General features: G+C 37.9%; 1 protein-coding gene and 1 long non-coding RNA gene across 2 annotated transcripts; both read left to right on the top strand.

Annotated features, from left to right (window-relative positions):
• The first annotated feature begins 25,993 nt into the window (after positions 1 to 25,993).
• Positions 25,994 to 32,065, top strand: LOC117098015. Its single transcript, XR_004443141.1, has 3 exons — positions 25,994 to 27,278; positions 28,187 to 28,258; positions 31,897 to 32,065. It is a non-coding gene; the product is annotated as an uncharacterized LOC117098015 (long non-coding RNA).
• A 22,460-nt stretch (positions 32,066 to 54,525) lies between these two features.
• LOC117097107 (60S ribosomal protein L35a-like) lies at positions 54,526 to 54,956 on the top strand. The gene has a single exon (XM_033234653.1). It carries the CDS (start codon positions 54,589 to 54,591, stop codon positions 54,919 to 54,921), a length of 333 nt encoding a protein of 110 aa, XP_033090544.1. The 5' UTR covers positions 54,526 to 54,588; the 3' UTR covers positions 54,922 to 54,956.
• Positions 54,957 to 72,089: the final 17,133 nt, after the last annotated feature.

The raw sequence follows: 72,089 nt of genomic DNA, 5'->3' as shown, positions 1-72,089 counted from the left end.
CACTGTTCTGCAGCCTACACTGGTGATACCCAGGCATACAGGGTCTGGAGTGGACCTCCAGCAAACTCCAACAGACCTGCAGCTGAGGGTCCTGACTGTTAGAAGGAAAACTAACAGAAAGGACATCCACACCAAAATCCCATCTGTACGTCACCATCATCAAAGACCAAAGGTAGATAAAACCACAAAGATGGGGAGAAAACAGAGCAGAAAAGCTGAAAATTCTAAAAATCAGAGTGCCTCTTCTCCTCCAAAGGAATGCAGCTCCTCACCAACAACCGAACAAAGCTAGATGGAGAATGACTTTGATGAGTTGAGAGAAGAAGGCTTCAGACAATCAAACTTCTCCGAGCTAAATGAGGATGTTCGAACCCATCACAAAAAAGCTAAAAACCTTGAAAAAAGATTAGACAGATGGCTAACTAGAATAACCAGTGTAGAGAAGTCCTTAAATGACCTGATGGAGCTGAAAACCATGGCATGAGAACTATGCAAAGCATGCACAAGCATCAGGAGCAGATTTGATCAACTGGAAGAAAGGGTATCAGTGATTGAAGATCAAATGAATGAATTGAAGCGAGAAGAGAAGTTTAGAGAAAAAAGAGTAAAAAGAAACTAACAAAGCCCCCAAGAAATATGGGACTATGTGAAAAGACCAAACCTATGTCTGATTGATGTACCTGAAAATGACAGTGAGAATGGAACCAAGTTGGAAAATATTCTTCAGGATATTATTCAGGAGAACTTCCCCAACCTAGCAAGGCAGGCCAACATCCAAATTCAGGAAATACAGAGAATGCCACAAGGATACTCCTGGAGAAGAGCAACTCCACTGCGCATAATTGTCAGATTCACCAAGGTTGAAATGAAGGAAAAAATGTTAAGGGCAGCCAGAGAGAAAGGTCAGGTTATCCACAAAGGGAAGTCCATCAAACTAACAGTGGATCTCTCAGCAGAAACTCTGCAAGCCAGAGAAGAGTGGGGGCCAATATTCAACATTTGTGAAGAAAAGAATTTTGAACCCAGAATTTCATATCTAGTCAAACTGAGCTTCGTAAGTGAAGGAGAAATAAAATCCTTTAAGACAAGCAAATGCTGGGAGATTTTGTCACCACCAGGCTTGCCTTACAAGAGCTCCTGAAGGAAGCACTAACCATGGAAAGGAACAACTGGTACCAGCCACTGCAAAAACATGCCAAATTGTAAACACCATTGATGCTAGGAAGAAACTGCATCAACTAATGAGCAAAATAGCCAGCTAATATGACAATGACAGGATCAAATTCACACATAACAATATTAGTCTTAAATGTAAATAGGCTAAATGCTCCAATTAAAAGACACAGACTGGCAAATTGGATAAAGAGGCAAGACCCATCAGTGTGCTGTATTCAGGAGACCCATCTCACATGCAGAGACAAACATATGCTTAAAATAAAGGGATGGAGGAATATCTACCAAGCAAATGGAAAAGAAAACAAAGCAGGGATTGCAATACTAGTCTCTGATAAAACAGACTTTAAACCAACAAAGATCAAAAGAGACAAAGAAGGCCATTACATAATGGTAAAGTGATCAATTTCACAAGAAGAGCTGACTATCCTAAATATATATGCACCCAATACAGGAGCACCCAAATTCATAAAGCAAGTCCTTAGAGACTTACAAAGAGACTTAGACTCCCATACAATAATAATGGGAGACTTTAACACCCCACTGTCAACATTAGACAGATCAATATGACAGAAAGTTAACAAGGATATCCAGTAATTGAAATCAGTTCTGCACCAAGTGGACCTAATAGACATCTACAGAACTCTCCACCCAAAATCAACAGAATATACATTCTTCTCAGCACCACATCGCACTTTTTCCAAAATTGACCACATAGTTGGAAGTAAAGCACTCCTCAGCAAATGTACAAGAACAGAAATTATAACAAACTGTCTCTCAGACCACAGTGCAATGAAACTAGAACTCAGGATTAAGAAACTCACTCAAAACGGCTCAACTACACGGAACTGAACAACCTGCTCCTGAATGACTACTGGGTACATAACAAAATGAAGGCAGGAATAAAGATGTTTTTTGAAACCAATGAGAAAAAAGATACAACATGCCAGAATCTCTGGGACACATTTAAAGTAGTGTGTAGAGGGAAACTTATAGCACTAAATACCCACAAGAGAATGCCAAAAAGATCTTAAATTGACACCTTAACATTACAATTAAAAGTACTAGAGAGGCAAGAGCAAACACATTCAAAAGCTAGCAGAAGGCAAGACATAACTAAGATGAGAGCAGAACTGAAGGAGATAGAGACACCAAAAAACCTTTAAAAAACCAATGAATCCAGGAGTTGATTTTTTCAAAAGATCAACAAAACTGATAGACCAATAGCAAGACTAATAAAGAAGAAAAGAGAGAAGAATCAAATAGATGCAATAAAAAAAATGATAAAGGGGATATCACCACCGACCCCACAGAAATACAAACTACCATCAGAGAATACTAAAAACACCTCCACACAAATAAACTAGAAAATCTAGAAGAAATGGATGAATTCCTGGACACATACACCCTCCCAAGACTAAACCAGGAGGAAGTTGAATCCCTGAATAGACCAATAATAGGCTCTGAAATTGAGGCAATAATTAATAGCCTATCAACCCAAAAAAGTCCAGGACCAGACAGATTCACAGCCAAATACTACTAGAGGTACAAGGAGGAGCTGGTACCGTTCCTTCTGAAACAACTCCAATCAATAGAAAAAGAAGGAATCCTCCCTAACTCATTTTATGAGGCCAACATCATCCTGACATCATCCTCAGCCTGGCAGAGACACAACAAACAAAGAGAATTTTAGACCAATATCCCTGATAAACACTGATGCTAAAATCCTCAAAAAAATACTAGAAAACCAAATCCAGCAGTACACAAAAAGCTTATCCACCATGATCAAGTGGGCTTCATCACTGTGATGCAAGGCTGGTTCAACACACACAAATCAATAAACGTAATCCATCATATAAACAGAACCAAAGACAAAAATCACATGATTATCTCAATAGATGCAGAAAAGGCCTTTGACAAAATTCAACAGCCTTCATGCTAAAAACTCTCAATAAATTAGGTAAAATGGGACATATCTCAAAGTAATAAGAGCTACTTATAAGAAACCCACAGCCAATATCATACTGAATGGGCAAAAATTGGAAGTATTCCCTTTGAAAACTGGCACAAGACAAGGATGCCCTCTCTCACCACTCCTATTCAACATAATGTTGGAAGTTCTGGTCAAGGCAATCAGGCAGGAGAAAGAAATAAAGGGTATTCAATTAGGAAAAGAGGAAGTCAAATTGTCCCTGTTTGCAGATGACATGATTGTATATTTAGAAAACCTCATCGTCTCAGCCCAAAATCTCCTTAAGCTGATAAGCAACTTCAGCAAAGTCTAAGGATACAAAATCAACGTGCAAAAATCACAAACATTCCTATACACCAGTAGCAGACAAACAGCTGCATCATGAGTGAACTCCCATTCACAGTTGCTACAAAGAGAATAAAATACCTAGGAATACAACTTACAAGGGATGTGAAGGACCTGTTCAAGGAGAACTACAAACCACTGCTCAACGAAATAAAAGAGGACACTAACAAATGGAAGATCATTCCATGCTCATGGATAGGAAGAATCAATATAGTGAAAATGGCCATACCGCCCAAGATAATTTATAGACTCAATGCCATCCCCATCAAGCTACCAATGACTTTCTTTGCAGAATTGGAAAAAAACTGCTTTAAAGTTCATATGGAACAAAAAAGAGCCCGCATTACCAAAACAATCCTCAGCAAAAGAACAAAGCTGGAGGCATCACGCTACCTGACTTCGATGTATACTAGAAGGCTACAGTAACCAAAACAGCGTGATAATGGTACCAAAACAGATATATAGACCAATGGAACAGAACAGAGCCCTCAGAAATAATACCACACATCTACAACCATCTCATCTTTGACAAACCTGACAAAAACAAGAAATGGGGAAAAGATTCCCTATTTAATAAATGGTGCTGGGAAAACTGGCTAGCCATATGCAGAAAACTGAAACTGGATTCCTTCCTTACACCTTATACAAAAATTAATTCACGATGGATTAAAGATTTAAATGTTAGACCTAAAACCATAAAAACCTAGAAGAAAACCTAGGCAATACCATTCAGGACATATGCATGGGCAAGGACTTCACGTCTAAAACACCAAAAGCAATGGCAACAAAAGCCAAAATTGACAAATGGGATCTAATTAGACTAAAGAGTTTCTGTACAGCAAAACAAACTACCATCAGAGTAAACAGGCAACCTACAGAATTGGAGAAGCAATCTACCCATCTGACATAGGGCTAATATCCAGAATCTACAAAGAACTTAAACAAATTTACAAGAAAATATCAAACAACCCCATCAACAAGTGCGTGAAGAATATGAAGAGAGACTTCTCAAAAGAAGACATTTATGCAGCCAACAAACACATGAAAAAATGCTCATCATCACTGGCTATCAGAGAAATGCAAATCAAAACCACAATGAGATACCATCTCACACCAGTTAGAATGGCAATCATTAAAATGTCAGGAAACAACAGGTGCTGGAGAGGATGTGGAGAAATAGGAACACTTTTACACTGTTGGTGGCACTGTAAACTAGTTCAACCATTGTGGAAGACAGTGTGACGCTTCCTCAAGGATCTAGAACTAGAAATACCATTTGAACCAGCCATCCCATTACTGGGTATATACCCAAAGGATTATAAGTCATGCTGCTATAGAGACACATGCACACATATGTTTATTGTGGCACTATTCACAATAGCAAAGACTTGGAACCAACCCAAATGTTCATCAATGATAGACTGGATTAAGAAAATGTGGCACATTGCCAGGTGCGGTGGCTCACACCTGTAATCCCAGCACTTTGGGAGGCCGAGGCGGGTGGATCACAAGGTCAGGAGATCAAGACCACAGTGAAACCCCATCTGTACTAAAAATACAAAAAATTAGCTGAGCACGGTGGCAGGTGCCTGTAGTCCCAGCTACTCAGGAGGCTGAGGCAGGAGAATGGCATGAACCCGGGAGGTGGAGCTTGCAGTGAGCCAAGATTGTGCCAGTGCACTCCAGCTTTGGGGACAGAGTGAGACTCCATCTCAAAAAAAAAAAAAAAAAAAAAAAAAGGAAAATGTGGCACATATACACCATGGAATACTATGCAGCCATAAAAAAGGATGAGTTAGTGTCCTTTGTAGGGATATGGATGAAGCTAGAAACCATCATTCTGAGCAAACTATCACAAGCACAGAAAACCAAACACTACATGTTCTCACTCATAGGTGGGAACTGAACAATGAGAACACTTGGACACAGGAAGGGGAGCATCACACACTGGGGTCTGTCATGGGGTAGGGGGAGAGGGGAGGGATAGCATTAGGAGATATACCTAATGTAAATGACGAGCTAATGGGTGCAGCACCCCAACTTGGCACATGTATACATATGCAACAAACCTGCACATTGTGCACATGTGCCCTAGAAGTTGAAGTATAATAAAAAATTAAAAATAAATAAATAAATAAATTCAATTTAAATAAAAAGATACCGAATTAGAGAATTTTAAGAATTCACCAACCAAATATCTGCTACCTTCAAAAGGCTCACCTAACACATAAGGACTCACATACACTTAAGGTAAAGGAGTGAAAAAGACATTTCAGCAAATGGATATCAAAAGTGAGTATGAGTAGCTACTTTTATATCAGGCAAAATAAACTTTAAAGCAACAGCAGTTAAAAAAGACAAAGAGGGACATTATATAGTGAAAAAAGGCCTTGTTTGACAGGAACATATCACATTCATAAATATATATGTGCCTAATACTGGAGCTCCCAAATTTATAAAACAATTACTAATAGACCTAAGAAATGAGATAGAAGCAACACAATAATAATGGGGGACTTCAATACTCCAGTGACAGCAGTTGACATGTCATCAAGACAGAAAGTCAACAAGGAAACAATGAATTTAAACTATACCATGGAATAATGGACTTAACAGATATATACAGAACATCTCATCCAACAACCACAGAATATACATTCTATTCAACGGCATATGAAACTTTCTTCTAGATAGACCATATGATAAGCCACAAAATGAGCCCAATAAATTTAAGAAAATTGAAATCATATCAAGCACTCTCTCAGACCATAGTGGAATAAAACTGGAAATCAACTCCAAACCTTCAAAACCATGTAAATACATAGACATTAAGTAATCTTCTCCTGAATGATCATTGGGTCAAAATGGAATCAGGATAGAAATTTAAACATTCTTCAAACTGACCGACAATAGTGACAAAACCTATCAAAATCTCTTGGATACAGTAAAGGCAGTGCTAAGTGGAAAGTTCATAGCCCTAAATGCCTACATCAAAAAGTCGGAAAGAGCACAAACAAACAATTGAATGTCACACTTCAAGGAACTAAAGAAGCAAGAACGAACTAAACCCAAACCCAGCAGAAGAAAGGAAATAACCGAGATCAGAGCAGAACTAAATGAAACTGAAACAAAAAGAAAATTATGAAAGATGAATGAAACCAAAAGGTGGTTCTTTAAAAAGATAAATAAAATTGATAGACCATTAGCAATATTAATCAAGAAAAGAAGAGAGAAATCCAAATAAGTTCAATAAGAAATGAAATGGAAGATATTACAACTGGCACCACAGAAATGCAAAAGATCATTCAAGGCTACTATGAACACCTTTATACGCATCAACTAGAAAACATAGAATAGATGGATAAATTCTTGGAAAGGTGCAACCCTTCTAGTTTAAATCAGGAAGAATTAGATACCCTGAACAGACCAATAACAAGCAGCAAGTTTGAAATGGCAATTTAAGAATTACCAACAAAAAAGTCCAGGACCAGACATATTCACAGCAGAATTCTACCAGACATTCAAAGAAGAATTGGTACTAATCCTATTGACACTGTTCCACAAGATAGAGAAAGAGGGAATCCTCCCTAAATCATTCTCTGAAGTCAGTATCACCCTAATACCAAAACCGGAAAAAACATAACCAAACAAGAAATCTACAGAACAATATCCTTGATGAACATAGATACTGAAATCCTTAACAAAATACTAGTTAAGTGAATCCAAAAACATATCACAATGATAATCCACTATGATCAAGTAGGTTTCATATCAGGAATGCAGGGATGGTTTAGCACATGCAAGTCAATAAATGTGATACACCGCATAAACAGAATTGAAAACAAAAATCACATGATTATCTCAATAGAAGCAGAAAAACATTTGACAAAATCCAGCATCCCTTTATGATTAAAACTCTCAGCAAAACTGGCATACAAAGGACATACCTTGATATAATGAAAGCCATCTATGACAAACTTATAGCCAGTATAAACTGAGTGGGGAAAAGTTGAAAGGATTCCCTCTGAGAACTGGAACAAGAGAGGGATGCCCACTTTCACCTCTCCTCTTCAGCATAGTACTAGAAGTCCTAGCCAAAGCAATCAGACAAGAGAAAGAAATAAAGGGCATCCAAATTGGCAAAGAGGAAGTCAGACTGTTGCTGTTTGCTGATGATATGATCATTTACATAGAAAACCCTGAAGACTCCTCCAGAAAGCTCCTAGAACTGATAAAATAATTCAGCAAAGTTTCTGGATACAAAATTAATGTATAAAAATCAGCAGTTCTTTTATACACCAATAGTGACTAAGCTAAGTATCAAATTAAGAACACAACCCCTTTTATAATAGCTGTCAAAAAAAAAAAGCAACTTGGGAATATACCTAACAAAGGAGGTGAAAGACCTCTACTAGAAAACTACAAAGCACTTCTGAAAGACATCATAAATGACACAAACAAATGGAAACACATCCCATGCTCATGGATGAGAGAATTAATATTGTGAAAATGATCATATGCCAAAAGCAATCTAGAAATTCAATGCCATTTCCATCAAAATACCATTATCATTCTTCACAGAATTAGAAAAACAATTCTAAAATTCATATGGAACCAAAAAAGAGCCCATATAGCCAAAGCAAGAGTAAACATAAAGAACAAATATGGAAGAATCACATTACCTGATTTCAAACTATACTCTAAGATCATAGTCACCAAAGCAGCATGGTATTGGTATAAAAATGGGCACATAGACCAATGGAACAGAATACAGAACCCAGAAAAAAACCCAAATATTTATAGCCATCTGATCTTTGACAAAGCAAACAAAAACAGAAAGTGGGGAAAGGACACTCTTTTCAACAAATGGTGCTGGGATAATTGACTAGTCACATGTAGGAGAAGGAAAGTGGATCCTCATCTCTCACTTTATACAAAAATCAACTCAAGATGTATTAATTACTTAAATCTAGGATCTGAAACTAAAAAAATTCTAGAAGAAAACATTGGAAAAAACCCTCCTAGACATTGCTATAGGCAAGGATTTCAAGACCAAAAACCCAAGAGCAAATGCAATAAAAACAAAGATAAATAATTAGAACTTAATTAAACTAAACAACTTTTGCATAGCAAAAGGAACAGTCAGTAGAGTAAACAGACAACCCACAGAGTGGGAGAAGTCTTCACAATCTATACATTTGACAAAGAACTAATATCCAGAATCTACAACGAACTCAAACAAATCAACAAGAAAAAAACAAACAACCCCATCAAAAAGTGGGCTAAGGACATGAATAGACAATTCTCGAAAGAAAATATACAAATGGCTAACAAATATATGAGAAAATGTTTAACATCACTAATGATCAGGGAAATGCAAATCAAAACCACAATGTGATACCACCTTGCTCCTGCAAGAATGGCTTTAATAAAAAAAATTTAAAAATGGTAAATATTGGCATGAATGTGGTAAACAGGGAACACTACTACACTGCTGGTGGGAATATAAACTAGTACAACCACTGTGGAAAGCAGTGTAGAGATTCGTTAAAGAGCTAAAAGTAGAACTACCATTTGATCCAGCATTTCCACTACTGTATCTATCCAGAGCAAAATAACTCATTATATGAAAAAGATATTTGTGCACACATGTTTATAGCAGCACAATTCACAATTGCAAAAATGTGAAACCAACCCAAATGCCTATCAATTAGCAAGTGGATAAAGAAACAGTGTATCTATATCTATATCTATATCTATATCTATCTATCTATATATATGATGGAATACTATTCAGCCATAAAAAGGAATGAATTAATGGCATTCGCAGTGACCTGGATGAGGTTGGAGACCATTATTCTAAGTGCAGTAACTCAGGAATGGAAAACCAAACATCATATGTTCTCACTCATAAGTGGGAGCTAAGTTATGAGGAACCAAAGGAATAAGAATGACACAATGAACTTTGGGGACTCAGGGGAAAAGGGTGGGAAGTGGGTGAGGGATAAAAGACTACAAATAGGGTGCAGTGTATACTACTCAGGTGGTGGATGCACCAAAATCTCACAAATCACCACTAGAGAACTTACTCATGTAATCAAACACTGCCTGTTCCCCAGTAACCGATGGAAATAAAAAAAAATTTTCATTAAAACTTAGAAGAAAAAAAGGATGTAACAGAATGATAAGCTGGTGGTAAAATCTGTCTAATCTTGTTTAGTAGAAGGAATAACTTGTGAAAACTGCCTGATATAATATGGTGTTACTGTACAGGCATAACTTGTCTTATTGCACTTTGCTTTATTGTGCTTCATGATACTGCATTTTTTACAAGTTGAAGTTTTGTGCCAACTGTGTTTTGAGTAAGTCTATTGGCACCATTTTTTCAACAGCAGGTGCTCACTTTACGTCTCTATGTCATGTTCTGTTCTCACAATATTTCAAACTTTTTCATTATTGTTATACCTGTTACAGTGATCTGTGATCAGTGATCTTTGATGTTACTATTGACTTCATTTGGGGGCATTACAAACCACAACCATATAGGATGTCAAACTTAATCAATGAATGTTGTATGTGTTCTGACTGCTCCATTGACTGGCCATTCCCCCATCCCTTTCCTTTTTTGGGGGGCCTCTACTTCCTGAGATACAAGAATATTAAAGTTAGACCAGTTAATAACCTTACAATGGCCTCTAAGTGTTCAAGTGAAAGAAAGGGTCACAAATCTGTCACTTTAAACCAAAAACTAGAAGTGATTAAGCTGAGTGAGCAAGGCATGTCAAAAGCTGAGATAGGCTGGAAGCTAGGCCTTTTGTGCCAAACAGTGAGTCAAGTTGTGAATGCAAAGATAGAGTTCTTTAAAGAAATTAAAGGTGCTACTTCAGGGAACACATGAATGATAAGAAAGCAAAAGAGGCTTATTGCTGATACAGAGAAAGTTTTAGTGGCCTGGATTGAAAATCCAATCAGCCTCAACATTCCCTTAAGCCAAAGTTAAATCCAGAGCAAGTCCCAAATTCTATTCAATTCTATAAAGCTTCAGAGAGTTGAGGAAGCTGCAGAAGAGAAGTTTGAAGTTAGCAGAGGTGAGGTTCATGGGGTTTAAGAAGAGAAGCCATCTCCATAACGTAAGAAGTTCCAATACTGGTGTAGAAGCTGCAGTGTTATTCAGGAGAACTAACTAAGCAAATCAATGCAATTGGCTACTAAACAGCAGATTTCCAATGTAGGCAAAACAGCCTTCTATTGGATGAAGATGCCATCTAGGATTTTCATAGCTAGAGAGGAGAAGTCAATGTCTGACTTTAAAGCTTCAAAGGACACACTGACTCTCTTTTTAGGGAGAATGCAGCTTGTGACTTGAAATTGAAGCCAATGCCCATTTAGCATTTCAAAAATCCTAGGGTGTCTCTCAGAATGTTTGAGTGAAAAAAAAGAAAAATAATCCGAGTGATCTTAAAAATTATGTTAAATCTGCTCTGACTGTTCTCTATAAATGAAAAAGCAAAGCCTGTATGACAGTGTATCTTGTTTACAGCATGGCTTACTGAATATCTAAATATTTTATGTCCACTGTTGAGACATACTGCTCAGAAAAATTTCTTTCAAAATATTTCTGCTCATTGACAATGCATATGGTCACCCAAGAGTTCTGATAAAATTGTAGAAGATTAATATTGTTTTTGTGCCTGCTATCACAATATTATTCTGTAACCAATGAATCAAGAAGTAATTTTGATTATTTTAAAGAAATGAAATCTTGTTATGTTTCCCATGCTGGAGTCGAACTCCTGGCCTTAACTGAGTCTTCCACCTCGGCCTTCTGTGTAGCTGGGATTATAGGCATGCACCACCATGCTTGACTTTCAAATCTCATTATTTAACAAAGATCTTTTGTAAGGCTATAGCTGCCATAGTTAGTGATTCCTCTGATGAATTTGGGCAAAGTAAGTTGGAAACCTTCTGAAAAGAATTTATCATTCTAGATGCCATTTGTTATTCCTGGGAGGAGGTCAAAATATTAACATTAACAGAAGTTTGGAAGAAGTTGATTCCAACCTTTACAGATGACTTTGTGGGGTTCAAGATTTCAGCAGACAAAGTAACTGCAGATGTGGAAATAGCAAGAGAACCAAAATTAGAAGAGAAGCCTGAAGGTATGACTGAATTGCTGCAATTTCATGATAAACTTTAATGGATGATGAGTTGCTTTTTATGGATGAGCAAAGAAGTGGTTTCTTGAGATGGAATCTACTCCTGGTGAAGATGCTATAAGCATTGTTGAAGTGATAGCAAACAATTTGGAATATTCCATAAACTTTGTTGATAAAGCAGTGGCAGGGTTTGAGAAGATTTACTCCAATATTAAAATAATTTCTATTGTGGGTCAAATGCTATCAAGCAGTATCACTTGCTACACAGAAATCTTTCATTAAAGGAAAAGTCAATTGATAAAACAAACTTTATTGTTGGCTTATTTTCAGAAATTGCAACAGCCACCACAGCCTTCAGCAACCATCACCATGGTGAGTGAGCAGCCATCAACATCGAGGCAAGACCCTCCACCAGCTAAAAGATTATGACTCGCTGCAGACTCAGGTGATCATTAGCAAATTTTAGCAATAAAGTATTTTTAAATTAAGGTATCTACATTTTATTTTTGTTGGAATGCTGTTGCACATTTAATAGACTACAGTATAAGGTAAATATAAATTTTATATGCTCTGGAAAACCAAAAAATTGGTATGATCTGCTCTTATGTGATATTTTCTTTATTGTGGTGATCTGAAAACAAACCTGCAATATCTTTGAGGTATGCCTGCCTTGTTTATCTTAGAACTTTCATAGATATATCAGGCCTAACTTAGGATCACAACTCGAACTCAGTATTGTCAATGGTTTACATCGTTTCCACATTTAGTCGAGACTTAAGCATTCAACCAGATCTTAAATTTTTTTTCTCTCTTTTTTTGGGGGGTAATTTACAGTTTGGAAGGCATTGAAATATCTAAAGAATAATGAAAAAGTAGAATTGGGTGAGGCCAACACACTCATGGTCATTTATTTCCTGTGTTATTACTTTCTGTAATACCATCCAGCACAAAATAGTATTTATCTATTTTTAATGACATCCAGGGGATAAGATTCCTCTTGGCCACTTGGAGCAATGCTTAGGAGACTCCTCTGAAAAGAAATGTTTCATATGTAGCGTGAATCCTTTGTGCTGTTCATTGAGTTCTTGTGAGTAAATTCAGAATTAGTTGAGCACCTGCTATGTGCAGTACCCATGGTGAGGGCCATGAAAGGCAAAATAATATTTATAAAGTGTCTCTAACCTTATTAAATGTAAATAAGAAGGGAAATATATAAATATTCAAGTAGTTAATTAAAATACTAGGATATGATAAATACTATGATAAATATTAATTGCTTAACAAAGAAAATAAATGCCATATGAGACTCTAGAAACCATAGACAACTGGGAGATTGGACGATAAGGTAAAACTTCAAAGAGCACATAACACTTTCATTGAACCTGGAATTATGGGTAGGGTTTAGGCTGAAGGAGAAAAAATGAGAGTACACTCAAAGTGAAGAAAATTGGGCAACAGTGCTGTGCCATAGCAAATCTCTACATTGTGCTCAAAAACAAAGGGCAGACAACACCAATTCAGCAGAGGATTTGAGTGGGCATACACCAGGGCCTAAGACAGGAAAGGCAGGATGGGCAAGGCTTATGGAAGGCAATAAATGCAGGTTAGGTTGTTTTGAGTATTACTAGGAAATCACTGGGTGTGGTGGAGGGGAAAAGTAACATGGTGTAAGTATTTTATGAAAATCAATCTGGCCATAAAGTACTGCCTGGTTTGGAAAGGAGAAGATTCCTTTTATTTTGCCTTTAGTATAACCAGAGAAGGATTTGAATAAAGCAGAGCTATATGAGAGTAAAAGAATAAGTACATTTACTATAATTTACTTTTATAAAGCGGATAAGGTAATGCTAATATCATTAATTGTATTATTAAGTAATTACATTAATTGTAATATTCAATGAGAATGTTACATGTTGTCAAATATCTGAATTTTTACCTAAAAAATTTATGTGGCCCTAGTTATGATATTTTAGTAATCATATAGTTATATATTCTAATAGCCTAGTAGTCAATCTGGATGAACTGCACTGGGCACCCAGGAGAAAGCACACAGAATTAAAAGCCTGTCATTGACTTGAATTTATTAGCTCTTCTTTGTTCATAAGAAATGGAAATATTCTATAAAAACCTATTTTTTATTAATAAAAGTTAATAATGCCTCTGTAGAGGCATTTTACTCTACATTCCTGGCTTTGGGCTTATTTCAACTTTCTTTACAATAAAATAGAGGCACATCTTTATCTTTTTTTTTTTTTATGAAAGATTTATGTAGCTCAGGTACCAAAATATCTAGAGCACCTGCATGACTAGAAACTTTACAGTGCTAATTGGCAATACAGTACACAGCAGATAAGCACATCAGATGAAACTCTTAAAAACAAATATTGAGGCTGGCAAGATGGCCAAATAGGAACAGCTCTGGTCTGCAGTTCCCAGCAAAATCAACACAGAAGGTGGGTGATATTTGCATTTCCAATTGAGGTACCCGGCTCATCTCATTAGGACTGGTTAGGCAGTGGGTGCAGCCCACGGAGGGCGAGCTGAAGCAAGGTGTGGTGTCACCTCACTTGAGAAGCGCAAAGGGTCAGGGAACTCTCCTCAAGCCAAGGAAAGTCTTAAGAGACTGTGCTGTGAGGAACGATACATTCCAGCCCAGCTACTATAATTTTCCCACAGTCTTCGCAACCTGCAGACCAGGAGATTCCCTGAGGTGCCACCAGAGCCCTGGGTTTCAAGCACAGAACTGGGCGGTCGTTTGGGCAGACACTGAGCGAGCTGCAAAAGTTTTTTCCATACCCCGTGGCACCTGGAATGCCAGTGAGACAGAACCATTCACTCCCCTGAAAAGGGGGCTGAAGCCAGGGAGCCAAGTGGTCTAGCTCAGCGGATCCCACCCCCACGGAGCCCAGCAAGCTAAGATCCACTGGCTTGAAATTCTCGCTGCCAGCACAGCAGTCTGAAGTCAACCTGGAACACTCAAGCTTGGTAGGGGGAGGGGCGTTCACCATTACTGAGGCTTGAGTAGGCGATTTTCCCCTCAAAGTGCTGCTGGGAAGTTCAAACTGGGCAGAGCCTACTGCAGCTTGGCAAAGCCACTGTAGCCAGATAGCCTCTCTAGGTTCCTCCTTTCTGGGCAGGGCATCTCTGAAAGAAAGGCAGCAGCCCCAGTCAGGGGCTTATAGATAAAACTCCCATCTCCCTGGGACAGAGCACCTGGGGGAAGGGGTGGCTGTGGGCATGCTTCAGCCGACTTAAACGTTCCTGCCTGCTAGCTCTGTAGAGAGCAGTGGATCTCCCAGCATAGTGCTCCAGCTCAGTTAAGGGACAGGCTGTCTCCTCAAGTAAGTCCCTAACTTCTGTGACTCCTGACTAGGAGATACCTCCCAGCAGGGGTCGACAGATACCTCACACAGGAAAGCTCTGGCTGGTATCTGGTGGGTGCCCCTCTGGGATGAAGCTTCCAGAGAAAGGAACAGGCAGCAATCTTTGCTGTTCTGCAGACTCCACTGGTGATACCCAGGGAAACAGCGTCTGAAGTGGACCTCCAGCAAACTCCAGCAGACCTGTGGCAGAGGGGCCTGGCTGTTAGAAGGAAAACTAACAAACAGAAAGGAATAGTATCAACATCAACAAAAAGAATATACACACCAAAATCCCATCCAAAGGTCACCAACATCAAAGACTAAATTTAGATAAATCCACAAAGGTGAGGAAAAACCAGCGCAAAAAGGCTGAAAATTCTAAAAACCAGAATGCCTCTTCTCCTCAAAAGGATCACAACTCCTCTCCAGCAAGGGAACAAAACTGGACAGAGAATGAGTTTGACAAATTGACAGAAGTAGGCTTCAGAAGGTGAGTAATAACAAACTCCTCCGAGTTAAAGGAGGATGTTCTAGCCCAATGCAAGAAAGCTAAGAACCTTGAAAAAAGGTTAGACAAGTTGCTAGCTAGAATAACCAGTTTAGAGAAGAATATAAATGACGTGATGGAGCTGAAATACAGCACGAGAACTTCGTGAAGCATACACAAGTATCAATAGCTGAATCGATCAAGTGGAAGAAAGGATATTAGAGATTGAAGATCAACTTAATGAAATAAAGCATGAAGAAAAGGTTAGAGAAAAGAGGATGAAAAGGAATAAACAAAGCCTCCAAGAAATATGAGACTATGTGAAAGGACCAAATCTACATTTGATTGGTGTACCTGAAAGTGATGTGGAGAATGGAACCAAGTTGGAAAACACTCTTCAAGATATTATCCAGGAGAACTTCCCCAACCTAGCAAGACAGGCCAACATTCAAATTCAGGAAATACAGAGAACACCACAAAGATACTCCTCAAGAAGAGCAACCCCAAGACACATAATCGTCAGATTCACCAAGATTGAAATGAAGGAAAAAATGTTAAGGGCAGCCAGAGAGAAAGGTCGGGTTACCCACAAAGGGAAGCCCATCAAACTAACAGTGGGTCTTTCTGCAGAAACCCTACAAGCCAGAAGAGAATGGAGGCCAATGTTCAACATTCTTAATGAAAAGAATTTTCAACCCAGAATTTCTTATCTAGCCAAACTAAGCTTCATAAGTGAAGGAGAAATAAAATCCTTTACAGACATGCAAATGCTGAGAGATTTTGTCACCACCAGGCCTGCCTTATAAGAGCTCCGGAAGGAAGCACTAAATATGGAAAGGAATAACTGGTACCAGCCTCTGCAAAAACATACAAAATTGTAAAGACCATTGACACTATGAAGAAACTGTATCAACTGACAGGCAAAATAACTAGTTAGCATCATAATGACAGGATCAAATTCATACATAACTATATTAACCTTAAATGTAAATGGGCTAAATGCCCCAATTAAAAAACACAGACTGACAAATTGAATACAGAGTCAAGACCCGTTGGTGTGCTGTATTTAGGAGACCAATCTCATGTGCAAAGACACACATAAGCTTAAAATAAAGGGACGGAGGAATATTTCCCAAGCAAATGGAAAGCAAAAAGAAGTAGGGGTTGCAATCCTAGTCTCTGATAAAACAGACTTCAGAAAAAAAAAAAAAAAAGAAAGATCAAAAAAGACGAAGAAGGGCATTACATAATGGTAAAGGGATCAACACAAGAAGAAGAGCTAACTATCCTAAATACATATACACTCAATAGAGGAGCACCCAGATTCATAAAGCAAGTTCTTAGAGACCTTCAAAGAAACTTAGACTCCCACACAATAATAGTGGGAGACTTTAACACCCCGCTGTCAATATTAGACAGATCAATGGGACAGAAAATTAACAAGGATATTCAGGACTTAAACTCAGCTCTGGACCAAGCAGACCTAACAGACATCTGCAGAGCTCTCCACCCCAAATCAACAGAATATGCATTCTTCTCAGCACCACATTGCACTTATTCTAAAATTGACCTCATAATTGGAAGTAAAATACTCCTTAGCAAATGCAAAAAAACAGAAATCAAAGCAAAGTCTCTCAGACCACAGTGCAATCAAATTAGCACTCAGGATTAAGAAACTCACTCAAAATCGCACAACTACAGGGAAACTGAACAACCTGCTCCTGAATGACTACTGTGTAAATAACATAATTAAGGCAGAAATAAAGAAGTTCTTTGAAGCCAGTGAGAACAAAGACACAATGTACCAGAATCTCTGCGACACAGCTAACGCAGTGTTTACAGGTAAATTTATAGCACTACATGCTCACAGAAGAAAGCGAGAAAGATCTAAAATCGACACCCTAACATCACAATTAAAAGAACTAGAGAAGCAACAGCAAACAAATTCAAAAGCTAGCAGAAGACAAGAAATAACTAAGATCAGAGCAGAACTGAAGGAGATAGAGACACGAAAAACTCTTCAAAAAATCAATGAATCCAGGAGGTGGCTTTTTGAAAAGGTTAACAAAATAAATAGACCACTAGCCAGACTAATAAAGAAGAAAAGAGAAGAACCAAATAGATGCAAGAAAAAATGATAAAGGGGATATCACCACTGATCCCACAGAAATATAAACTACCGTCAGAGAATACTATAAACACCTCTAAGCAAATAAACTAGAAAATCTAGAAGAAATAGAGAAATTCCTAGACACATACGCCGTCCCAAGACTAAACCAGGAAGAAGTTGAATCCCTGAATAGACCAATAATAAGTTCTGAAATTGAGGCAGCAATTAATAGCCTACCAACCAAAAACAAACAAACAAATGAACAAATGAACAACAACAACAACAAAAACCAGGACCAGACAGATTCACAGCTGAATTCTACCAGAGGTAAAAAGAGGAACTGGTGCCATTGCTCCTGAAAGTATTCCAAACAATACAAATAACTAACTCATTTTATGAGGCCAGCATAATCCTGATACCAAAACCTTGCAGAGACACACCAAAAGAAGAAAATTTCAGACAGTATTCCTGATAAATATTGATGTGAAAATCCCCAATAAAATACTGGCAAACTGAATCCAGCAGTACATCAAAAACTTATCCACCACAATCAAGTCAGCTTCATCCCTGGGATGCAAGCCTCTTTCAACATACACAAATCAATAAACATAGTCCATCACATAAGCAGAACCAATGACAAAAATGACATGATTACTTCAGTAGATGCAGAAAAAGCCTTCGACAAAATTCAACACTGCTTCATGCTAAAAACTCTCAATAAACTAGGTATTGATGGAACGTATCTCAAAATAATAAGAACTATTTATGACAAACCCACAGCCAATATCATACTGAATGGGCAAATCCTGGAAGTATTCCCTTTGAAAACTGTTGCAAGACAAGGATGCCCTCTCTCACCACTTCTATTCAACGTAGTATTGGAACTTCTGCCCAGGACAATCAGTCAAGAGAAAGAAATAAAGGGTATTCAAAATGGAAGAGAAGAAGTCAAATTGTCCCTGTTTGCAGATAACATGATTGTATAATTAGAAAACCCCATTGTCTCAGCCCCAAATCCCCTTAAGCTGATAAGCAACTTCAGCAAAGGCTCAGGATACAAAATCAATGTGCAAAAATCACAAGTATTCCTATATACCAATAACAGACAGAGAACCAAACCATGAATGAGCTCCCATTCACGATTGCTAGAAAGAGAATAAAATACCTAGGAATACAACTTACAAGGGATGTGAAGGACCTGTTCAAGGACAACTACAAACCACTGCTCAAGAAAATAAGAGAGGACACAAACAAATGGAAAAACATTTCATGCTCATGGATAGGAAGTATCAATATCGTGAAAATGGCCATACTGCCCAAAGTAATTTATAGATTCAATGCTATCCCCATCAAGCGACCATTGACTTTCTTTACAGAATTAGAAAAAAATTAATTTAAGTTTCACACGGAACCAAAAAAATTCCCATATAGCCAAGACAATCCTAAGCAAAAAGAACAAAGCTGGAGGCATCATGCTACCTGACTTCAATCTATACTACAAGGCTACAGAAACCAAAACAGCATGATACTGGCACCAAAACAGATACATAGACCAATGGAACAGAACAGAGGCCTCAGAAATAATGCCACACATCTACAACCATCTGATCTTTGACAAGCCTGACAAAAACAAGCAATCGGGAAAGGATTACCTATTTAATAAATAGTGTTGGGAAAACTGGCTAGCCATATGCAAAACTGAAATGAGACCCCATTTTTACATCTTCTACAAAAATTAACTCAAGATGAATTAAAGACTTAAATGTAAGACCTAAAACCATAAAAACCCTAGAAGAAAACCTAGGCAAAACCATTGAAGACACAGGCATGGGCAAAGACTTCATGACTAAAACACCAAAAGCAATGGCAACAAAAGCCAAAATTGACAACTGGGATCTAATTAAACTAAAGAGCTTCTGCACAGTAAAGGAAACTATCCTCAGAGTGAACAGGCAACTTACGGAATGGGAGAAAAGTTTTGCAATCCATCCACCTGACAAAGGGCTAATATCCAGAATCTACAAGGAACTTAAACAAATTTACAAGAAAAAAACAAACAACCCCATCAAAAAATGAACAAGGATATTAATAGACACTTCACAAAAGAAGACATTTATGCAGCCAAAAAACATGTGAAAAAATGCTCATCATCACTGGTCATTAGAGAAGTTCAGACTAAAACCACAATGAGATACCATCTCATGCTAGTTAGAATGACGATCATTAAAAAGTCAGGAAACAACAGATGCTGGAGAGGATGTGGAGAAATAGGACCACTTTTACACTGTTGGTGGGAGTGTAAATTAGTTCAATCATTGTGGAAGACAGTGTGGTGATTCCTCAAGGATCTAGAACTACAAATACCATTTGACTCAGCCATCCCATTACTGGGGATATACCCAAAGGATTATAAATCATGCTGCTATAAAGACACACGCACACGTATGTTTATTGCAGCACTATTCACAATAGCAAAGACTTGGAAGCCACCCAAATGCCCATCATTGATAGACTGGATAAAGAAAATGTGGCACATGTACATCATGGAATACTATGTAGTCATAAAAAAGGATGAGTTCGTGTCCTTTGCAGGGACATGGATGAAGCTGGAAACCATCATTCTCAGCAAACTAACATAGGAACAGAAAACAAAACGCCACATGTTCTCACTCATAAGTGGGAGTTGAACAATGAGAACACATGGACACAGGGAGGGGAACATCATACTAGGGACCTGTCCAGGGGTAGGGAGAGAGGGTATGGATAGCATTAGGAGAAATACCTAATGTAGATGATGAGTTGATGGGTGCAGCAAACCATCATGGCACATGTATACTTATGTAACAAACCTGCACGTTCTGTACATGGATCCCAGAACTTAAAGTATAATAAAACAAACAAACAAAAAACAAATATCAAAAGCACCTTTCTTCTAGATTTCTTGATAACAGCTTTTTTTAAAAAAAATAAAATGTAGGGGATTTGATTGAGGACTGAATTGAAAAGGAATTGAAGGAGACATTTTAATGTGGAAAAAAACTTTAGAGAAAAATTTATTCCTTTAAGCTTTGTTTTTTTTTTTTGATTGTGTATAATCTGCTCCTATGATGTTAGTGGGCATCATAGTCAACAAAATTTCCTGTGAATTCCATTCTGCCTGGCTTATGTCATCTTGGTATATCAAGAAAGCCATATCTATCAAAGGTGTTCCTGGATGAAGTATGAAATTGGACTTTGCAATTTGATGACAAAATGATGCTACATTTTAGATCATTTCAGGGGAAAAATTGGTCATACTTAGACTGAGTACAGTTTATTGTACTATTATGAATGAAAATACTAGGAATCCACTGAATTCTGATTTCTTTCACTTTTAGCCTTTATGTATTGTTTTGTATCACACATGTTCTTACCTATTGTAACTATTATGATTTTGATGAATAAAGAGATTATCTAATATTGCAAACCCAGTACAATTTAGGTATCTTACTGATGGTTAAATTACTGACTGTTAAATGAAAGAGTCATTGAATGCTACAAAGTAATTCTGTATACAGAACAAAATTCAGCAATTTTTAAGGCATAGCTCTTGTATTGTTTTCCTGCTCTTATATAGATCATAACTTTAGAGGAAGCACTAAAACCAATGAGGGAAAATTCCCTTACAAAAAGTCTCCCACTTGTTAGAATCTGAACAAATCCTTGACTAGAGGATTCTTGCCACAGATAAATTCTAGGATCATTACTTTGGACTCACCTTTAAGGAGTGTGGAGTGAAGAGTACAGGTTCTATTTTATCCTCTGTCCTCTTCCTGTTTGGAGGTTTCACATGAAGCAAATTTTAATTTCCGTGAAATGGAATCTTCCGATTTGCACATAGGATGGAGGTATATGCAGTTATTCACAAGCTGACATTTGTCTCTTTCGATGGTTCAGTGATGTTTTACTTTGACATGACTCTATTTCTTCGTGTTTTCACGTGTGCGTGTGTATGTGTATGTGTATGTGTATGTGTGTGTGTGTTGAGGGGAGACTGGGTTTCTGATCTCAGAAATTCTTTGCTGGGCTTTCTTATTTTTCCCTTTATTTCAGTTTCACATGGTTTATGAATCCTTTACTCACATGTTTTCTTTACATTCTACTTTCTTTTTGAAGTAGAATATCAACAAAAAGCATTCAAAAGAATTACTAATAAAAGACATTATAAAATAGTTTTTAAAATTCAATCCAGTATGTGGTTTGCAGACAAAAATGAGAATCTGATTTATATTCTCCTTAAAAGAATGAACTACTTTTGAATTTGACAGTAGCAGAGCAAAACCATGATAAGATAGAGAGAAAAAAATTAAAGGGAATTTTTCATTACTTCCAGTTTTCTTGTCCTTGATCCAGCCTTCCAGAACAAATGTAATGCAATATTATCTTTTTGGTGTGGTCATGTTTCTTCCTAATTGAAATCTACAATTGTATTATGGTTGCATTTAGATAGATTTAATCAAATCCTACTCGGCTTTCAACATTGAGATCCAAGTTTATATCTCAAACCCATTATGTACTGTATGAGAGTCCAGCCACTAAATAGATGGATTATAGTGATCATGACACTTTTCCTTTTTAAACACAGAATATCAGGTCTTCTATTGTTGATGCTTCTTGCAGATAATTGGGAAACCGGGTTGCTATTTGGTCCAGTGGGTAATGAAAGGCAAGGTGACTTATCCTCCACAGACTTGCAGGTTTCCAAGTATTTGTTGGACTGTAGCCACCGGAGGTAGAATTTTTAACATATTTTTTCCTAAATGGAACATTTTCCATCAAATGAGCTAAATTACCTCTAATATCTTCATGACTATTTTATTCCATTCCATTGTAGACTGGACAATTGTAGGTGGCTGTGGAATGACTTTGCCCTTTTGTCAGTAGATGAATGAAAATTAGACCAGACTAAAGAGACATGCTAGTGGGTGTAAACATTCAAAAACAAAAATTGCTTAACAAGAATCAAAGGTAGTAACGATTTTCAAAAGCTGCAATTCAGCAAGAGACATCTGAAGTCTGGAAAGGATGCACTGGTCATATAGTAATGGAAAGTGTAGAAAACTTCAACATATTCATGGTTGGATTTTTCTTCTTTGTGAATAATGGATAGTGTTAGCAAAGTATTCTTTCTTGTGTAATGGAAATAACAATTGTCTTCTTCCAATTTTTATAAAATTTCTAATAGTAGCCAAATAACTAGCTATTTATGCCTCATCCTTCACCATGTAGTTTTAATCCCTGGACACAAAAGTATGGTTTACCCAAAGGTGTATGGACAGGAAGAGATTCATATAGTATAGAGACACCGAAAGTCTGTAGATTAGGCTCTAGGTTTTGCATGCACCATCTTGTCTCTATTCTCTTGAAGATGTGCATGGTTTATCAGGGTTCAGCAGGTGGAACCTCACCACCTGGGTGTGGAGCCAGAAGATAAGATGTTCTCAACACTCATAAATTTCCATTCTGCTCTGAGTGAGGGATGATTCCACATTAAAACGACAGTAGTATATTGCCTGTGATAGACATTTGGTTTAGAAATATTAATTATAATGAGAATTATTTATTTCTGCTCTGAATTATTTTTACTTTTTTGCTTGATAGTATTTGTTTTATACAAAATAGGTACATACTCTGTTTATATTACATGATTTTAAAGTGACATTTAGAATGCATATCCAAGTTCTATTTTAGCAGGCTTTCATGATCACTGTTGTGGTTATAGTTATGAAATTGTAGCCTCTAGGTGGCAGCATTTCAAGTCTTTAAAATACATATTTTCAAGTATACCAAAAATGAGGTGTTTCTGAATGTGGCTAGTGATATTGTAGGGGAAGTGTGGTAAGAAGGCCTAATTTGCTGAGAAAAATCAAGGACTGGTTGAATTTTCAGGACACATTTGTCATCAATAAAAATGAAATTGGCAGGAAACCAACGGACTGCCCACAAATAAAAGAAGTTTGTGTTTTTGTTCACAGCTGGGCTTTCCAAGGATTGACAGTGTGAATCTCCATACACCATTCTCTCTAGAGTGCTGGTGGAAAGAAAACCTCCTCCAGTCATTTTTCTCAGAGTGTGTGAGTTCAAAGAGAATTCTCTGCTGCAGTCGTCTGTGTGGCTTCCTAAACAGGGACATGGCCCTGGGCTGCATGCCCAGAGCAATATCAGATTGGCTGTCTGTCATTATAAGAAACATTTATTAACTGCTTATTATATGCCAGCTACAGTCTACTTACTTTACATAAACTTATGGATTCATTCTTCATGATAATCTTAACAACTAGCCACTGCTATTCTCCATTTTGCAGATGAAATACTGAGGCTCAGAGACTTTGCCCAAGGTAACACAACTGGCAAGTGGCAGCACTGGATTTGAACTCAGCCAGACTTACTCCACAGATTTTTTCTTATCTACCATGCTAGACTGTAGAGTCCAGGCTAGGGAAAAGGCCTAGAGAGAGCAAAGTACAGCAGCAGGTATAGTGTGGCTTTCTTGGGCTTAGGGGAGAAATGTCTTTATGTTCAAGGTTTTACAAAGAATTCTTCTGAAGACTTTGAGTCTACTTTCCGACCTGGCGTTTCAATTCAACTTAGCACACATTAATCGAGTGCCTCTTATGATCTAGAAATCATGCAAGGCATGAAGCACAGAAAGACAGGTAAGGTAAAGATAAAAATTTACCCTAAATCTTAGAAAGATGCTCTTTATTTTACAAATGTCCTTAGATGACAATTCTTTGTCAACATTCTTGAAGCAGCAGAATGACACAGTGAAAATGCAAAGCTCCAAATGCATGCTTGTTCTGTACTGGAGGTTAGACTTCCTTTTTGATCCCCTCTCAAGTCATTCGGTGAATTACAACAGAAGCCAATATCAGGTGAATCTGATTCATAGTGTCTTCTCTGGCTGTCTGCAGCAGGCTAGGTTTGCTGGCAACTGCTTATTACCCTGCTGGCTTAGTGATGAGCTTCTCAGACCACAAATATGCAATAACTTTAACGAAAGAAAAATGTAAACTTTCTTCTTCCACTCCTCTATTTTAGATTATTTTTGGCTCCTGACCTGTTGTCTAAAATAGCAAACACCATATAGAAAAAGCTATCAGCTGATAAATAGTTATGCAAAAAAAGACATAGCAAAACTGTATCCCTAGCAATGAAGGCATCATCTGAAATGATATTTACTATCAAATTTCCTAAATTACATGTAACAAATAAATGAAAACCTCATACCTTAACTGTTTAGCGGGAATTGCAACTTGATTCTGTGACCATTTTCTACTAGCAACTAGGAGCAATTGATTAGGGAGCTCAGAAATTAGAAATGTGAAAAGAATATACTTGCGCTTAAACAATTTGTTCATAAAATGGACTTTAAAAAACTTATTATTTCCATGTCTCTAAAACCCATAGCTAAATAGTAACCTTTCTGGAAGAGATTGCTTGGGGCCATGCCATTGGGGGAAACCCAAGCACTTCATAATAATAATAACCATTGAACTAATATTCAATCAAGCTGTATACTAAGCTCATGCACCATCTCATTCAATCCTGCTAAACATTTATTTTACAAAGAAGGAACTCAGGCTCAGAAACGTTACCTTTCCAAGGTCACATAGCTGGTTGTGATAGAATAGAGTTACCAACCTGGGAGGCTTGTCTAACAAACCTATGCTCACGCCTACCTTCCCATCTCTCTGACAAAATCATTTTACATTTACTCATTGACTGTACTTAGTGCCCATTCATTCAGTATATTGGAACGATAAGCCTTTACTGACTTCCTGGAATTTTTGTGGATTTATTGTGGGAAATAAGTTTATTTCCCAATTATATACTTTCACTGCTCCAGATACTTTTTTCTTTCATGACTTGTCACGTTGTCATTTTTGCAATCATTTGTGTGGTGATTTCATTAGTGTCAGTATTAGCTATTTATTGGTATAGCAAATTACTCCAAAACTTTGTGGCTTAAAGCAATAATAACGACTTATTTTCTCTTGTGGCTTCTATGGGTCAGGAATTCAGACAGGGCATGCAGGGATGCCTTGCTTCTACTCCATGATGACTGAATCCTCAGCTGGGACTGGAATCATCTAGAGACTTGCTCACACAAGCGTCTGACAGTTGATGCTGCCTGTCAGCTAGGTGTCTAGCAGAGGCTTTGGTTGGAACATCTATACATAGCCTCAGCATCTGTCCTGGGCTTTCTTACATAATGGCTGTCTCCAAGGGCAGGTACCCAAGACAGAGGTAGAGGACTAATGAGGAAACTGCATTACCTTGTTTGGGAAAGGGAGGAATGGGATAATTTTATTGAGGTATAATTTACATACCATATAATTCACTTACTTTAAGTATAACATACAATTCAATGTTCCCACTTGTGCCAGGTATGATTTTATTTATGCAATTTTGGTAAGCTGGTGCACACGTTTCTTGCAGTTATTTTCTTTCCTGTTGGAAGGGCTGTTGACTCATCTGTAGATTTTCTATTGCATGGTTTTCACATTTTTTAATCTTTCATTTGTGGTTTCTCAGTCTTAACTCTGTCTTGTCTTAACACAGAGATTCTGCATTTTGCTTGCTTTTGGGTGCTTACTTTTATCCATGGCCGTTTCTTGGCCTCTGGCTTTTGGGTATTTTTCTGGTTTTAATACCTGCCCCACATTGAAACTACCATTCTTATTTGGTCTCTGGCTTCTGATCATTTTTGGGTGTAGCACATTCCCTTCGTTGTTTGGCACTCTAGACTCTAGCCTTTTTTCCTTTCACTCTTTGCTTTCATTCCTGCCTCCATTATAGCTCAAGGTCTTAGAGTTTGTTCTTAAGTGGTATAAACATGGTAGAGTATACAGGAAGATAAAAGCATAGATATTTTTCAAGGTTTATACCATTGGCATTCATGTAAATGGACACATAATTAAATAAATATCTACTCATGTTGGGATTAATGATAAAATGAAGATAATTGGGTATTCTTGAGGTACTCCATAAGTCACTTTGACATCTCTGACGATGGGATAGCTTATTTGAAATGGGATCCTTGATTGGAGAAAAAGTATTTTGGGTTCCTGGGCACCATTCTCCTACACACACATATTCTGTATGTTTGTCAAGAACTTTCTTTACACATGTGAGTAACCCAAAAGTAGTCATGCAAAATAACTGATAAATCTGGCTTCTGTTGTTGCAGGGCAAGGAATTTCAGCTGTAGACACTATTGACTCATTGCTCTAAACAATTCCTCCCACTTCATTGCAAACAAAAGGCTGAATTCTGATTTTGTTCAGGTATATGACTGAAATGTGAGCAGGAAAGGTGGAGTTAATCTCACACTCCCTAGCTCTAGGGAATAAACAATGAAGTGAAAGCCTACACTCCTCCTTTACCCCTTGGGAAGTGTGGTATGGTGGCATGAGCTTGGAGGTGCTGCAGCTATTTTGTGACCATGAGGGGAGAATGAATGAAGTAGCAGGGATGCCAACCTAGAGCTCTGACTTTTTTTTTTCTTTTGAGAAGAGACTTTGCTTTTTTTCTCCGCCTGATCTCAAACTCTTGGGCTCAAGCAATCCTCCTGCCTCAGCCTCCTGAGCAGCTAAAGTAATCAACTCTGAAACTTCTCCAAGGAGTCTTGGTAAGTGAGACACTAAAGTGTTATTAGTATTTAAGCCACTTTCACATGTTTTGTTACTTGAAGTAGAAGTGCTTCTAAATGACACAATTCCTAACTGTGAAAAGAACAAATCATATTTATCCCTGTTGGCAACAGAATAAACGTATACAACTACTTGCTCTCATTAACAATCTTGCTATATGCTGTGCATTATTCCTAAGAGTATTATAATTTATAATTTTTCCTTTGGAAATTCAGAGCTCATAATAGCGTTTGACACTTCTAGACACTTGAGGCCATGATGACTGTGTGTTAAAGAAATATTAAATTAAGATTATACATAAAAATGGTTTACCCAAGTTTTAGAATGTATGCTTTCATATATTAAAGGAGATAGGGAGAAAACTCTGAAGATATGAGGAGAGGATTTAGGAAACAGAAATGTTTGGAATTGGAAACTTTAACATATCTCTATGGGAGGAGCACAGACTGCTAGGCTAGGGATCATTTTGTACTGCCCAATTGTGTGCAGGACTCACACTGGAATCAATCAGAATCATACCCAAAAATCGATGGCAGATCTTGCCCTGAAACTGTAAATAAGGAAAGCTGAAAAATCCGAGCTATTTCTTGATATATGTCTGGGAATGCAGCACGCTTTGGGGAGGTCAGATGCCTGATGGAAATGAATGTGCTTGAAACTCTAATATTGCTGGATAAATTAACAAGAAAGCAAGAATCCTATTCATTGTCTTTCTTTAAACTTGGAATGATTTGTTATTTTTTTAAAAAGGCCTCCAGCACTACAATTATTATTTTTTCCAGATGGTTGAGTATTTTAATGAATAATACTCAGTCTTTGAAGAAATAGTATGAAATTAGACTTTTTTCTTTCCAATAGTCTCAGAAAAAAATTTCTTTTCTTTCAGGCCTAAACTAAACCTGTGCACCAGAGGCTAAATTCTGTGCATGCTCATTTCTGGAACAGAAATGTTACGTGAGTAAGTGCTGTACCAGCCACTTTATGGGGAGTCTCCTTGACTACTAGAAATAATATAAAGAAGGCAAGGCAGAACATCTGGCAATGTTAAGTGTCAAAAATCCATTTTCAAAGCCTTTGTCATGGGGGTTCAAGGGAATAAATAAAAACGTCCTTCTAAGTCCTGGTATGATTCTATACGTTAAGCAGAAGTTGTGATTTATGAAAGAGAAGAAGACTTTAATCAACTAGATAAACTAAACAGAATCTTGCTCAAAGTCAGTGTTTATTAGAAGTTTGTCTTATCGGTTGTAACTGGAGAGGGAATTTTTAAAAATTTTGCTTTTAATCTTTAGTCTGAACCAGGCCAACTCTGTAATTTATAATTGCATCATTTGGGGCATAAGTGGTTACTGTATTTTTGTTGTCTCTTATTTGTGGGATACTTTTCATCATTTTTATTAGCATTTTATCACTCCATAGCATGTATTAAGTTAGTATGAGAAATTTACATCATACATTATTTTAGGGTCTACAATATGAGATCTAAGGCAATTCTGAGAAAAAGTAAAAGTATTAAAAATGATCTAAAGTTTTTTTGATCACATGAAAGTTATAAGAGATGCTTAGTGGATAAGAGCAAAGGTGTAGACAGTCTAATATTTGTGGATGTAGCCCTCAAGAAATTTGCAGAATGTGTGACTTCTACAGTACTGTGTGGAATCTGGGACTTTAGAGATCATGTATTCAGCTCTTTCTCTTACATATGAAGAACTGGAGGAGCTCAGAAAAAGTCCATTATCTTGTCCAGCACCATACTTTGGGTTAGTGAAACAGGAAGAGAGCCCACATCTTCTGACCCCTGTTCAGAACAGAAATCTTTAGACTGTCATAATATTAATCTCAAATGTCTCTAAATTTATCCAATAATCCACTGGAGGACTATCACCTTATAATTATCTGTAGCCTTGTTTTTCAAGAACATTGGAAGGGTTTTGGGTTCAATTAAATTAACACATCAGTACACAAAATTTGCATCTGTTATTTTTGTCCTAAAACAGCCTCATTAAAATTTCCAGCTTACTTCTGGTTTCAGTGTTTTGGGATTTAGTAAATTATTGTGCAATATATTTATACTCTTTATAATATTGCTTCTCTCAGTTTCAATGTGTTTATCAGAAAATGTTGCTATAATTGATCTCTAAGGTCCAACCCTAGAATTCTATTAATCTATATACAATTTCTATTTACTCTGTGGTTAAACTCTCCCTGGTATTAGTATGTTATTGTATTTCTTTCTTTCACTGGGGGACAAAAGCTTTCTTTGTGTTTACTAACATAATTTTAGACATGAATGGCTAGAAATATTTTTGGCAAGCTTCTGCTTCATCCCTGAGTTAAACTGGGGTTTAAGACTGACCAAGAGAGTAACACAACTATAGTCTTTTAGAATACCAAGAAGTCTGGATTAAAAGTAAGTTCCCTGAGCTAGCCGCTGTCTTTCATGTTCCTTAGTGCAGGTCTCTTTCTGATCTCCCTGTCCTTGGATTCTCAAGTGCTAGAGATGCAGAACCATTGCTCATTCTACCTTCTCCCGCACCCAATCCCCCACCTACCTGCCTGTACTTACTGAACTGCCCTAGGGCATGTAAGCTATGGCCTCATTCTCCAAAGTTCCTAGGGCCTTAAAGTCCTCTGTTGTCCAGAGCTCCTAGACGTGTCATTCTAGTGGTACAGGTACCAGATAGATGCTCAAAGACTTCTCAGGTTGTGGTCTTGGGCCTGCACTGATGGGCGATGAACATAAATTATATCAACTGTAGGGCGTGCAGTGGGAGTCAGTGCTGCAGGAACTGTGGGCCCTGGTTTTTCTAATGTGTCAGTGTCAGTGTGAGGGTGACTATACTGATGATGAGGGTGAAGAGAACCAAATAGTAAACACTACTGGGGAAAACTTGAAATCTGTGCTGATGAATATAAAACAAGGAGGGGAAAATCAAGGTTTAATTTGGCTATGCAAAAAGTACCAATTACTTTTGTGACCTAATTTTAACTTAGGTTTATTTGTTGAGCAGCAAACTAATAATTGTGTATATAGCTAAATATGTCACATAAATTCTACTGTAAGTTTTACTGATTCCATTAATCAATTTTACTCTTGTATGCTCATTCCCTAACTCGTGCAATGGGATTGTTTCAGATCTTAACAAAAAGTTAAATTACATCCTAAGTTAATGGTGAACTTAAAGGATTTGTGTGAATGTTAATGAATGCCCACCTAGGAACTGTCAGGTACATACAGGTAGATCTTGTGAAGCATTTTGGAATGGGGGACTTAAATCAAACATTATTCTTTGAAGAATTTTTTTAATAATAACATTTCTTGTTTGTTCCTACATGTTCATTGATAAAGTAGTGAAGAAAAGAGTAGTTCTTTATGCATAATTGTAAGATAGAAAGATAAGCAACAGTAACATTCTGGTGTAAAATTATGATTCTTTACACACACACACACACACACACACACACACACACATTTTTGGGGGGAGCAAAATTGCTCTCAACATTCTACTTCCTTTGTTTTTACTTTAAGTATTAGCTTTTCTGGGTTAATGAGGGTATTGCCATAACTAATTTCATTCATCCCCAGTTCTATGAATCCTTATTTCATTTTCACTTATTTTTGTGCACCAATATAAAAATTATTTTTAATTCACTATTTCATACCTAACAATGTTTTCTGAAAATTTTCATGTTATTAAATATTACTCAATATTATTTAATGGCTTTGTATTATTCTAGTCTATGTTGATATATATATCATAATATTTTTCCAATCCTTTTTTAAACATTAAAGGCTACTTTAAAATTTTTCCATTGCTATATTTTATGCTGTTATTGTCCTTGTACATAAACTCTTTCACACATGTCTGATGATTCGTGTAGAATAAATTCCTAAGTGTGTAATTTATAGGTCAAACAGCTTCCCAAATTTAAGTTTTTATAAATACAATGAAAATGACCTCCAGAAATGATGTACCAGTTTATATACCTCTGAATTTTAGTTTAGCATATTATTAAATATTTATTAATCAAGTTTAATATGATAGCACATTGTTTTAATTTGCATTCCTTCCTTTAATGATGTTTTCATATACTTATTAATCACTTGTACTCTTTTGTACATTTTTGTGATTATTAATCTTCTTTATTCATTCCTTTACATATTAACTTTTACTGTAAGTATTACAAATTTATTTTCTTTTGTTCCTTAATACACTAGCTATGTAATCTTGGGACAGTTATTTACCTTGTCTGTATCTCAGTGTCTTTAAAGTAGGACTGAATAATCTAGAGCATTTCTTAGGTTAATGTGTTCTGAATCTAAAAAGTGGCTCAGATTTGGGAACTGAGCGGGAGTGTAACTTTTTGTTGGGCTGACCACCCTCAGTTTCCAGCTCTTCCATTGCTACCTTTTTATCTGATTGTAGACATTAAGCAGCACCATTGTTAGTCGCATGTCTGTCTTTCTCCTCAAGGTACAAAGCTCTCTTAACTCCCTGAAAGTCAAAGCTTCTAGATTACCCTCTGACCTTGCCTGTAGTTAAAGTGTTTCTGGTGGCTTAGTATCACTACCTGAACTGTTATCTTTTGTTACAGGGTCCTCTCTTCCCCTACAGACATGAACGAACCCAGATCTATGACTACCTCTCCCATAACCAGCCCTGGCCTGCAAAGGCAGCCACTACAGAGCTTCTTAGTGATGTATCAGCGCATTCCTGATGGACAATGTGTTACTTGGTCTTCCATTCTCCCAGTGAAACATAATTCTGTGGTCAGTATTCTGATCTTCCACGTCTTGTCTAGCATACCCACTTCTCTCAGCCTCTTTCTTCTTTCCTCTACCACCTGTCAGGTGACTCTGACATTTCTACCTCACTCAGCATGGGCTGTCACTTTCCTCAGATTTCCAAGAGCCACTCTGGCAACAAATGTACCCACTCCATGAGGTTCCTGCCAGGTGGTTAAATCTTATGCCTGGAGGAAGTGATCCAAGTCAATACATCTTTGTTTATGCAGTTGTATATACCAGCCTTCTTGACCAAGTCCCCTGTAAATGCAATACCAGAGGCACTCTCCTGTCTCTCACTGGTAAGAGCTAGATATTTCTTGTAGCTTCTTTGGTTTATAGCGTACTTCCTCCCTTATCAGGCTTAACATATACCCATGCAGGTTATGTTCAGATTTATTCTAGTTTTAAAGCTGCTGTCCAGGAGAGAAAGTAAGCACATATCCCAAGAGGAATACCTTTTTTTTTGCAGGGGTGGAGCCTCTACAGCATCTCCAGCGAAAGGGTTCAGGTTTGTGTTTCATGGTTTTCTACCCAGGGCCCTGATCCTAGGGCAACACATCTTCCTCAACTGAGTATTGAATCATCTGTAGGTCTCTGATTTAACTTTCCAGACCTGCAATCCACTGCTCACTAATGTCTTGTCTTCCATTTTGTAAGCTATTAAACAGGCTAATGGCTTTCACACTTAGCCTTTAACTTCACGACAGCCCTCAGTTTCTTGTTATTCTTTTGTAGTTTATTCCTTTGCAGCAGGAACCTCCAACCTCTGTCGTCTTTACAGACATTGCTGCCCTTTATCTTCTCAAGGTCTTCCCAAGGTACCGTTGGTGACCTTTAGCAATTCAGCGTCCTGATGCCAAGGGCTACCCTGACTCATATACCGCACAGGATGGCACCCTTTTAATGAGGCTGTGGCAGGATGGCACCCTTTTAATGAGGCAGTGAGTAAGCTAGTTCCCACACCCCGTCAAACTGCTTTTCTTGGACCACAAGTGGCAGGCACCATTTGTGTTTGTTTAGATGCTCAAGAGGCAGGCACCAAGAAAGAACTAGACATGTATTAGTTTCATTTGGCTGCTCTAACAAATGACCATAAATTTAGTAGTTTTAAACAGCACATTTATTTTAGTTCTGGAGGACAGAACTAAAATCAGTTTCTGTCTGAAATTAGCTTCACTAGTCAAGATAAAGGTGTCAGAAAAGAAGCACTCCCTCCAAAAGCTTTAGGGGAGAATCTTTTCCTTGTCTTTTCCAGCTTCTGCCAGTTGCTGGTGTGCCTTTGTATCACCAGAGTCTTGAAATCTCTCTCTCTCTCTCTGTCTCTGCTAGTCCTCACTGTAAACCAAAAATAGAATTCTAAGACCCACAACCATCTGAATGGATCCCTCCTCTCGGACAAGGGCATTCCAAAGCTAACCTGAAAAACTAGCTTAAGCCATGATGGAAAAGGGCAGTGGAACAGCCCTCATTATACCCTCCTCCCTTTTGGAATTCAGAGCCAACTAGCCAGCATTAACATTAAAATAGAGACCTCAAGACTGATAGAACAGATTCTTTAAATCTGATAAGAAACATTTACAATCTATTCTCTCTGAAGCTTGTTATCTGGAGACTTTATCTCTATGATAACAATCTTGGTCTTCACAAACCCTCACGGTAACCCATACATTTCTTTCTTTTGATTCCAGGTCTTTAGATAATAGCTCAACAATGGCCAATCAGAAAATATTTGAATCTACCCATGACCTGGAAACCACCCACTCCCTCTTCCAGTTGTCCCACCTTTCTAAACCAAACCAATGTACATCTTACATGTATAGATTGACATCTTATGTCTCTCTAAAATGTATAAAACCAAGTTGTTGCTTGAACATGTTAGGCACATGTTCCCAAGATTTCCTGAGGGGTGTGTCACAGGGCATTTGTTACTCATATTTGGCCTAGAATATCTCTTCAAATATTTTACAGAGTTTGAGTCATTTTGTGGGCATCACATTGCCATCTCCTTTGTTTATATTTATGTCAAACTTCCCTCTGCCTCTCTCTTATAAGGGTAGTTGTGCTAACTGCCCTTTAGGGCCTGGCCAGATAATTCAGGATAATCTCCTCATCTCAGGATCCTCAACTAATCACATATGCAGAGATCCTTTTCCCAAATAAAATACATTAACAAGTTCTAGGAATTATGACCTGATATCTTTGGGGCCCTACCACAACATGCAAGGGATTTATTGGGGAAAATAGCCCTGAAAACAAGGGAGAGAACCAGAGAAGATGGAAAAAGCCTTCAATGCAGTTCTGACATCTCTGAAATGGAGTGACAAGGAAGGGGTAATGTATATAAGTAGCTTCAGACTGCAACAGAATTTCTGAAAAGTTTTGTCCAGTCTGATGAAAAGTCCTTGAGCCACAGTGTTTCGTTTAAAAAGTCCCATGTCTTCAGGAATGAGCCTGCATCAGTGAACCCACTGTGTAAAGTCATTGACTAAATGTAGCCCATTGGAAGTGTGGCCTGGGCAGGCTGTGGTGGTGGAGCCAGAAGGGCAAGAGCTTGAGCTGTCAGTCATTTACACTTCCCACAGCAGTACAGCTGAGCAATAAATTTTCACGGCCATGACATCCATCCATGTACCTCTCCATCAGATCTTGTTGTCACCAAACTTCACATTTCTAAAGGTCACTAACCAGCTATCCAACCCATTAGCCATTAACCAATAATTAGTTTAGATTTATACCTTTCTATTTTCCCTTTTATGCTCCATAGATTAGGCCTGAAGTTCTGCTCAGTGGATTTCCTTCCACTACTCTCTTTCCTCAAAACCCTTAAGCAGGAAGGACTATGATAAAACAGTGTTAAATTCTTGGCTGGTGACAACATCTTGTAGAGTTATCCTTAAGCAAGACCTGTGCTTTTCCCTCCTCTATCAACCTGCTTTAAGCAACTACTTATGAGTCCATAGATGTTGATGAGGAAAGGTGTCAAGGCAATCAGGGTATGTCCCATGGAGTCTGATTCACTGGCTCATGTGATTTACTTAGACTATCTAGACCATCTTCAACCTGGTCCTGAGTGTACCATTTCAGTTAAAATGTGCAGTGCTGCTGCACATCTCCAACTTTATAATTTGGCACATTAAATAAGGTCCAGCTCATGATGGAAGTCCTGGTTCTGTAATTCATGGTGTAAGGGCTAGACACCTTGTGACTATGGAACCATGGATTCCCATCATGATGTCTTGTGCCTCTGTCAGACCCAGTTCCAAGTGGAGATTTGGTTTCAAATGAAGGATAGTTGTTGGAAGAAAACAGCATGTCCTTTTCCCCAAATCCTAAGAGTCTGTGTTGTGATGTTTCTATTAATCCTCCTCTCTACCAAATACACCTCAAGTATCATCCAGTCTGCTTGCTCATAAAGCCTAAATGACAAGGCCACTCACCCCACAGCTTTGTGCTCAATGTTGAGCCTTTTCTTGCCTGGGAACCCATTTAAAGCTGGGTGCTTTACATATTACCTTTCACATGGATTGGGGCAGTGCATCCAAATATTGTATATATTCTCTACAAAATTTAAAAAGGTCTACCAAGCACTGTGCCTCTTTCTTCATAGTGGGATTGCCAAGTGCAGCCAAACTTTCTCTCATTTTAGAGAGGTGATCTTGATCTGCCACAGACCATCACTTCTTTAAAAACTTCTTCTATGTGCAAGTCTCTGACTTTTATGGAATTTATCTCACCTCCCTCTGGCATGCATATATCTTTCAAAAGCATCCATTTTTTGCTACTTCCTGATCACCAGGTCCAATTAGCATATTACCATCAACGTAAAGAACCAGTATGATGCTTGTAGAATATCAAGGCAATCAAAGTCCCTCTAGGATATATTAAGACTGAGACCTGGAGAGCTGACATAGCTCTGGGTTAAAAGAGTGAGGGCGAATCGTTTCTAATTTTCTTGATTTTTGTTATAGAAAAAAACATTTTTGCTGGGTCAATGACTGCATAAAAGGTGCCACGGGCAGTGATGATTTGCTCCAATGGTGACACCACATTTGAAATAGCAGCTGCAATGGGTGTGACAACCTGATTCAGTTTATGATAATATATAGACATCCCGGAACATACATCTGTCTTTTGCACATCTAAATAGGGGAGCAAAAAGAGGGTATAATAGAAATCTTCACCTCTTCACCTTTCATGTCTTTGATAGTGGTGTTATTCTCTGCAACATCCGGGGATGGATGTAGTATTGCTTTAAATGAGGTGAGGCTGGGGGATGGGGAAACCAGTAAAGAGCAATGAATCTGGCTTCTTTTTTTTTTTTTTTTTTTTTTTTTTTTGAGACGGAGTCTCGCTCTGTCGCCCAGGCTGGAGTGCAGTGGCCGGATCTCAGCTCACTACAAGCTCCGCCTCCCGGGTTCACGCCATTCTCCTGCCTCAGCCTCCCGAGTAGCTGGGACTACAGGCGCCCGCCACCTCGCCCGCTAGTTTTTTGTATTTTTAGTAGAGACGGGTTTCACCGTGTTAGCCAGGATGGTCTCGATCTCCTGACCTCGTGATCCGCCCGTCTCGGCCTCCCAAAGTGCTGGGATTACAGGCTTGAGCCACCGCGCCCGGCCGAATCTGGCTTCTTACAGTAACAGCTCTGACACCACTGATTACAGAACCAATGTGCAGAAGAAAATAACCACAGAATGGGTGTACAGTCACAGTGGATCTACTGTGGATAGACTAAAACCAAGACTCCATCTATCACCTGACCTCCACAAGACTCTACTGTTTGACAAGGGTAGACTTTCTGGTCTTTGTGGGTCAACATCAGTTCAGAGTAGTATCTTTCAACATCTGAATATTTACTTGCCTTTTCTCAGTGTACAGTTATCCTGGTACACAGCCATGTGTTCCTTTGGAAAAGGCTTGGAAGAAGAGTTTTAGTAAACATCTGTGGCCATGTGCAGGGTCTTCTTCAAGTTCTCCAATTAAGGGATTGGGGGATCTGAGAGCTAGAAATGGCTAAATGGTCTCGTAATCCCATTCCAGTGACTCATATCAAGTTTTTGCCACTATACTTAGAATTTTTTCACAGATACATGTCAAACAGTATTTTGATAGCTGCCCATTTATTTTATTCCTAGGGATCTTCATACTCAATTAGCTACCACCAGAGATCCCGTTAGGTTAAAATACTTTGATTACTGCTCCGCCCCATTGGCTTATTATGGTAATTGCACACAGCTTGTCTCTGATGATTAAAGACTGCCACCTGGTTTCTATCCATCTGGAAATGAAACCAGAGAGCCTAATTATATGAAGGCATCTGCAACCATCATCTCTAGCCTAAAAAGAACGGCACCATCAAGCTTTTTAAGAATGTTGCAGGCTGGGTGCAGTGGCTCATGCCTGTAATCTCAGGACTTTGGGTGGCTGAGGCAGGTGGATCACTTGAGGTTAGGAGTTGGAGACCAGCCTGGACAACGTGGTGAAACCCTGTCTCTAATAAAAATACCAAAATTAGCCGGGTGTTGTGGCATGTGGCTGTAATCCCAGCTTCTTGGGAGGCTGTCACTTGAACCCAGGAAGCAGAGTTTGCAGTTAGCTGAGATCACCCCACTGTACTCCAGCCTGGGCGACAGAGTGACTGCATCTCAAAAAAAAAAAAAAAAAATTAGAATGTTGGTCTTCTCTACCCTGGTGCATTTCCTAATATCTTGGTCAAGGAGATGTCCTCCTGGTTACCAAGAGGAATGGCTAGAGTTGGCTAAGCAGATCACCCATAGTAGTTTCATTTCAACATTATGTCCCTAAACCTCCACACTCACTCTGTCCTCTGTAGAATGCCAATTTCTGGCATCTATCTTTATCCTCTCTTTGTGTCAGCCACTATTAAGTCCATAATTTAAATTTTATCCATCATTTCCAGGTATTTTGTATTTGGAAACTTTTATGATTACATATATTTATAAATCGATTTAATATATTTAAACTTTTATGATTATATGTTTATATATTAACTTAATAATATATAAATATATAATATTTTATGTATAATTAAACATGTTCATATTTATATTTTAAGATGGGGGTTCTCACTATTTTTCCCAGTCTGGTCTTGAACTGCTGGCCTCAAGGGATCCTCCCACCTCAGCCTCCCAAGTAGCTGGGATTACAGGCATAAACCACTGTACCCAGATCTTTTCTGGTTATATATTCTGCCATGGTACAAGAAATGCATTATTTCTATGATTTAAGGTTAATATTTATATTATTCTGAATGCCATCTACAGCTCATTATTTTGTATTCCCCCTGACTATAATAAAGGTCTTATTATGCTTTATCTGTTAAATATTCATTGCCATATTTTTAATATTGCTTAAAGTTTTTGAGTATAACCTCCTATTATCAACTCACAAATAAATTTTTATCTTAGTTTCTTTCATGTTTTTATAAGCCTCTTTGATTCTGCTCTGCATTCTAGTGAGTTTCTCAGTGTTGTCAGCCTACTTATTATTTCAACTATGTAAACTACTTTATTCCTCATTGCATATTTCACTCCAATTACTGTATTTTATATTTACAGTATCTTGAAATTTACATGTTCTTATTTTGTTTTTGTTTACTACTACTCAGTTTTCTGTTTTCTTCTGCTTTTAATTGAAGTGATGCCTTCATTGATCCTGTTGAATATTTGCAATGTATTTTAAAGTCTTTGTTAAACTATTTTATGGGATGAATTTCACCTGAAGTGAATTCCTATACCAGTTATTAATATTGTTGGTTGCCTCTCCCAGTGCTGGTATTTCTATTTTTTTAATGCTGTTTAAAAAGTCACCACAAATGAAGTGGCTTAAAATGACACATATTTATTATCCTACACTTTTCATGTTTTAGAAATCCAGGAACATCTAGATCGGAATCTAACCAGCTGCAATTAAGGTGTCCAGCAGGGCTGAAGCCTCCTCTGAGACTTGGAGTTCTCTTCCAAGCTCAAGTCACTGTTAGCAGAATTTATGTCCTTGCAGCTGTAAAACTAATGTTGGCTTGTTTCTTCAAGGCCAACAGGACATAGAAGCTTTGACTTCTTTTAAAGAACTCACCTGATTAAGTCAGGCCCATCAAGGATTATCTTTCTTTTCATGATCTCAAGTCAATTGATTTAACTTAATTATATCTGCAAAGTGTTTGCCCCTTTGCTATATAATGTAACTTAATCACCAAAGTGCCATTAATCATATTCGCAGGTTCTGCCTACACTCAAAAAGAGAGAATTACATAGGATACATCAACTAGGAAGTAGAAATCTTGAGTCATCTTAGAATTCTGCCTACCACAGATGTATCATGGATTATTTTTTGGGGGAATATGACATTAATTTTCAGTGGGAGATTTTTCTTTGCTTTGCTTTCTTTACCCATCTCTGAGAAATGGTATTGCTGCTGCCCCCACTCTGCCTCTTGATTCCTAATCCAAAACCAGGTCTTGCAATTTTTTAATGCTGATTTTCCACGGTAATGTTTGGAATGCTGTAGACAGAGAAAAGTTGTGGGAGAGAGAAAGGTCATTAGCTTTATGTCCTGATCAAGTGCTCTTCTAAGTCTTCTGCCTCCCTAAATAGAACTATAATCCCAGGTAGCACTCTATAAGATTTTTTTCCTTATTTTAATGATAATATTATTTATTTATTTTCAAGCTTTCTTTCAGGATTTGCAGCCAAACCCAGACTTTGGCTTCCAAAAAACATGAGCCTGGCACTGGTTTTACATGGAGGATGGCAGTCTTCTAGTTTTCTTTGTTCCCACTGTCAACTTCTGCTGCAGAGCCCACCCATTCTGTACATTTGGTCTCTATTGATCATTGTGCTTTTCTGTCCATTTCTAGACCATCAAAATGTTTAACTGCTAAGTTGTTTAGTTTTCTTCTTTTAATATTATTTTCCTGTGATTTGTACATCTCTGAAACAGAGGCAGTTTTCAAAGTGTAAACTCATTATGCCATTTGCAGCCAAAAGTCCTTCTGTGTTTTTTTTTTTTTTCTTATGAAATGTATTTAGTTGGTTTTTATTTTTGGACTCAAATTAAGCATCTTTGTGCTTTAAAGAGGTCTCAACATAAAATCATGAGGCCTATAAATTTAGAAAAGGTTAGATTTATTTCTTAAAAAGGGTTATAACCTGTAGGTTGGGAAGTGGGACTCTGGCAGGGACTGAAAACAAGCACTTCAAGGGAGGAAAGGTGAGACAGGAATTTATGCTGAAGGTGCTGGCTAAGTATATATATTAAACAGGCTATAGGAATAGCTATTAATATTCATGATCAGGGGAATGTACACAGGAAAGTAAGGAAATATATATGCTACGTATGTCTCATGTTCACTTTGGGGTGGAGACTTAACATTTAAATGTATTACAATTAGGCCTTACACATCAAAAGGTGAAGCAGGGACATGAAGGCACTCAGTGTGCATCTTCTGTAAACTTGCCAGAACCAGTCTGTGGTTGGTAGCCTCTTATCAGAAGAAAGTTACTGAAATCAGTCTTGTCCAATCAAAGCTGTAGTTATGGCTTGTGGAACAGGGAAGGAGGTCAGTCAGTGTCTGGTGGTGAATAAGTTGTGATTGGTAATATATTGCTTATCTTGAAGCCAGTGTTCGTTTAGCTGCTAGAGAAAAAGAGAAACCTCGTGGCGGTTAGCACACAGTTTATTAAGTGTGGGGGATGGGAGTGTGACTTAACCCTTGCCTAGCAAGAGTTTAGGTCTTGTTTATAATTTGGTATCTTATTGCCACAAGGAGTCTGTTCCATCATCAGTCTTATGATTTCTATTTTAATGTTAATGTTGGTTAGTTGTGTCTAAGCCACAAAGGGAAAGGGATATAATGAGGCATGTCTGACTCCCTGTTAAGTCATGGCTGGGAACTCAGTTTTTAAGGTTTCTTTGGGGACCCATTGGCCAAGAGGGAGTCTGTATGGTTGGTTGAGGGCCTTAGGATTTTGTTTTTAGTTCTCAGAGGAAATATAACCCATTTACACATATTGCATAACAAGTAGATTTGGTTTTTTTGTTATATTAGCTATGCCTGAGAGTTTTGTTAGTAGGCATGAAATGGCAGTGAGAAATCTTATTCATCAGCAGTCTGATGACTAGGTACCATCCCTCTGGATTATTGTATTTATTTTGCTCCTAAAGAATTTTTGAAATTAAAATACTTCTCCATTACTAGAAGAAAGTTGACTTTAAAAAAAATTAAAACAGAGAATACAAGAAAATGTCTACTTGAGATTTAAATGCAGGTTAAATTTGATCTATGAAGAGTCTGCCTGAAGAGAGGTTAGCTGCTGTCTCTTCTCTAAAGACTTTTGTTGTGTGCAAAACAATGTGACTTGTTTTAGCTGTTTTCTCCAATTGCTACAAAGGGCTTCAAATTGTCTATTTCTTGGACCTGATGTGTTAAGGGATTATTAAAAAATAAACTTTTAATGTAGAATAATTTTAGATTTAAGGAAAAATTAAATACAAACACAATACAGAGAGATCCTGTTTCCTCTGAAGTTAACAGCTCATATTGCCATGGTACATTTGTCAAGAAACTAATGATACTTCACTTTAACTGAATTCTAAACTTCATCCAGATTTCACCATTTTTTCTCCTTTACTGTCTCAGGATCCAATTCAGAATGCCAGATTGCATTTAGTCATAATAAAGAGATTTAAAAAATGAAATCACATAGATTCAAATACATTTTATTTGACAAGTCTAAATCAAACTACAGCTGTGTCTAGGATCTATCAGTTCAAAACAGCATCAGTAGGGGCTACTGATGTTAGATTAGTATACTGGGTGAAACGAAGCGGGACATAGGGGCTACTGATGCTGTTTTCCACGGAGAAGCTTACTATTAGGGCCATGACAACGTCACATTTAAGGAAATAATTTCCACTGGTTGCCCTGATACTGCGGAGGGCATTGAAAGAGTGGAGAAAAATAAAAACATCAAGACGTTGGTGTTATGTTTAGCTTTGCCTTCCAGTGGGTAAGGATTTGTCACTAATACAGCAAAGAAGTATCAGAAATTGAGGACGGGTCAAGCTCACCCAAAGGAGAGTCTCAAGATGGATAGCAGAGCCTTTAATGCCCCAGAGGGCTGGGCTCTCTAAACTGGTTTCCCTGACTACTGGAAGACTCTTATTCAGTGGAGCTGAATGGCCAATTGTTGAACATTTGGATAAGTGATTGAGGAATGTACTATGTCTTTATTTTTATTTTTTTATTTTTATTTTTATTTTTTTTTTTTTTGAGACAGAGTCTGGCTCTGTCGCCCAGGCTGGAGTGCAGTGGCCGGATCTCAGCTCACTGCAAGCTCCGCCTCTCGGGTTCACGCCATTCTCCTGCCTCAGCCTCCCGAATGGAATGTACTATGTCTTAATACAAGGGTATGCAGTCACTAAGGAGGCACACTCTCTTCAAAGGCCCATAAGTAAATTAAAGATTTTCATCACAAAGGTACAGCCTTATTTATCTGTGAAATCTTACCTGTGTCTAATTTTGAGATTCTTATTACTGATAGCTAGGAGGGGTGGAACTTTTCAATACTAAATGCCCTTACGCTTAACTGAACAAGTACAAGATTCAGTGGACTGCATATAGCAGAACTTCAGCCTGGAGTCGACATTCCCTCACATACAGAGTCCAGTGGGGTTGAGGATTTAGGAGTGGCTTCTCTTCCTACTCCTCTCGCTCCTCCAGCTCTTCTGGCTCAGCTCCAAAGCTGCCTTGTGAAGCTTCCCCTCTCCTAGTCACTAGGAAATTCAAAGCTCCTTCTTCTTTTGACTTTCTCTGCTTTTTCTTTCTCACCTTCGGTGACCATTGATTACAGTTTTCTCCTCAGCCTCAGAGGAATTATTATTTACTTCCAGCTGTTTCTATTTTAGATAGGGCTAGGATTGTGTGGGGGTGGTTGTATTTTGGATTCTGTGGGAGAGGAAGCTGTAAAGCAATCAGACATACCACACAGATACAGCACAGTGCATGTGTTCTGTGCATTATTATGCTAGGAGCACCTTTGTCTTTTTCTTTAGGTTTAGCTGCAGTACCAAATGCCTACTTTTATTCTCCTTGCTTAGATATGCAATGGAAATCAGGAAGGAGTTTGACATTTTCTAGGAATCAGAAATGGAAGGTAGAGGTAGTGGCACGAGGATGAGGAAAAGACTTTCTTCTGTTTTACTTGTTGTATGCTTTCTATTCTTCAGACTTCCCAGTTTCTCTTTTTTCTTTCCTGTTTTGCCCATTTGGACTCTCTGTGTGTTGGCTTGTTTTTCTCTTCTGGTGAATTGGGAGGTCTACATTCTATTTTTATTGTACAAGTGGCTATTTTTGACACTTTATACCGTATTTAAAGCCCTTTCTCTCTATTAATCAGTGTCGAATATGAGAGAATGTTTATTGCAGAGCTGAAATTCAAGCCTAAGCACTTTCATTCTAGCATTGTTGCTCTTAATTATTCAGCTCTTAGATGCACATAATGCTGTTTCAACCATTTTTAAATTTAAGCTTTATTTTTAACATTTTTTCCTGTCCTTTTAATTCTTTTTAAAATTTACTTTTTGAGACGGGTTTTCACTATGTTGCCCAGGTGGGAGTGCAGTGGATATTCACAGACACAATAATAAGTCACTACTGTCTCAAACTCCTGGATTCGAGAGCTCCTTATGCTTTAGTGCCCTAGTAGCTGGGATTACAGACAGGCACCACAACACCCAGCTATCTCCTAACCCTTTAAACAAAAATTATGTAGAACAAGATTTCTTGAACAGGGGTTACATGCTCTTGAGTTGTAACTTGCCTATGTTTATTTTAGACAGTAAAGAATAGTTCGTTTTACTGGAATGTCTTTTATCTAGAGACTTGGAAAAGTATTGTTGAATCTTTGTTGAGATTAAATATGTAGATGTATATGCATTTATGCATCTATATATAATACACATGTGCATATATATGACAAACATATATATATGGAAATCAGCAGAATTCTAGTTCTAGTTTTTTGTGTACATCTGTATATATCTGTGTACACTGTATGTCTGTGAAAGAGAAAGAGATATTACTTAAAAAGAAAATATATGCAAAGCATATATGAAAAATTTGGTGTTTTATGTACTCCAGAAAACAACTTCTGTTAGATTAGTATACTGGGTAAAACAAAGCAGGACATACCATGATGTTAAAAATCTATGCTCATTTATCCACCCATGGCTTTGGCAAGTCTATTAGACAGAGCAACAGGGCTGGGTAATAGTTTACCAAGTCTGAGGAGGTGCATATGCTGCTTTTTAAATTCTTAAATAAAAGTTACCACTTATAAAACATTACTTCTTTTTCCCACTTCAGCTAACTCTCAACCAGCAAAAACTCAGCATTATCAGTTGAATCCATTCAAATTTGTGCTGCAATTGTGCTTTATTAAATGCTTATTTAGAAACATATGACATTGCTTCCTTCCATTTTCAACCAAAGTTACTTTTTCAGAGACATATCCTCAATTATTCATTTTTATTATTTTACTTGTCCTCCTTTACCTTACTCATTTGGCTTTTAAAATAAACATAAAAATTCTATTTCTGATGAGAACCTGAATCTGTGAAGTGCATTCATGAACAGAGTGAAAGTACAAAGCATGGTAAGAAAAATCAGAACAATATGAAATCATGATAGATTATGGTAGATGAAGACATTATCCCTAAGTTTTTCATAATAAACTTGACAATAAAGATGATGATAGCTCTTCCCAAACACAACCACTAAATTGTTACCAAGCAGTAGTTATCAATCTAAAGAAACTTTTGATGTACTTAGATGTCAATTTAGTATATAGGCTTTTATTATTGTAGAGATGCAAATGAAGCTAAATTTTCGTGTCTTTTATGTAAGAAAACAATAAGTAATAACTTCATGAAAAAATCATTCTTTCTGTACTATTTCCAAAATAAAATGCTTTCATGGAAGGTTTTTCTGTTTTCTTTTTTCCAGTCTCCAAGTTCAGATACTTCATCAGAATACATCTCAATACACATCTTTTAAAATTAATTATGCCTAGAACTCTAAATTTTTAATCTTTTGATTTGCAGACCCATGTTTTTCTTCAGTGAGGAAAAGCTTTCCTTGATTAATTGCTGAACTGTTAATTTCTTCTATTCATCTTTCCTTTGAATTCCTGTTATGCATAGGTTGAGTATTTCACCTTTGCCTTTTTATCATTTGTATCATCTAAACTTCTCTTTCTTTGGTAGGTGATTTTTCTAACTTTTTGTCCCCTAATTAACATATTTAGACCTTCTTATACAATACTTTTTGCTACTCTGTGTTCCAAACATTTTTTTCCCTTTATTATCTTTTAACAATACACTATTTGAAAGGGTTCCACTTCCAGAAATGGTAAGTTAGCTTATTTGGACCACTGAAGAACATCTAAGCAGTTGTAAAATGACTAAAATAGTTGGAAAATTATGAACAAAAAATCTGACAAAAGGCACTAGCAGAGCTATCTTGTTAGTGAGGGCTTGCAAGGCTATGATATGAAAAGAAAGACCAGGGAGGTGTGTGTTAAACACTAGTCTTACCTTTCTCCTTCAATGCACTCTCCAGTTTGAAAAGAGTGACTGAGAGGCTTAGAAGCTATACAGAACTTCTAGGCATCTCATACTATTGGCAAATTCCAAACATTGGAATTAGGGCAACAAGTAAGTATTCTAGTAAATAAACTAGGCTTTCACTTGGAACACTGAAGAGCTTTATATTTTGAAAATAAGCATAAAGATAACAAAGACTAGATTTCACAAAGCCTGACCTCACCTGAAAATCATTTCCGTCTGTGATTAGTTTGAGGGGATATACTTCTGGACTTATTCCTGTCAAAGACAAAATTCATTGTGGATGAAGAAAAAAAAAATTGCATTTTCAAATGATTTCTAGATATTTCCACATATAATGTTGACACAATAAGAAACAATGAAACACAAAAGTAAACATAACTGATTAAAGACCAAGGAAAAAACTAAATATATTACAACAAGATGCAGATATTAAAGATAACAGACACAAATGTACAAATTACTGTGATAATATATTTAAGGCATTCAATTATAAGTTGACATATTTAATCAGAGTACTAAAAATTTTAGCAAGAATTGAATGAAAATTTAAAACTAAAATAAAATTAAATATTTAACTTATGGCTTTAATGGCAGATTAAATGCAGTTATAAAGAAAATTAGTGAACTGAAAAATAGTCAAAAGAATATCCAGGCTGAAGCAAAGAGAGAAAAAAGGATGGAAAGAGCATACAATACATATGACATACAGTTAAAATGTCTGTACTTGGAGTCTTTGGAGAAGAGCAAAGATCCATTAATGGCACAGAAACAATGTTGGAAGAAATAGTAGATGAAAATTTAGATTTTTTTCATGCTTCTATTAAGTTTGCCTTGTCCTGCTTTGCTTTTCAAGATGATAGATTGTTCAAGGTGATAGATACTCAGTATTTCTATCAAAAGTGATTTATAGTCCAGGCATGATGATTAATGCTTGTATTCCACAGTTTGGGAGGCCAAGATGGGAGGATGGCTGGAGGCCAGGAGGTTGCGACCAGCCAGAACAACATCGTAAAACCATCTCTCTACAAATAAATGAAAAACTTAGCTGGGCACAGTGGTGCTTGCCGGTAGTCTCAGCTACTCAAGAGGCTGAAGTTGGAAAATTGCTTGAACCCAGGAGATCAAAGCTGCAGTAAGCCATGATTGTGCCACTGAACTCCAGCCTGAGCAACAATGTGAGACCATGCCTTGTCTCTAAAAACTAAACAAAGAAAACCCAACAATAAAAAAAATGATTTAAAATAGAAAGGTTTGTAGGACAAGCTGTACTCCTTGATTGTCTTAGTCATTTCAGGCTGATGCAATGAAATACTGTAAACTGGGTTGCTTAAGCAACAAACATTTGTCACAGCTGTAATCTTTTATCCCTCACCTTCCTCTTACCCTTTCCCCTAAGTCTCCAGTGTCCATTGTATCATTCTTATGCCTTTGCATCTTCATAGATTAGCTACCACTTATGAGTGAGAAAGTACAATGTTTGATTTTCTATTTCTGGGTTACTTCACTTAGAATAGTGGTCTCCAATTCCATCCAGGTTAATGAATGTCATTATTTTGCTCCTTTATATGACTGAATAGTATCCCATGGTGTACATACCACAATTTCTTTATCCATTCATTGGCTGATGAGCACTTAGGCTACTTCCATATGAGTTGATTTCATATTTTATTCCATGGTGGTCTGAGGAGTACCTGATATAATTTCAATTTTATTAAATTTATTGAGATTTTTTTGTGGCTGGTCATATCATTTATCTTGGAGAATGTTCCATGTACAGATGAATAGAATGTATATTTGTAGTTGTTGGGTAGAATGTTCTGTAAATATCTGTTAAGTCCATTTGTTCTAGGGTATACTTGAAATCCATTTTGTTGTTGTTGTTGTTGTTGTTGACTTTCTGTCTTGATGACCTGTCTAGTGCTGTCAGTGAAGTACTGAAATCCCCCACTACTATTGTGTTGCTGTTATAAATTTGGGAGCTCCAGTGTTAAGTACATATGTATTTAGGATTGTGATATTTAGGATTATGTTGGACAAATCCTTGTATCATTATGTAATGTCCCTCTTTATCATTTTTAGCTGCTGTTGCTTTAATGTTTGTTTTATCTGATATAAGAATAGCTACTCTTTTTGCTTTTTGTGTCCATTTGTATGAAATATCTTTTTCCACTCCTTTACCTTAAGATTATGTGAGTCCTTATGTGTTAGGTGAGTCTCTTGAAGACAGTAGATAGTTGGTTGCTTAATTCTCGCCCACTCTGCCATTCTATATCTTTTAAGTGGAGCATTTAGGCCATTTACATTCAATGTTAGTATTGAGATGTGAGGTACTATTTTATTCATGATGCCATTTGTTGCCTGAATACCTTTTTAAAAAATTTTATTATGTTTTTGTTTTATAGGTCTTGTGAGATTTATGCTTTAAAGAAGCATAAAACCCTAGAAGGAAATCTAGGCAATACCATTCATGACATAAGCACAGGCAAAGGTTTCCTGGTGAAATCACCAAAAGCAATTGCAACAAAAGCAAAATTTTACAAATGGAATGTAATTAAACTAAAGAGCTTCTGCATAGCAAAAGAAACTATCATCAGAGGGAACAGGCAACCTACAGAGTGAGAAAATTTTTGCAATATATCCAGGTCATAATGGTTTAATATCCAGAATCTACAAGGAACTCAAACAAATTTATAAGAAAAAAACAAACAACCTCATTAAAAAGTGGGCAAAGAACATGGACAGACACTTCTCAAAAGAAGACATTCATGAGGCAAACAAACATATGAAATAAAGCTCAACATCACCGATCATTAGAGAAATGTAAATCAAAACCACAAGAAGATACTATCTCACGCCAGTCAGAATGACGATTATTGGAAAATCACAAGACAACAGATGCTGGCATGGCTAGGGAGAAATTGGAAAACTTTTACACTGTTGGTGGGAATGTAAATTAGTACAAGCACTGTGGAAGATGGTGTGATGATTTCTCAAACATCCAGAACCAGAATTACCATTTGACCCAGCAATCCCATTACTGGGTGTATACCCAAAGGAATATGAGTCATTCTATTACAAAGATACATGCATGTGTATGTTCATTGCAGTACCATTCACAATAGCAAAGACATGGAATCAACCTAAATGGCCATTAGTGATAGACCAGATAAAGAAAATATGGTACAGATACACCATGGAATACTATGCAGCCATAAAAAAGAGTGAGATTATGTCCCCTGCAGGGACATGGTTGGAGCTGGAAGCCGTTATCGTCAGCGAACTAACGTAAGAACAGAAAACCAAACACGGCATGTTCTCACTTATAAGTGGGAACTGAACAATGAGAACAATAGACACAGGGAGGGGAATAACACACACTGGGGTCTGTCGAAGGTTGGGGTGGGTGAGAGGGAGATCATCAGGAAAAATAGCTAATGCATGCTGAGCTTAATAGGTGATGGGTTGATAGGTGCAGCAAATCACCATGGCACACGTTTATCTATGTAACAAACTGTACATCCTGTACCTGTACCCAAGAACTTAAAAAAATAATGAAAATTTAAAAAGACCTCAATCTCTTTTACGACAGCTGCAAAAAAGCAAGCAAACAAACAAACTTAGGAATATACTTAACCAAGGAGGCAAAAGATCTCTACAAAGAAAACTACAAAATACTGCTGAAAGAAATCATAGATGAAACAAACAAATAAAAACAACCCCATGCTTATGAATGGGTAGAATCAATATTATGAAAATGACCATACTTCCCAAAGCAATCTACAGATTTAATACAATTCTCATCAAAATATCATCAACATCTTTCACAGAACTAGGAAAAACAATTCTACAATACATATGAAACCAAAAAGAACCCAAACAACCAAAGTAATACTAAGCAATAAGACCAAATCTGGAGGCATCACGTTACTTGGCTTCAAATTATATTACAAGGCTGTAGTCACCAAAACAACATGGTACTTGTATAAAAATAGCATATAGACCAATGGAACAGAATAGAGAACCCAGCAATAAAGCCAAGTACTTGCAGCCAATTGATCTACAAAGCATACAAAAACATAAATTGGGAAAATGACATCCACTTCAAAATGATTCTGGGAAAACTTGCTAACCACATGTAGAAGAATGCAACTGGATTCCTCATCTCTTACCTTATAGCAAAATTAACTCAAGATGAATCAAAGACTTAAAGCTAAGACCTAAAACCATAAAACTCCAGAAGATAACATTGGAAAACTTCTTTCAGACTTTGACTTATTCAAAAAATTCATAACCAAGACTCCAAAAGCAAATGCAACAAAAATAAAAATAAATAAATGGGACCTCCTTAAACTAAAAAGCTTCCACATAGTGAAATAAATAATCCACAGAGGAAACAGACAACTCACAAGGTGAGAGAAAATATTCACAAACTATGCATCTGACAAAACATTAATATCCAGAATCTACAAGGAACTCAAACAAATTGTCAAGAAAAAAACAATGTCATCAAAATGTGGGCAAAGGACATAAATAAGCAATCCTTAAAACACAATATACATATAAAAAAAGCTCAACATCATTACTAATTATCAGAGAAATGCAAATTAAAACCACAATGAGATACCACCTTACTCCTGCAAGAATTGCCATAATCAAAAAGTAAAAAAATAATAAATATTGACATAGATGTCATGGAAAGGGAACACTTTTACACTGCTGGTTGGAATGTAAGCACAACCACTACAAAAAACAGTATGGAGAGTCCTTAAAGAACTAAAAGTAGAACCACCATTCAATTCAGCAATCCCACTACTGGGTATGTACCCAAATAAAAAGCAGTCATTATATGAAAAAGGCACATGCACATGTTTATAGCAGTTCAATTTCCAATTGCAAAAATGTGGAATTAACCTAAATGCCCATTGAACAACAAGTGAATAAAGAAAATGTGGTGTATATATATATATATACCATGGAATACTACTCAGCCATAAAAAAGAAAAAATGTCTTTGCAGCAACTTGGATGGAGCTGCAATCCATTATTCTAAGTGAAATAGCTCAGGAATGGAAAAGGAAATATTATTTGTTCTCACTCATAAGTGCAAGTTAAGCTGTGAGGATGCAAAGGCATAAGAACGATATAACAGATTTTGGGAACTCAGGGGGAAGGGTATGAGAGGGGTAAGAGACAAAAGGCTACATATTTGGTACAGTGTAAACTGCTCAGGTGACAGGTGCACCAAAATCTCAGAAATTACCACTAAGACACTGATCCATGCAACCAAAACCCGGCAGTACCTCAAAAACTACTGAAATAAAAAATAAAAATGTAGTGTTTTTATATGCCAACAGATAACAATCTGAAAAATAAATCGGCCGGGCGCAGTGGCTCACGCCTGTAATCCCAGCACTTTGGGAGGCCGAGGCAGGCGGATCACGAAGTCAGGAGATAGAGGCCATCCTGACTAACACTGTGAAACCCCATCTCTACTAAAAAATGCAAAACAAAATTAGCCGGGTGCGGTGGCGGGCGCCTGTAGTCCCAGCTACTTGGGAGGCTGAGGCAGGAGAATGCCATGAACCCAGGAGGCGGAGCTTGCAGTGAGCCGAGATCTCACCACTGCACTCCAGCCTAGGCCACAGAGTGAGACTCCGTCTCAAAAAAAAAAAAAAAAAAGAAAAAGAAAAAAAAAAAAAAGAAAGAAAGAAAAATAAATCAAGAAAATAATCCTGGGCCAGGTGTAGTGGCTCACACCTGTAATCCCAGCACTTTGGGAGGCCAAGGCTGGCAGGTCTTCTAAGGTCAGGAGTTCTAGGCCAGCCTGGCCAACATGGTGAAACCCTGTCTCTACTAAAAAAATACAAAAAATTAGCCAGGTGTGGTGGTGCATGCTTGTAATCCCAGCTACTCAGGAGGCTAAGGCAGGAAAATCGCTTGAACCCAGGAGGCGGGGGTTGCAGTGAGCCAAGATCGCGCCACTGCACTCCAACTTGGGCAACAAGAATAAAACTCCCTAAAAAAAAAAAAAAAAAGAAAGAAAGAAAGAAAATAATCCTATTTGCAATAGCTACAAATAAAATTAAATATTAAGGAATTAACTTAAGCAAACAAGTGAAAGATCTCTGCAATAAAAATTATAAAACACTGATGCAAGAAATTGAAGAAGATACAAAAATAGAAAGATATTCTATATTCATGGATTAGAAGAATTAATATTGTTAAAATGTCCATACTATCCAAAACAATCTATAGATTGTCAAATTATTCATGACATTCTTTGCAGAAATAGAAAAAAAAAGTCCTAAAATTTATATGGAACCACAAAACACCACAAGTATCCAAAGTTATCCTAAGCAAAAACAAACAAAAAAAACCCAAACAAACAAAACAACTGGAGTAATCACATTACTTGATTTCCAATTATACTGCAAAGCTATAGTAACCAAAACGACATGGTACTGGCATAAAGACAGACACATAGACCAGTAGAATGGAATAGATAATCCAGAAATAAATCCATATGTATACAATGAACTCATTTTTGACAAAGGTGTCAAGAATCTATATTGGGGAAAGACAGTCTCTTCAATAAATGGAGCTGGGAAACAGGATATCCATATGCAGGTGAGTGAAACTGGACACCTATCTCTTTCTGGAATAAAAAATCAAATCAAAATGTATTAAAGACTTAAATATAACACATCAAACTATGAAAATACTAAAAGAGAAAATTGGGGAACCTCTCCAGGACGGTGGGGTAGGTAAACATTTCTTGAGTAATACTCTACAAGCACAGGCGGCCAAAGCAAAAGTGAACAAATGGGATTAAGTAGAATACCTTCTGCAAAGCAAAGAAAATAATTTAAAAAATAAAGAGGCAATCTACAGAAGGGAAGAAAATATTTGCAAACTACTCATCTGACAAGAGATTCAAGCCAGAATATATAGAACTCAAACAACTCTATAGGTAAAAATTTAATAATCTGATTGAAAAATGGGGAAAAGATCTGAATAGATATTTCTCAAAAGAAGACATAAATAACAAACAGGTATATGAAAAGGTGTTCAACACCACTGATCATCAGAGAAATGCAAATCAAAATTACAATGAGATATCATCTCACCCCAGTTAAAGTGGCTTGTATCCAAAAGTCAGGCAATAAAAAATGCTGAGTAGGATGTGGAGAAAAAGGAACTCTTGTCCATTGTAAAGGGAATGTAAACTATATAACCACTATGGAGAACATTAGGAGGTTTCTTTTTTATTATTATTATACTTTAAGTTCTAGGATACATGTGCACAACGTGCAGGTTTTTTACATATGCATACATGTGCCATGTTGGTGTACTGCACCCATTAACTCGTCATTTACATTAGGTATATCTCCTAATGCTATCCTTCCCCCCAGCCACAATAGGCCCCAGTGTATGATGTTCCCCTTCCTGTGTCCAAGTGATCTCATTGTTCAATTCCCACCTATGAGTGAGAACATGTGGTGTTTGGTTTTCTGTTCTTGCGATAGTTTGCTGAGAATGATGGTTTCCGGCTGCATCCATGTCCCTACAAAGACATGAACTCATCCTTTTTTATGGCTGTATAATATTCCATGGTGTGTATGTGCCACATTTTCTTAATCCAGTCTGTCACTGATGGACATTTGGGTTGATTCCAAGTCTTTGCTATTGTGAATAGTGCTGCAATAAACATACGTGTGCATGTGTCTTTATAGCAGTATGATTTATAATACTTTGGGTATATACCCAGTAATGGGATGACTGGGTCAAATGGTATTTCTAGTTCTAGATCCTTGAGGAATCACCACACTGTTTTCCACAATGGTTGAACTAGTTTACAGTCCCACCAACAGTGTAAAAGTGTTTCTATTTCTCCACATCCTCTCCAGCACCTGTTGTTTCCTGATTTTTTAATGATTGCCATTCTAACTGGTGTGAGATGGTATCTCATTGTGGTTTCTAAAAAAACTAAAAGTAAAACTACCATACAATCCAGCAATCCTACTCTTAGGTATATACCCAAAAGAAAGGAAATTAGTGTATTGAAGAGATACCTGCGCTCCCATGTTTATTGCAGCGCTATTCACAATAGTCAAGATTTTTAAGCAATATAAGTGTCCATTCATCAAGCAGATGAATGGTGATATGGTTTGACTGTGTCCTCACTCAAATTTCATCTTGAATTGTAGCTCCCATAATCCCCACATAATTCTCACCAGGGAGGGACCTGGTGGGAGGTTCCAGGGGTGCGGTTTTCCTGTGCTGTTCTCATGCTAGTGAATAAGTCTCATGGGATCTGATGGTTTTATAGAGGATTGTTCCCTTGCTCATGCTCTCTTGCATTCCTGCATGTAATACATGCCTTTGCTCCTCCTTTGCCTTCTGCCATGATTGGGAGGCCTCCCTAGCCATGTGGAACTGTGAGTCTATTAAACTTCTTTTTCTTTATAAATTACTCTGTCTCAGGTATTTCTTCATAACAGTATGAAAATGGGCTAATACAGTAAACTGGTACTGGCAGAGTGGCGGTATTTCTATTAAGATACCTGAAAATGTGGAAGTGACTTTGGAACTAACAGGCAGAAGTTTGAAGAGTTTGGAGGGCACAGAAGAAGACAGGAAGATGTGGGAAAGTTTGGAACTTCCTAGAGACTTGTTAAATGGCTTTGACCAAAATGCTGGTAGTGATATGGACAATAAAGTCCAGGCTCCAGTTGAGAACTGGAGCAAAGGTGACTCGTCATGCTTTAGCAAAGAAATAGGAAGCATTGGTCTTTCTCTTCCCGCCATCTTGGCTCCTGTGGAGAACTGCTGGGAACGGGACTTCTAAAAGGAACTATGTCTGGAAGGCTGTGGTCCAAGGCCATTTTTGCCGGCTATAAGCGGAGTCTCCGGAACCAAAGGGAACACACAGCTCTTCTTAAAATTGAAGGTGTTTATGCCCGAGATGAAACAGAATTCTATTTGGGCAAGAGATGCGCTTACGTATACAAAGCAAAGAACAACACAGTGACTCCAGGCGGCAAACCAAATAAAACCAGAGTCATCTGGGGAAAGGTAACTCGGGCCCATGGAAACAGTGGCATGGTTCGTGCCAAATTCCGAAGCAATCTTCCTGCTAAGGCCATTGGACACAGAATCCGAGTGATGCTGTACCCCTCAAGGATTTAAACTAACGAAAAATCAATAAATAAACGTGGATTTGTTAAAAAAAATAAATAAATAAAAGGAAGCATTTTGCACCTGCTGTAGAGATCTTTGGAACTTTGAACTTAAGATAGATAATTTAGGGTATCTAGTGGAAGAAATTTCTAAGTGACAAAGCATTCAATAGTAAGCATAGCATAAAAGTTTGGAAAATTTGTAGCCTGACAATGCAATGGAAAAGAAAACCCCATTTCCTGGGGAGAAATTCAAGCCTGCTGCAGAAATTTGCATAAGTAACAAGGAACCTAAGGTTAATCCCCAAGACAATAGGGCAATGGAGAAACTGTCTCCAGAGACCTTTGCAGTAGGACCTCTCCTCAGAGGACCAGAGGTCTAGGAGGAAAACATGGCTTCATAGGCCAGGCTCAGGGCACCCCTGCAATATGCAGCCTAGGGAGTTGGTGTCCTGCATCCCAGCTGCTCTAGTCATGTCTAAAAGGGGCCAAGGTAGAGCTTGGGTTGTGGCTTCAGAGGGTGCAAGCCCCAAGCCTTTGCACTTCCCAAGTGGTGTTGAGCCTGCAGGTACACAGAAATCAGGAATGGAGGTTTGAGAACCTCTGCCTAGATTTCAGAGGTTGTATGGAAATGCCTAGATGTGCAGGCAAAAGCTGCTGCAGGGGAGGAGCACTCATGGAGAATTTCTGCTAGGGCAACGTGGAAGAGAAATGTGGAATGGGAACGCCCACACAGAATCCCCACTGGGGCACTGCCTAGTGAAACTGTGAGAACAGGGCCACTGTCCTCCAGACCCCAGAAAGGTAGACCCATTGACAGCTTGCTTTGTGCATCTGGAAAATCCACAGACACTCAATGTCAGCCCATGAAAGCAGCCAGAAGTGGGGATATACCCTGGAAAGCCCAGGGGCAGAGTTGCCCAAGGCTATGGGAGCCTAACTCTTGCATTGGTATGACCTGAATGTGAAATATGGAGTCAAAGGAGGTCATTTTGGAGCTTTAAGATTTGACTGCCCTGTTGGATTTTCAGACTTACAAGGGGACTGTAGCCCCTTCGTTTTGGTGAATTTTTCCCATTTGGAATGACTGTGTTTACCCACTGCCTGTTCCCCCATTGTGCCTAGGAAGTAATGTGCTTTTGATTTTACAGGCTTATAGGCATAAAGTATTTGTCTTATCTCAGATGAGACTTTGAATTGTGGACTTTTGAGTTAATGCTGAAATGAGTTAAGGCTTTGGGGAACTGTTGGGAAGGCATGATTGGTTTTGACATGTAAGAACATAATATTTGTGAGGGGCCAGGGGTGGAATGATATGATTTGACTGTGTCCCCACCCAAATCTCATATTGAATTGTAGCTTCCATAATCCCCACATATTGTGGGAGGGACCCAGTGGGAGATAATTCAATCATGTAGGCAGGTGTTTCCCATGCTGTTCTCAAGATAGTGAATAAGTCTCATGAGATTTGATGGTTTTATAAAGAGCAGCTCACCTGCACACGCTTTCTTGCCAGTTGCCATGTAAGACATGCCTTTGCTCTTCCTTCACCTTCTACTATGATTATAAGGCCCCCCCAGCCATGTGGAACTGTGAGTACATTAAACCTCTTTTTCTTTGTAAATTACTCATCTTGGGTATTCCTTCACAACAGTATAAAAATGAACTAAAACAAACAGATAAAGAAAATGTGGTACATGTTCACAATGGAGTACTATTCAGCCATTAAAAAGAATGAGATCCTGTCATTTGCATCATTATAGATGAAACTGGAAGTCATTATGCTAAGTGAAATAAGTCATGCACAGAAAGACAAACTTTACATGTTCTCAGTTATTTGTGGTAACTAAAGATGAAAACTATTGAACTCACAGAGATAAAGAATATAACATTGGTTACCAGGGGCTGGGAAAGGTAGTGAGGGGGTGAGGGGTGATGGGAAAGTGAGGATGGTTAATGGGTACAAAAAGGTAGTTAGAAAAAATGAATAATATCTAGTATGCTAACACAACAGGGTGACTACAGTCAAAAACAATTTAATTGCAAAATTTAAAATAACAAAAAAGTATAATTAAATTGTAACACAAAGGACAAAATACTTAACACGATAGGTACCATTTACTCTGATGTGACTATTATGTATTGCATGCATGTATTGAAACATCTCATGTAAGCTTTAAATATGTATGCCTTCTATGTACCCACAAAAATAAAAAATAAAAAAAGACAAAAAGTGATTCTTCTCCTATTGATGTATCCATCCTGGCACAAATCATAACAGTTCTGAAATCACAGAAATGAAGGGAAACAGAGAAGCCAGGTAGTGAACTGGATACAGTATTTAGGACCCATTTTATGCATGTGTGGGAAGGAGCCAAGGCTGACAGAACTGCCATTTTCAGCTGAGAGTTCAGCCAGGGCAATGCTGAAGATTTTGCCAAAACGGAAACCTGGAAAGCAGGTGAGAGAGCAGGAGGTTGAGACACTGGGTTACCTAAGTTAATTAGGTAGACTGCATCTCTTTCCAGCCTGGATCTGCCTGTGACAGACCGGCTGGATGTGTGGCATTGGAAACTGCTGACTGGTTAGTACCTGAATAACAGCATACTGCTGTTATTGATTTTTTTTTGATAATAAATATATTTATTGATAATAAAAAATTCTCAAAAACAGCAAATGTTGGTGAGGAAGCTGAGAAAGGGGAGCACTCATAAAGTGTTTGTAAAATAGCACAGCCATTTTGAAAAATAATATGGAGGTTCCTTGAAAAACTAAAAATGGAGCTACCATATGATCTACCAATCCCACTACTGATTATATATCCAAAAGAAAGGAAATCAGTATATTGTAGAAGTATCTGTGTTGCAGCTCTATTCACAATACTGAAGCTATGGAATCAACCTAAGTGTTCATCAATGGATGAGTGGATAAAGAAAATGTGATATATAAACACATTATTCAGCCCTAAACAAGAATGAAATTCTGCCTTTTGCAGCAATATAGATGGAACTGAAGGACATTATGTTAAGTGAAATAAGCCTGGCAAATAAAGACAAATATCATATGTTCTCACCCATATATGGGAGCTACAAATGTGGATTTCATGGAGATGGAGATAGAGAGTATAATGGTGGTTATCAGAGGCTGAGAAGGGAAGGGAGAGAAGAGGATGAAGAAAGCTTGGTTAAGTGATACAACAATACCGTTATAGAGAAGGAATAAGTTCTACTATTTGAACTACTATAGGTGGGAAATTATTAATAATAATTTATTGTGTATCTCAAAACAGGTAGAAGAGAAGAACTGTAATCTTTCTAACATGAAGACAAGATAAATGTTTGAGGTGATAGATACCTCAATTACCCTGATTTGATCATTATACTTTGTAAACAGTTATCACGGTAACACATGTATTCCCAAAATATGTACAATGATTATATATCAATTTTTAAAAATGGAATTATATGTATGAGCATATATTAATACATATTTTATCAATATCAAGACCTAGAGAGTTTGTGCATGTGCCTGTGTGTGTGAAAGGTGTCTGTGCTTCTGGTTAAATCTATCACATGTTACTTTTGCTAGAATAAACTTTTGATAGGTTTAGCCTGAGAAATGTTGTTAGCTATTATAATTCTCTTCTCAACAATAGGGACCAAAATATGAATGCCTCTTTTACCTTGTATGTAAAGCAGGGATTGTATCCCCATGGAAACGAAATGTGAGATGCTTTTGAAGCAGACTAGAGAGGTTTGCACCGTTCTGTTATAATTAATGCCTTTTCTGGTCTGTGGATTAAGAGGTGTTTATTGCCCTCTGCTCCAAACTGGCATCCTCTCTGATGAATTCACTTTGAACTGTAAAACAAAGAGATTTTTCAAAGTATAGACTTTGAAGAGGTGATAGTTTCTAAGAGGGTAACCAGTGTGATGAGAGAAATATTTCCATTCATTATGTAGGTTTTGTTTTACCTGGTGGGACTAGGAAAGGGAAGCGAATGGTTTTGCACAAAGATCAGTGAAATACCTCTCAGTAGTAAATGAAAGGTTGAATTTTATAATACCAAATTAATTAATACTGATAATAAAAAATTCTCAAAATCAATATTGGCATTTAAACTAATTTAAAACCATGAATAATATCAATACCATCATATGGGTAATTTGAAAAAACTAGAAACTCACCACTTCAGTAATTTTTCCATCTGTACTGACAGAACTATATAAGAGGCCCCGGTGGGCCAGGGGACAATTGGATCAGGAAATCTCTAAGATATTTGTAAGAGATACCATCCCAGTAGAAACCATGTCCCAGTCCCCCTCATTATGGGGTTCCTTAATCTGATGGTTTCTTCTAGTCAGTTCCAGTATCTCTTCTTGACAATACCTAATGAAACATTTTAAACTCATAACTTTCAGAGAGGCATTGAGTCCACAATGTAGCATAAAGTGTATAGGGTTCACAAAAAGTTAAAGGAAGCTTAAACTGAAATCACCAGTGTAGTTAAGCATTAGAAAGAAAATTCTTCTCCTATTGATGTATCCATCCTGGCACAAATCATAACAGTTCTGAAATCACAGAAATGAAGGGAAACAGAGAAGCCAGGTAGTGAACTGGATACAGTATTTAGGACCCACTTTATGCATGTGTGGGAAGGAGCCAAGGCTGACAGAACTGCCATTTTCAGCTGAGAGCTCAGCCAGGGCAATGCTGAAGATTTTGCCAAAACGGAAACCTGGAAAGCAGGTGAGAGAGCAGGAGGTTGAGACACTGGGTTACCTAAGTTAATTAGGTAGACTGCATCTCTTTCCGGCCTGGATCTGCCTGTGACAGACCGGCTGGATGTGTGGCATTGGAAACTGCTGACTAGTTAGTACCTGAATAACAGCATACTGCTGAGACTGTAAACATAATTGAGTCCAATAATGCTTCTGAGGCAATTCTTCCTGCATTTATCTTCTGGTTTGCCTTGTTCTCTGCTAATGACTTTACTTTTAAGGTCCATATGCCATGCTCATCTGGTTGCTTCCTCAAATATAGATAACTGCAATTTTTTAAAATAGGAATTTGAAGCTATCTGTCTAATAGGCAAGTTTTGAAAAGAGTGGAAGCTAACTGAAGTCCAACAAAAAACACCTGGAATATGAGATACTATTGTGTCTTGTGGGAACAATAGTGTTCTGGTTGAGTGAAGACCCTGAAACAGGCAGATCTTGAAAGGTGGGTTGGAGTAAGCATCAAGGCAAACTCCCTGCTCTTTAGTTTTCTTCAAGACATCACTGCTTAATAGTTCATGAAATCACACAGTAAAAAGTGTAAAAAGTCTATCCAGAATAAGTAGTCATCCAGGAATTGTTCCTACTGCATGGATTTGCAGTTTAGAATCTTGGATTAGGAAAGCAATTTTATTCATTACGATGTGTATTAAGAACAACGGAAAAGGAAGAGGGAAGTGGAAAAGAATGAATGAAATCTGAAAAAACAGCACTGGAGTCAGACTACGTCCTTAGAAATACATTTCTCCAAATATACGGGGTCTGCATTTGGTGCACTTCTACTGCTTCCATTTCTCATAATGATGTTCACATACCATGCTGGTCTGGTGGCTTCTTGGTATTGCAGCTCATCCCCTCATCTCTATCATACAGAGTGGCTAAGAGTATGAACTCTGGAGCTAGACTGCGTTTTCAACTCTACCAGTTACTAATTTCAGGCAAGTTATGTAACTGTGTTGTGCTTCTTTTACCTTGTATGTAAAGCAGGGATAATAAAAGTATTTACTTTAGAGGTTACCCATACATAAGGAGCTTGTGCCTGGCACTTGTAAACGTGATAAAAGTACTACCTGCGATTATTACTAATTGCCATAAGCGTCTAGCTGTCTGCAATTGCTCAATGTTCAGTTTTGAAACTACGAAGTCTTTCTGCCTTAACATTATCAACTGCAATTCACTGATGTACTAATACATTCATTTTTTCATTCACTCGAAAAACATGTTTTAGATACCTGCAATGTGTCAGACACTATAGCAATGTCTAAAACATAGTTCCTGTTGTCAAGTATGAGAGAGAGAGCGAGAGAGAGAGAACTCCACAGATATGAATCCAAAATGACTCCACAGATAATAATGATGGAAATTTAGGCCAGGATGGAGGTGTCAGATGAGATTTCCTAAAATTAGTGACACGGGAGCTGAGTCCTGATAGTTGGGGGGGAGTTACCCATGGATAAAAGGATTGAGTGGGTTGAGATGTGTGGAGCGGGCTTTCCAGGCAGAGGAAAGGGCCTGGAGATGAGAGAGTACAGCGCATTAGAGAAACTGCAAGTAATTTGATGAGATGCACATATAAAGTAAGGGGAGGATGGTGGTGAGAGATGAAGTTAAAGAAGTAAGAAAGGGTGAGTTTTTTTTTTTTTTTTGAGGCGGAGTCTTGCTCTGTCGCCCAGGCTGGAGTGCAGTGGCCGGAACTAAGCTCACTGCAAGCTCCACCTCCCGGTTCCCGCCATTCTCCTGCCTCAGCCTCCGAGTAGCTGGGACTACAGGCGTCCGCCACCTCGCCCGGCTAGTTTTTTGCATTTTTTAGTAGAGACGGGGTTTCACCGTGTTAGCCAGGATGGTCTCGATCTCCTGACCTCGTGATCCGCCCGTCTCGGCCTCCCAAAGTGCTGGGATTACAGGCTTGAGCCACCGCGCCCGGCCGAAGAAAGGGTGAGATTTTGAAGTGCCTGTTTTACTGTACTACAGAACTTGGACTTTATCTTTATAACCATGGGGAGCTCAACATATTTTAAATGGTAGGATGTCATGATCAGATTTGTGTCTAAGAAGTCATTCTGGTGCCATTATGAAGGATATTGTATTAAAGGTGAGTAAGACCAGCGAGGAGAAAGCCAGTTAAGAGGCAGTAGTCTGGGAGAGACTTAGTGACCTAAACTGTGATGGAGGAATGGAACTCAATATAAGCGAATGGATTGGAGAGATATTAAAAAGGTAGAATCAGCCTTTTTGACGGCTCTATTTTTTTTTTTTTTTTTTTTGGAGACGGAGTCTCGATCTGTGGCCCAGGCTGGGGTGCAGTGGCCGGATCTCGGCTCACTGCAAGCTCTGCCTCCCGGGTTCACGCCATTCTCCTGCCTCAGCCTCCTGAGTAGCTGGGACTACAGGCGCCCGCCACCTCGCCCGGCTAGTTTTTTGTATTTTTTAGTAGAGACGGGGTTTCACCGTGTTAGCCAGGATGGTCTTGATCTCCTGACCTCGTGATCCGCCCGTCTCGGCCTCCCAAAGTGCTGGGATTACAGGCTTGAGCCACCGCGCCCGGCCGACGGCTCTATTTTTATTCCTTGTCTATTTGCTACTGCTTAACTCTCTGCAGTGTTGAAAAAATAGCGATGTGTCTTTTTCTTCAGTATATCTCCACTAATGTCTTCTGCAAAAGGCCTCCTATGAAACAATGCCTTTTATGTCTACCTGGGCAAATTTCATATATTCGCATGAGTTTGGGTGGGAAAAATACCTTTCAAACACAGCGTTCAGTAGAGGATTCTATTATTCAGAGTATTTCTTTTTGTTATTATTTGCTATCTCGCACCATCAACTCTCCCCCTGGTGCTACTGTAGATTTCAAGCTTTTTTATTTTTATTTTTAAAATAAACCCACTGGTTACAGATCATGCTTTTTGCCTGCAGCATTATGTAAGGCTTTCTGGATATTTGTTTTACGCTCACTTGTGATAGAAAATATCCTTGAGTCTGAGCCAGTGTCTCTGATGACACTTCAACAGCAAGGTTGGTGATTAGCAAACATTTGGGTTTTAAAGAATCCTCTGAAGAGCTGGATCAATAAAAGATTCCTAGGCCTCAGCTTCAGGTACTCTGATTTAGTAGATGTGGGATAGGGCCTAGAATCTTCATTTTTAAAAGTGCTCTAGGTGATTCTGAAATGAATCACCCATTAAAATGCTATGCAGTAATTTTTCTAAATTTGATTGTTTATCATTGACCTGATTTCTCAAATAGAACTTGAGAGAAATCTTTTCCAGTAAACAATAAATAAATTGCCATTATTATAGTATATTCCTTTTATTATTTTCGTAAGCTATAATCAGTTTAAAATAATTATGGTATGGAGCTTCTTGGCTGAATGGTAAGGTATTCCAGGATATTGAAAATGACTTTTCATGGCATTTAGAAATTAGAATATCCTGATTATAGGGTAAGGAGTAGTTGTATGCTGCTGTGAGACACAGTGCGCGTTCTGCGGTCAGGCAGTATCAGCATCACCCGGGAAGCTGTTAGAAATGTAAATTCTCAGCTCCATCTGAATTACTGAATTAGATATTTGTGGGTGGGGTCCAGCAATCTGTGTTTTAACTAGCCCTCCAGGTGATTCTGATGCTCATGAAAGTGGTCTGGTGCAGTTATGTCTCCACATGGAAATGATATATTTGAGCTTTTAAAGTCTAGAAATGTATCTTTTAACTGTGAAGATGTTGCATCCCTTGTTTCTGTAGTGTAAATTCACATGCTAAAGCATGTATTAATTGGGATTTGACTCAGCCTGAAGTGACCACACAATAACCACGGATTTAAAAGGGAGAAATAAAGCTATTGCTTTAAAAAATACTTTCAACTTTTATTTTAAATTCAGAGGGTACATATGCAGGTTTCTTACATGGGTATATTGCATGATGCTAAAGTTTGGGATACAAATGATCCAGTCACCCAGGTAGTGAGTATAGTATCCAAACGGTAGTTTTTAACTCATTCCTCCCTCCCTTTCTCTCCCCTTTAGTAGTATGCACTGTCCATTGCTTCCATCTTTATACTCATGTATAGTCAATGTTTAGCTCCCACTTATGAGTGAGAACATGTAGTATTTGGTTTTCTGCTTCTGCGTTGATTTGCTCAGGATGATGGCCTCCAGCTGCAGGCCATGATGCTGCAAAAGACACGATGTCATTCTTTTTATGGCTGTGTAGTATTCTATGTTGTATATGTACCACATTTTCCTTATCCAATTCACCATTGATGGGCACCTAGGTTGATTCCTATTGCAAATAATGTGACAAATATACAAATTCGTGTGTGTTTTGGGGGAGATTTATTTTGCTTTGAGTATGTACCCAGTAATGGCATTGTTGGGTTGAATAGGAGCTCCTTTTTAGGTGCGTTGAGAAATCTTCATACTTCTTTACACAGTGGCTGAAGTATTTACATTCCCACAGTGAATAAATATTCCCATTTCTCTACAGCCTCACCAGCATTTATTATTATTATTATTTTTAATGTAATAGCCATTCTGACCGGTATGAAATGATATCTCCTTGTGTGTTTTTGTTTGTTTGTTTTTTGAGACGGAGTTTTGCTCTTGTTGCCCAGGCTGGATGCAATGGCACTATCTCGGCTCACTGTAACCTTCACCTCTGCCTCTGCCTTGAGCCTCTCAGGTTCAAGCCATTCTCCTGCCTCAGGCTCCTGAGTAGCCTGAATTAAAGGTGTGCATCAACACGACTGGCTATTTTGTGTGTGTGTGTGTGTGTGTGTGTGTGTGTGCTTTTAGTAGAGGTGGGGTTTCGCCATGTTGGCCAGGTTGGTCTTGAACTCCTGAACTCAGGTGATCCACCAGCTTCGGCCTCAAAAATTGCTGCAATTATAGGACTCATTGTGGCTTTGATTTGCGTTTCTTTTATATTAGAGATATTGAGCATTTTTTCATGTTTGTTTGAGTGCAGTGGCCGGGTCTCAGCTCACTGCAAGCTCCGCCTCCCGGATTCCCGCCATTCTCCTGCCTCAGCCTCCCGAGTAGCTGGGACTACAGGCGCCGCCACCTCGCCTGGCTAGTTTTTTGTATTTTTTAGTAGAGACGGGGTTTCACCATGTTAGCCAGGATGGTCTCGATCTCCTGACCTCGTGATCCGCCCGTCTCGGCCTCCCAAAGTGCTGGGGTTACAGGCTTGAGCCACCGCGCCCGGCCGTATGTCTTCTTTTGAAAAGTGTTCATTTTTTTTCTTGTTGATTAGTTTAATTTTCTTACAGATTGTAGATATTAAACATTTGTCAGATGCATAGTTGGCAAATATTTTCTCCCATTCTGTGGGTTGTAGGTTGTCTGTTTACTATGTTGATAGTTTCTTTTGTTGTGCCAAGCTCTTTAGTTTAATTAGGTCCCACTTGTTGTTTTTTGTTTTTGTTGCAATTGCTTTTGAGGACTTGGTCATAAATTCTTCGCCAAGGCCAATGTCCAGAATGGTATTTCCCTGGTTTTCTAGCATTTTTATAGGTTGAGGTTTGCATTTAAATCTTTAATCCATCTTGAGTTAATTTTTGTATGTGGTGAAAGGTAAGGGTTCAGTTTCATTCTTCTGCATATGGCTAGCCAGCTATTCCAGTACCATTTGTTACATAGGGAGTCCTTTTCCCACTGCTTATTTTTGTCAACTTTGTTGAAGATCAGATGGCTGTAGGTGGGCAGCTTTATTTCTGGGTTTTCTAATCTGTTCCATTGGTCTATGTGTCTGTTTCTGTACCAGAGTCATGCTGCTTTGGTTATTGTAGCTTTATAGTATAGTTTGAAGTTAGGTAATATGATGCCTCATGGTATTTTTCTTTTTGTTTAGGATTACTTTAGCTATTCTGGCTCTTTCTTTTAGTTCCATAGAACTTTAGAATAGTTTTTTTCTAATTCTGTGAAAAATGGCATTGGCAGTTTGATAGGAATAACATTGAATCTGTAGATTGCTTTGGGCTGTATGGCCATTTTAATGATATTAATTCTTCCAATTCATGAGCATGGCATGTTTTTCCATTTGTTTGTGTCATCTCTGACTTCTTTCAGTAGTGTTTTGTAGTTCTCCTTGTAGAGATCTTTCACCTCCTTGGTTAGATGTATTCTTGGGTATTTGATTTTTTCTGTGGCTATTGTGAATGGGATTGCATTTTCAATTTGGCTCTCAGCTTGAATGTTATTGGTATATAGAAATGCTACTGATTTTTGTACATTGATCTTGTATCCTGAGACTTTCCCAAAGGCATTTATCAGATCTAGGAGCCTTTTGGCTGGACTTTAGGATTTTCTGGATATAGAATCACATTGTCAGTCAAGAGAGATAATTTGACTTCTTTTCCTATTTCAACACCTTTTATTTATTTCTCTTGCCTGATTGCTCTGGCTAGGACTTCCTAGATGTCTTTCTAACCATACAAGTCTAGGAAAAGCAATCCAGGACTGGTTTGACTCTCCACAGTGTTAGAGACACATGCTCTTTTCATTTTAGTGCTCAGTTTTACAAACACTGTATTCTCAGAATCGTCCATGATCTCAAAAGGCAGCTCTGGCTGGAGCACATATATCTACTTTCCTGTCAACAGAGGAGAAAGAGAAGGGAATGGACACTTTCCAGACGCACACAACACCTCCACTTTAATTCCATTGTCCAGAAGCAAGCTACTGTACAATTTTAGCTTCGTAGAAAGTTGTATCAATTCTGAGATGTAATATGCCTGGTTAAAATTCAAGAGTTTTATTATTGAAAAGTAATAGGAAAAAAATCTGGGGTGTGAGGAGGATATTGGTTGTTTCTTGCAAAGTAGGGGTATACACTCATTTGGGAAGCGTATATTTCTGACACGTTTTTCTTTCTCCTGCTCTTCCTCCTCCTTCCTTCCTTCTTTTTCATATAGCTCTTTATTCATGCTATCTGACTCTTTTTTACAGATGTTAATCTTGTTCTTTAGTTATTCTCAGCGATTTAGGGGAGGAAAAGGATCTTTAATCCTACAGAAGATATATTGATAATTCTTGCTGCCTATGTCTCCGTCTCCATCTGTCTCTATGAATGCGTACATAATGTTTTCATGCAAACTTTTGTTTCTCCTAAGCGTCGTTATTTGTGTATGTTACGTTTGTGAAATATAAGAAAATTCTCATTTTGAAAATAATGCTTCTAATGGTCCACTTTCTCAGACTTTATGAGTTGTCATGTCAAAGAATGATTCCAGAACCTTTAGGGAAATATCAAATTTACATGATAATATCAATGACTTATTTTAGACAGCTTTAAATAATTTGCTCCTCATTTTTTTCAGCTTAATATTTCCTGACATTTGAACCAGACAATGGCTGAATACAAATGTTTTATGTGCTCTTTAGTGGAGACACCTACTGTAAAATGATTATTAAAAAGCCTGTGAATCATCTCTTTCTCTAAAATATTCAGTTCTTCAAGCTGATTGCTATTAGCTGCTCATATTATTTTAATTAGAAAAAAACATGGCTGCTGAAAATCAGCCAAAGGTTCTATAAATAAAAGTATCCATCTTGCAGAGTCAAATTTTAATTAACCTTTTAGCATGCCAACCTTTCCACTAGAATTTTTTAGGGCTTGCAGCCATTCATTTTGTTCAAAAGCCATATGGGCTATTTTTCATCTGTATGTAATTTAAACCTGTAAGAGAGTGCTCCTGGAATACAAACTCACTGTTCATCAGCTGTCCCTTTAATACCTTTATTTAAGTGAAAAGATATCCAAGTGCAATACAGTTGGTGTCATAGTGAGGAAAAGACACAAGATAGAATAAAATAGCTGTCTATTCTTTTTTCCCATTTCTCTTCCCTTTCGAGACACCATTTGTATCCTGACCTGCTTTAGGCATGTTAGGTTTCTTAGCAATAGATTACTTGTGAATAAAGCAACAACAGGCTGTAATTACTGGGAATCAGACAGTCCACTTTTTACCACTAGTCATTATCCACATGAAAGGTATTTTCATACACTATGTGTTGGAAAATCCATATTTGACATACATAAGCATTTTCTTCTGATTGATTTTGTTTGTTGCTGTAGCTGTGTCTGTGGAAGAAACGCCAGATCAAAGTACAGAAGATGTGGCTGGACCTGGTTACTAGAAAAATCAGTTTTCAGGAAAGTGTTTCTAACTGTTATGCAGTCAGAGAAAGCCATCAAACACAACCATGAAAACCACTGTCAGAATCTGTGCTTGATAAGCAAAAAGGTCTAATGTTAACTTAGTTTCTACAGTCATATTAAAAATTAATGTGATATTTTTTCTATTTAAAATGTACAACTCTCAAAATTCTGTGTGTATTACAGTAATCAGGCTTCAGCTACATTAAATTTACTAAACTTACTAAAAGAACCAAATGATAATATGCTCCAGTTTGAAAATAATACCCTAGGTCTACAGTGACTGATTTAGTGAATGTAGTTCTAAGTGGAAAACATAAAGCTCTTAATGGTTGACCGTTGAATGCTTAAAGCTGCATATTGCACTGTCTCAAAGTTTCTAGTTTTCTGACCACGGCTTTTCTGTCTTTTGCTTGTATCCCTTCCCGAAATCTCAGTTCTTTAAAGAAAAATGCTTTTTAATCTGTACATACATCAGTATATAAATGTTAGTTATTGCTATTGGGCAGGACAGAAAATTAGGTAATCAGGCAAATGGTTAAAACCAAGAGTGTAGTAAGTATAGAACTTTGTGATAAAGACAACATAAGACTCTAGGATGTTGGATCAAAGGATACAGAAAGGGATAGCTGTGGATCTGGAATGGGCAAACCATAGAGATAGGGTGGTAGGCAGCTTCTGATGTGGCTCCAAATTTCTGCTTTCCTCCAGCTTCTACAAATGCTCTTCCTCTCCCTCACCCTAAGCATGAAAGGGTGACAGCTCTGAAATGACTCCCAGTGGGCTCCACCCCTTGGTATTCAAACCCTTGTGTAATCCCCTCTTCTTAAGTGTTAACTGGATTTAATGCCTTGTGTCTGGTGAATATAATACACTAAAATTAATTGGATATAATTTCTGTGATGTGATTACAAAACACAGTGATTTCATCTTGCTAGCACACTCTCACTTGCTGGCACTCTTTTGCTTTATAGCTTGCCCACTCTCCTGAAGCAAGCTGACATGTCGTGTTCCAAAATGCTCTTTAGAGGGGTCCATATATTAAAAACTGAGGCAGATCCTGGCCAACAGCTCGTGAGGAACTAAGCTTTCAGTCCAGCAGCTACAAAGAAATGAATCCTGCCAGCAATCACACGATGAACATCAAAAAGGACCCTTCCCAGCTGAGCCTGGGAGCTAAGTCATGCCTAGACTCGTGACCCACAGAAACATTGAGATAATTGATACCGTTGTTTTAAGCCACCAAGTTTGGGATAATTTTTTACACAGCAATAGATAAATAATACAGAAAGACTGAAACATCTATAAACCCCCACGGTGAGGAGGGAAAGCAGGGACGGGGTTGGAAGGTGAAAGGGAATGCTCATATCAGCATACAGTTAGAGATTAATAACCAAAGACACAGATCAGGGAGGGAAGAAGGGAAAGAGAGTGAGGGAGAGAAAGAGGGAGAGAGGGGAGCATAGAGACTAATCTCACTCAAAGGTCAGTGTTTAAACAAGCGGAAACAGGACAAGAACAACATGGACACCATCTAAAATTAGGGCAAAAGGGTCATACCACAGCACAACCAGAATAGGACCTTGCTAGCAGAATGCAACATACTGCAAGTTTCCCTGCTTCTCCTCACTGGTGACCACAGTCCAAAGGAATCACATTTAAAGGAGTATAATTCATTATACTCCTGGTAGATGTCTTCATAAGATCTTCGGTTATAAAACTTGAAATATTTATACTGTTTGATATGGTTGGGATATTTGTCCCTACCCAAATTTCACATTGGGTGGGGACTGGTGGAACGTGTTTGGGTCATGGGGGTGACTCTCTCATGGTTTGGTGCTGTCTTTGCAATAGTGAGTGAGTTCTTGTGAAATCTGGTTGTTTAAAAGTGTATGGCACTTCCTCTGCCCCCAACACTCTCTCTTGCTCTTGTTTTCACCATGTGATATACCTGCCCCTGCTTTACCTTCTGCAATGAATGAAAGCTCCTTGAGGCCTCCCCAGAAGCAGATGCCAGAAAAAAGGTTTAATTGGCTCATGGTTCTACAGCCTGCAAAACCATGAGCCAATTAAACCTTTTTTCTTACAAAATACCCGGTCTCATGTATCTCTTTACAGCAATGCAAGAACGGCCTAACACATTGTTGCGGGACAAATGGAACTCAGACTTGTGGATCACAAATTCTGTACCCTATATCTATATCCCATTATGTTTGATATTTCATATTCAATTATGGCATTGCCTTTTTCCTCTGATTCATGCGGATGTTACAGAATGATGTGATGTGCGTGGGTCTGTGTTTGTATGTATAATATAATATGAAGAAAGTACACTGCAATGTGCTATCTGAAATCAGTACAACTGTGCCTGCTGAGTTGCCTCTCACTTACCAAGCTTGGTGTTTGCAGAGTATGTCACTCAGAAAAAAAAAGCATGTGTCTCTAGACATCTATGGCATGACTAATAATAGCAAAGAGCTTTCTGCAGTTCTCATCCAATTTGGGGTCCAGATAATTCTCATAGTTCCATCAGGGACTTTGAGAGAACTATTCCAGGAATATAGTGAGTGATAACCTTAGATCTCTGACATAAACATTCCCCTTAGGTCTTCTGAATTTGAGTTTTGCCAGGAAGGCTTGCTTTAGCAGTTTGTGCTTCAGTCCACTGGATAAGAAGCTTCATCTGACTGGTAGGCTCTCAGCACACCCCACCTCTCGTGCCTCTCAGATTTTCCAAAACACATTTGGTTAGAGTGTTGGTGGAAATGACACCTATAATCTGGATTAGTCTGTTATTCTTTCTCCCAGCTAGCGATCTGTGCCCCCTGAAGAGGAGGAAATGACCAAGATATCCCTGTTGATACCCTGCTGGACCTACCCATGGGGTGGAGCTGAACCATACTTAGTGCCATATGCTCTAAGTTTTAGCATTTTCTCAATATTTACTCCAGTTCTGCTTTGCTCGCATATCTCTACAGCCAATAGGTTAATTGAATCCTACTCTTTCAGAGGCTGACTCACCAGCATTGGCAGTTGGGGTTCCCAGTGTCCCACTTCAAGTGCAGCTTTCTGGGGCCCTTGGCACCATAGATTCCTCCCATATTTATATTTTGGTGCTAAAATGGACATCCTCTGAAAACTCGTTGTGGTTTTAAAGCATCTCTCTTGATCTGCTCATCTTCTCTTAGAAGAGAGATTCTTCCCTCCTGTGGGAAGGTGGGGAATAGGAACAGACAATTTCTTCATGTCGTTATAGATCCAAACCCCAGTTGTAGGCATATGAAGATATGTTTACTATTTCAAACATGTATAGACATGTTTATTATAGGCATATGAAGATATGTTATACAACTATTTTTGAATATCAATCTCAAACATATCTATAACATTTTCCTAATGGATAAAAACGTATCTCACTTATACCATCCTTCTTGTCTATTCTTTTCAATACAACTCTATCACTTTTTATTTTCTATTTTGATGACCTTGTAATTTTAAGTAATGGACTTAAAACTCTCTTTATCCATCACTTAAAGATAGATTATTTTTCTCCTTTACTATCATAAATGAACCATTATTATTATTGTGTGTGTGTGACCACAGTTTTGTTATTACTCAAATGAGTCTTCCTGGGCAGTTGGGGATCAGAGTTTTTAAGGATAATTTGGTGGGTGAGGGAAGACCGGTGAGTCAGGAGTGCTGATTGGTTGGGTTGGAGATGGAATCACAGGAAGTGGAAGCTGTCCTCTGGCACTAAGTCAGTTACTGGGTAGGCGACCACAGTATCAGATGAGCCGTCTATCAGTCTGGGTGGTGGCAGCTGATCCATCAAGTGCAGTGTAAATAATTTCCAAGTTCTGGAGAAATCAGGTAGAGAAATGAACATGCTCCAAATTTTGTTCACAGAAGTATATTTTACTCATTTTTAAAAGTTGTAAATGGCTCAAAAAAAAGTTTTCTTGGCTCTGGAAAACAAAAAAGATCAGCAATGGTTTAAGCAAAATAGTCAAAAAATATTCCTTCAGTTTTCTATTAGTTCAATCCATTCAGATAAATCCTGTTTTGCTTGATATTCATGAACATTTCAGCTCTCCATGGGAGTCCTGTATGTTTTTTTCCTTTATTCTAATGTCATAAACACCAAAGTTATCAGAAACTTCCATTCAAAAACACCGGTCAAAGTTTAATAGCTGATTATAAGACCACCATTTGAAGAGGGTCACAATAAGACAATTGTCTATGAATGACAA

Source organism: Trachypithecus francoisi, unplaced genomic scaffold (assembly GCF_009764315.1).
Source record: "Trachypithecus francoisi isolate TF-2019V2 unplaced genomic scaffold, Tfra_2.0 Lachesis_group15, whole genome shotgun sequence".
NCBI lineage: Eukaryota > Metazoa > Chordata > Mammalia > Primates > Cercopithecidae > Trachypithecus > Trachypithecus francoisi.
Note: the sequence above shows the minus strand (reverse complement) of the source record. Positions and strands in the feature narration are given on the sequence as shown.

Coding starts and splice junctions, on each gene's coding strand:
- LOC117097107 (XM_033234653.1), top strand. CDS start 54,589: ATGTCTGGAAGGCTGTGGTCCAAGGCCATTTTTGCCGGCTATAAGCGG.